Genomic DNA, 72,089 nt, shown 5'->3' on the forward strand with positions numbered 1-72,089 from the left:
TTTGTCAAAGAGTATCATAGGAGAGATGAAGCAGCAAAGTGTACCAGTTAAATTGTTTAATGGAAACCTTCAGTTCCCAAAGCAGGTTACATTGAATGGCAGCCAGCAAAGTCAATTTGTGCAAACCCATCCCTACTCTCAAATCACAGTTAAAGCATTTAAAGCCACCGAACTACAATGGAGCAGAAGCCCATGCACAGTTATTACAGAAACACTGCACCAAGCCACCGAGGACAACACATTTACTCAGTTTTGATACGGCTGCCCTCAGCGCAGCTCAAGATATTTTCTTACATTTATTTCTGGATAGGATTAGGTTAAAAGTAATCATTTCTCAAACCTGTTTAGGTCATGTTGTAATAAAGGCAATTAGGAGAGTTTTCCCTATATATACCACCCTCTGTATTGTTTTAAGGGTTGGTCAATTGATAATTCTCACTAGAGACTCGCACTGTATACCTGAGACTGTTTCTGTAATCAAAGATTGCTGAAAGCCTGGAGAAGACACTGTCTGATGTGTTGTTAATGATTTCTAGAGACTGAAAGATGGAATTCCTGCGCTGCAGCATGAAACAATAAGTGCATCTTACCTCTGTTTATTGTTTACCACTATCTAAATAGCAGAAAGAAAGATTAGCCTAGAACTTGTTTAAATACACTCTATGCTCAATTTTTGTTGTTTCTTTATGTTTTCATCTGAATGAATTGGTAATGAATATGAATTCCTTCTGGCTCATATTTACCCTAATTCACTTGTGTTTGTTGATTATCTAGGGATTCTTTACTGCCCCTAGGTAGGGCTCCGTTGTTTCCCTCTGTTAAGTTGATTGAGAGATTCTTAACTGCCTCTCATTACTTAGCATTCACTCCATCCTTTAAACCTGAAACATTGTTTCATGCGCAGTTACCTTGCTCCATACCTCTCTTGTGACCAAGAAAACGCACCAGCAGTCCTACTCTTTGACTCCATGCCCAATGGTTTGAAATTTTCACACTATACCTGCCTCTTTACCTGAAAACATCAATCTTCCCACCAAAATCAAAACAAAAACTCCTGAATTCAATAGCTAGCCTAAAATCCTTTCAAATAAAGCTAAATCATAAAGAGAGAGCCCTCTCTGATTGCAGGTGGGCTAGAACCTGTAGTCCAAAGTTGGTCTGTGGTTACCTCGGCTGTATCCCTTTATTACAACCTAAGGGACAACCTGAGTGATAACATGCAACACAGTCGTCTACCTCCAACTTGTAGATATTCTTTACTCGAATCCCAATTCGCTTGGTCTTTCTAGTTCCGATATGCCTCAGGAATACCTTTCCTTTACTAAAGAATACGTCATAGCCTTTATATTCTAGCATAACGACAGACACAAGATTTTTCTTCAAACCTGGTACATACTTTACATCAGTCAGGGTGAGGGGAGCTCCATGCTCCCTCTGAAACACAACCATACCTTCACCTGAAACACGGTACTTTCCATCATCGCCCATCTCGATCCGCATCTGGAGATCCTTCTCCTCGAAGGTACTGAAAATACTCTTGTCACCTGACATGTGGAATGAAGCTCCACTGTCCAAGTACCACACACATCCCACCATGGATGAAACCATGCATACGATAAGAGAGAAATCCAACTCAAACTGTGAGGTTAGTGCCTCACCATCAGAACCCTTCGAGGATCCCTTCTTGGATTTCTTCTGTGGACAATTTGTAGCATAATGGCCCACTTCATGACAATGAAAGCATCGCACTTTCGATTTGTCAAACTTCTTCCCACCATGGGAAGAACCAGATTTGGGATGGGACGCCTTCCCTTTCCCTTTCCTCACCTTACTCGCTAAGGATAGATTTTCCTCATCATATTGCTTTGATGAGGATCCATCTCTGGTGCTGCTTCTTGTCTCCTCCTGCATCAGATCCGACCAAATTCGTTCTCAATCTGGCAGTTTTTATCTTCCATTAACCAAGTCTTGGTAGTTATGCCAGCTCTTAGGAAGACCGAGGAGTGCAAGACTCACCATGTCATCATCGGCTGTCGTGATCCCTACACTTCCAAGCTCATCCCTGTAGGTGGTGAGCTTGTTCAGATATGTAGAGATCGTGTCGCCCTTTTCACACTTGATTTTTTGAAGCTTGTCTTTCAAGGCCAGCTTCTTCTGATCGTCGTTGTTCTGATATAGATCTTTCAATGTTTTCCACATCGAAAATGGTGTCTCCTTTCCATGGAGACTCAAGACTATGTGGTCTCGAACACCCTCGAGAAGGATTCTCCTTGCTCTAGCCACACATTTCTTCCATTCCGCCAATTATGTAGCATCAGTCGGCTTGGGGACTTCTTGATCAATGAAGTCCTTTAGACCGTTATCCTCTAATATGGCTTCCATGCAATCCTTCTAGGCTATATAACTCGAGCTGCCATCAAGGGCATACTTGAGCCTTAAACTGTTGAACGTCATTGGTGAAATTGAGATGTGATAAGAACTCGATTTCTATATTCAGGAACTTCAAACTTCGAACTTCTCCCTTCTTGGATATTGTTCTTCACTTTGATCACCTTTGCTCCAATACCATGTAGAAATTCCCACTGTAGATCAACAGATTATGCAATGTACTAAAGCAAAATACAAGATCTACTTCTACAACAAACTTTGTGGAAGTTAATCGAATATGAGCAAGATCAATGAGAACACATATAACTGAGAATGAGAAATCAATCACACATAACACAGAAGAAATAACCCGAGGAAAGCCTTAGCCTAAAACCCCACTCTCTGTATTATCATACAATTGGAAATATGTTCAAGTTACAAAAAGAATCAGCTCTCAAGCTATCCTGCTCTCTCTGCAATCAAACAGTACAGCTCACAGACTGAGTAGACACAAGATATGCCTTTCCTCAGCCCTCCAAGCCTCCTATTTCCTTGCGTAGTTTTTCTTGGGGTCCAATGATGCCACTTGTGTGAATTGGCCTCATCACACTTGCTAAACTGAAGAAGTAACTGTGCAATCTCCAAGGAATGAATTCCTTCTGCATGCAAGAGATATTCACAATGGAATATTCCTGCAACTGATAGTACATTGTCCCTCCATCTGATCTCAACTAGGTCTCTGTCTGAACTAACATGCATGAGTTATTTATGAGAGAATATTTAGTTATCTGAAGTGCAGCAGTTACATGCATGCATGCATTAACTAGCTGAACTCACAATTAATTCAAGAAACTGTTTGAATTAATCTAACTGGACTTGACTCGGTTAACTAAGCCAACTAATTACAACTCATCCTTATCTCTTTAACTGATGGATAAATTCCTCAATTAATGGAGAAACTGTTGCATGTCCCCACATAGACTTCATGTTTGATTTTCTACAACTAATTAACTCAAGATGAATTAATTAATTATTTTACAAACAGCTGCTAAGATCAAATTCGAATTTTTACTTCTCTATTTTAGTTCAGGGACTAATTAAAATAGGAAGGTATCCCGAAATGCTATTTATAGCAGTGCTAAATTTAGCACTTCTATATTTAGCATTTCGTGTTGCTACTTTCAACATGATATTGTCAACCCTTTACCTAATAATGCTTCTTCCTTATCTCCTTGTCCGGATAGTGATTTATCTCTAGCTCTTCTACCTGTTATCGATCCCTCCTTAATTGGCTCTTCTAATTCTCCTTCTATTCCTCTTAAGCAAACCTCATTTTCTTTTGATAACGGTGTTAATAATAATAATAATAATAATAATGATGATGATGATGATGATAATAGTAATAAGATTAATAATTTAGAAGTAGATAAAAATAATAATATGAATAATAAAAATAATAAAATAGTTAATAATAATAATAATAATAATACATAATTACTTAATATTAATAATGATAACAATATAGAAGTTATTAATAATAATAATAAGAGTAATAACAATAATATTATAAAAGTAGATAAAAACGAAATTATGAATAATAATAATAATAGGATTATTCTTATGGATAGTAAAAGGAATAATATTACTAATAATAATTTTGAAGAAGATTATAACAATAATAATATCAAAGGTAATTATAGTAATAGTAATAATATCAATATCAATAATAATAATATTGGTGGTAATATTGTGGAGGATCTAGTAAATATTAATGCTAATGATTTTCATCCTCATTTTAATAATAAAGTTGTTAACCTGTCTAGTTTCTCCTTTCCCCTCCGGTCTTTAGGCTTTTGGAGAAGGGATTAAATTTTTCCCTTGCTCCTAGGAAAATTCTCGTCAACGATATTATGTGCGATATTGAACTAGGGATAGGAGACTTATCAGATAATGCTAAAGAAATTATTAGGCAATACTGCGCTGGTATTCTTAGGAAAGCTAAACCCCCTAAGAATAACATTAACAAGGAAGAGTTTGATGCCCTCAAGTCTTTGAACAGGAACCAAGACATTGTTGTCTTGAAGGTTGATAAAGGTGGGGTCATTATTATCCTTGACAAGGTTGATTATCGTAAGATGTTGGATCACCTAGAGAATAATGGTTGCTACAGAAAACTTGGCAAGAATCCTTTGAAAATGATCTCTAGAGTAGTTTCTCTTGCCATAAAATCCAGTAGCTCGGTTGGTTCTTTTAGCCACAAGCTTATTGAGAGCAGCCCCATCTCTCCTAGGATCTATGGACTTCCAAAAATCCATAAGGAGGGAGTCCCCCTTAGACCCATTGTCAACACCATAGGTGGGCCAACATATCTTCTAGCTAAATATTTAGCCTCGAAGCTTAAACCCCTTGTTGGCCTCACAGAGTCTTTTGTCAAAGACTCCTTGTCATTTGTCAAGGAGTTGAGGGATATGAAATTTGAACCCGGAGATAGTCTGGTTAGCTTTGATGTAGTCTCCCTATACACCAACATCCCTATCAAGGAAGCCATGGATGTCATCTTCCGCCTCACTGATCCCGACACTGCCAGATTAGTTGAGATCTACCTCACTTCGACTTTTTTCTGTTTCGAAGGTGAGTTCTATGAACAAACGTGTGGTGTGGCCATGGGGTCCCCCCTGTCCCCCATTGTTGCTAACCTATTTATGGAAGACTTTGAATCTAGATCTTTAGCCTCAGCTATTTTTAAACCTAAGCTTTGGAAAATATTTGTAGATGACACCTGCGCCATTTGGCAGCACGGTCAGGATAAGTTAGATATCTTCTTTGAGCATCTTAATAATCAATATAACTCCATAAAGTTCACCATGGAGAAGGAATTTAATGGATGCCTTCCTTTCCTTGATTTCCTCATTTCTAAGAAAGACGATGGCTCGTTCTCCCATCAGGTATTTCGGAAGAAAACTCATACTGAGCAGTATCTTCATGCCAGTTCCCATCATTTCCCTGCTCAGAAGTTAGGTGTTCTCTGCACTTTAGCTACTCGTGCTCAGAGGGTTTCTGATGGAGACCATTTTCCCAAGGAGAAATCCCATCTCCTGAAGGTTTTCGCCAATAATGGTTATAGTAAGCAGTAGGGTCTTAAAGCTAGCATGAGTCCCAAAGTTAAAAAAGACCCTAGTGATCGTATTTTTGGAGTTCACCTCCCCTTCATCCAAGGGACGACTGACATGATTGCGAGAATCCTTAAGAAGCCTAATATTCCCTCAACTTTTAGACCCTTTAACACCATCAGGAGTTCCTTAAAATCGGTAAAAGACATGGTAGACCTGAAGGATATGAAAGGTGTTTATATCATCCTATGTTCTTGTGGAACATCTTACATTAGTGAAACAGGAAGGTCCATTAATCAAAGGATTAAGGAGCACATAGCTGATATTAAGCACAGTAGGACTCGCTCTTTAGCCTTAGCAAAGCACGCAAAGAAGACAAAACATCATATTTGCATTGAGGAGGCTAAGGTCATTGCGAAGGTTTCTCATTTCCATCACTGTAAATTTAGGGAAGCTATAGAAATTGAGAAGAAGGTAATCTTAATAGGGATGATGTGTTGAAATTTGGTACCGGAGGATAGGTGGTTCCCTTAGGCTTTCATCTTTGGCCTAGGGAAAAGTGTCCAAAAGAATTTAATTTTTCTCCTAAAGTGACTTTATAATTTTATAAAGTTAAATCTAATTTAAAAGTGACTTTAAGTAATAAAGTTACTAAGTCTAATTTTAAAGTGACTTTTATAAAGTCAATGAAAAATTAGAAAGGAAAAGTGACTTTGGAAATAAATGACTAAGTGGGTCTTTATTAAAGTGGGGTGAATTAAAAAATAAAAAGTGAGATTTAAATGAGCATTTAATCTCAGCCTTAGATCTCAATCTATTTCAGCTATTGGATTTAGGGATCACCCAAAAATCACTTTGATCACCCAAAAGTCACTTGGGGTTAGATTAAAGGAGGAAAATGAGGAAAAGGTCATTCATTCTTTCATGAGCAGATTGAGAGAAGGAGAGCAAGAGAGCAAGGGAGATTTCTGGACAGTGAGATGCGAAGTTTCAGCAGCGGAGTTTCAGCAGAGCGGAGTTTCAGCAGCGAGTTTCAGTAGTGCGGAGTTTCAGCAAGTCTGTACAGTGGAGTTTCAGCAGGGTGGAGTTTCAGCAAGGCGGAGCTTCAGCAAGGCTGAGTTTCAGCAAGGCTGAGATAAGTTGTAAAAGTTTGCTTGCTGATTTTTGCTGAATATTTCTCTTACTTTAAAAAGGCATTTTCCAGAAATAAAGAAGAGCTCTCAAACTGGTTTTCCCCAAGAGTTGTAGGGGGTTTTTGCAGGGTCACATTGACCAAAAATCTCAGTGTTTAAATGTGTTTTAATGGTTGTTTATTACTGTTGATTTTTATTTCTGCAATTTCCAGCATTCTGTAAAATTTCTAGAATTTGTGTTTTCAGCAAAAAAAAAATTCCAGCTTGTTAAATGTATAGTTATGGGAAATGGCATTTAACTATATGGGAGAAATAAGGAGAAACTAAAAACTGGGGTGGGAAATGAGAAATTTCTAAATGGTACCAGAGCTTGAGTGCTGAAGGACAGTTTGGGATAGCAAAAGGAAAAATTACAGCTGCTGATTTTTCACTCAGAAAATTCCAGCAAGCTGATTTTTTTCATAAATAGCAGTTTTATCTTTACTACAGCAGTGCTATTTTTCAGTTTTAGGACAGCAGGATGTCATTGGGATTGAGGGTGGAGGATAGGCTAGATGGGCACACAAATTACAACGTTTGGAAGGAGAGAATGCAGAGTATCTTTGAGGAGGCAGAAGTCTGGGATATCATGGTGCATACCACACAGAACCCTGTTGTTGTGCCTACTGATGCTACTCAATTGACAGCTTATAATAAAAATAACAACAAGGGTAAGAGGTTGATTCTAGACAGAATCAAAGACCATTGCATTCCTCATGTGAGAGGAAAGAGCAATGCCCATGAGATGTGGACAGCATTGTCCAATCTCTACCAGAGTACCAATGAGAACCGGAAGATGGTCCTGAAGGAGAAGTTGAAGAACATTAATATGGGTAATGATAGTGCAGCTGGATATCTCACAAAGATTACTAATGTGAGAGATGAGTTGGCAGCGATTGGAGAGGTCATTCCACCCACTGAGTTGGTGCGGATTGCAGTGAATGGCCTCCCTCGTTCATGATTGAACTTTGCTGATGGGGTTTATGCACGTGAGACCCTTCCCACATGGGAGAGGTTTTGGGATGATTGCATTCAGACAGAGATCAGGAAATGTCAGCTTGGGGCAGCCAAGCCAGTTGAGCAAGATGAGGATGTAGCACTGGTGGCAGGAGGCAAGAAAGGCAAAGGGAAGAAGCAGGCTTCCACAAGCAGTGGTGGGGGCAAAGGCAAAGGTAAAGGTAAACAGGGGAACACACAGAAGGACTATTCCAAGGTGAAGTGTTGGAATTGTCAAAAGATGGGACACTATGCAGTTGTGTGTCCGGAGAAGAAGAAGAAGAAGGGGAAGAACCAAGGCGTGGCAGCTTCAACAGAGATTGAGGACTTTGCAGGTCGTTTTGACCGGGAGTTCGCGTTCACTACGTGTGAGTCCTCTAGTGCAGGATCACCTGCCACACAGGTTCAAAGGGAGCATGCTTTTCCCTCGATTAGCGGAGCATCTTCAGGTATCTGGTATGTGGACAGTGGGGCTTCACGTCACATGACAGGAGTCTGTGAGTACTTCTCAGAGCTTTCAGAGAGTGGCACTGATATAGAGGTAGTACTCGGTGATGACAGAGTTGTTAGAGCAGTCGGGGTGGGGACACTGACATTTCAGAAGGAATCCAAACCTCCCTTGAAAGTGTCAGATGTTCTTTATTTGCCAAGGATGAGGAAGAACCTCATATCCGTCTCAGCTTTGGAGGACAGAGGATATAAGGTAATGTTCAGGGGAGGACAGATGTTGATGTATCCCAGGGGCACTCCAGCTGATTCAGCTAGAGTGATAGGTGTACGCCATGCAAAGGTATACAAGTTTTCATTCCAACCCCTTTTGGCATTAAGCAGTAGTACCGACAGCAGAGCTAGCAGTTCTGAGCTGTGTGAGATTTGGCACCGCAGGATGGGACATATGTATCATGGAGCCTTGAGGACATTGCGGGAGATCAGTACAGGTGTGCCAGATTTCAGTACTGATCACTTTGATACTTGCAGAGGTTGTGCGATGGGCAAGTTTGCCAAATCCCCTTTTCCCAGCAGTGACAGCAGAGCGACTGGGATACTTGATTTGATTCATTCCGATGTGAGCGGTCGGATGTCTCATGTTTCCTTGAGTGGATATGAGTACTATGTTTTATTCATTGATGATCACTCCAGGAGGACCTGGATTTATTTTTTGAAGACGAAGAGTGAGGTCTTCAAGCGGTTTCAGGAGTTCAGAGCTCTTGAGGAGACACAGACAAGTCGAAAGATCAAGTCCCTGAGGTCAGACAATGGAGGAGAGTACACCCTTGGAGAGTTTGTTGACTGTTGTGCGGAGGTAGGCATTAGGAGGGAGTTCACTGTTCCTTACAACCCCTAGCAGAACGGGGTTGCAGAGAGGAAGAACAGATCCATCATAGGGGCTGCCAAAGCCATGTTACATGATCAGGGGTTTCCATTGTTCTTGTGGGCAGAGGCCTGCAACACAGTTTTTTACTTGCAGAACAGGAGTCTGCATCGTGCCTTGGGGCACATGACTCCGGAGGAGGCTTTCTCTGGGAAGAAGCTTGATATTGGTCATCTTCATATCTTTGGATGCATTACATACTCCTATATACCCAAGGAGAAGAGGACCAAACTAGAGCCCACCGCAGAGAAGGTTATCTTTGTGGGCTACAGTGAGACCTCAAAGGCCTTTCGGATTTACATTCCTACACAGAGGAGAGTTGTTGTCATACGGGATGTGAAGTTCGAGGAGGACAGGGCCTTTAGGAGGTCACGGGAGTTAGAGTATCTGGATCAGCCAGACCCTCAGCAACAGTTGAGTCAGTCGTAGGAATCCAGTGGGCAGGGATCAGGAGGTACATCTATGAGGATGTCAGGTCCGTCAGTGAGCAGTGGCTCACCGAGCCAGAGGGGTGGTGCTCCGGGCAGCATGCAGAGCAGTTCACTAGGGAGTCCACTGATGGACAGTTCACACGGTACCTCAGCTTCTACAGGTTCAGGTGTAGGCAAGAGGACAGCAGACATACATTCAGGAGTTCAGGCTCCTGATGATGATGAGGAGGAGTTTCATTCTCCGGTGGGAGAAGTGCGCTCAAGGAATAGGAAGCCCAAGTGGCTTCAGGACACCTTGAGAGATGCCTCATCTGTTGTTGAGCCGAAGAGGCCGGTCAGAGAGAGTAGACCACCTGAGAGGTTTTGTAGCTATATGGCGATGGTTACCAGCATCCTTGACTCTGAGCCTTCTAGCTATGAGGAGGCAGCTAGCCAGCAGGTCTGGAGAGAGGCCATGTAGGAGGAGTATTCTTCTATCATGAAGAATGATGTTTGGGAGGTGGTGCCGAGGCCTGAGGGCAAATCCGTGGTTACTTCCAGATGGCTTTACAAGGTAAAACATACTGCAGATGGCAGCATTGAGAAATTCAAAGCAAGGTTTGTGGCTAGAGGGTTCTCCCAGGTAGAGGGAGTTGATTATGACGAGACCTTCGCTCCCGTGGCTTGATATACTTCGATCCGCTCCATTATATCGATAGCAGCAGATATGGGTTAGAAGATCCACCAGATGGATGTGAAGACTGCATTTCTCAATGGCTTCATACAGGAGGAGGTGTACATTGAGCAGCCACAGGGCTTTGAGGTGCATGGGAAGGAGTCCCATGTGTGCAGACTGAAGAAGGCCCTTTATGGCCTGAAGCAAGCTCCTAGAGCTTGGTACTCCAGGATAGATACATATTTGCAGGGGATGGGTTTCACAAAGAGTGAGGCAGATCTGAACCTCTACTTTATTGTGATTGGTGATGAGCCTCTCATTCTGGTGCTATATGTGGATGACTTGGTCATTACAGGTGCAGAGAGACTCATAGAGCACTGCAAGAGAGATCTTGCGGCGGAGTTTGAGATGAAGGAAAGCGGCTTGATGCATTACTTTTTGGATTTGGAGGTGTGGTAGGAGGAGGGGCATTTCTTCATGGGGCAGGGGAAGTATATTATGGAAATCCTTGGCAGATTCCACATGGAGGATTGTAAACCCATGTCAACACTGATGATTACCAACTGGAAGAAGCTTCATGCTTCGGATTCCGAGTTGGTGGATCCCACATTGTACAGGCAGCTGATTGGTTCCTTGATGTATTTGGTCAACACTAGACCAGATATCTGTTTTGCAGTCAACACGATGAGTCAGTTTATGTGTGAGCCTAGGAAGGTTCACTGGGTGGCTGCAAAACACATTTTGCGGTACTTGCAGGGGACAGTGGATTATGGTCTGGACTACAGGCAGGGAGATGGAGTGAGATTGGCAGGATACATTGATTCTGATTGGGCAGGTTGTGCTTCTGATAGGAAGAGCACTTCAGGGTGTTGTTTTGGGTTGGGTTCAGCAGTAGTGTCATGGTTCAGCCGGAAATAGCAGTCAGTAGCACTGAGTTCAGCGGAAGCAAAGTATATGGCAGTTAGTCTAGCTAGTTGTGAGGCTATCTGGCTTCGCAAGATGTTGTTTGGCTTATTTGGTCAGCCGTTGAGACCTTCAGTGATTTACTTTGATAATCAAAGTTGCATCAAACTCACGGAGAATCCAGTATTTCATGACAGGTCAAAGCACATCGGGATCAGATATCATTTCATCAGAGACTATGTTCAGAAGGGAGTTGTGAAGCTTGAGTATATTTCCACTGATGAGCAGGTTGCAGATATTCTTACCAAAGCCTTACCACGGGGCAAGCATGTCTACTTCAGAGACAAGATGGGTGTGGTGAGGAACACCTTCCTCGGTAAGAGGGAGTGTTGAAATTTGGTACCGGAGGACAGGTGGTTCCCTTAGGCTTCGATCTTTGGCCTAGGGAAAAGTGTCCAAAAGAATTTAATTTTTCTCCTAAAGTGACTTTATAATTTTATAAAGTTAAATCTATTTTAAAAGTGACTTTAAGTGATAAAGTTACTAAGTCTAATTTTAAAGTGACTTTTATAAAGTCAATGAAAAATTAGAAAGGAAAAGTGACTTTGGAAATAAATGACTAAGTGGGTCTTTATTAAAGTGGGGTGAATTAAAAAATAAAAAGTGAGATTTAAATGAGCATTTAATCTCACCCTTAGATCTCAATCTATTTCAGCCATTGGATTTAGGGATCACCCAAAAGTTACTTTGATCACCCAAAAGTCACTTGGGGTTAGATTAAAGGAGGAAAAGGTCATTCATTCTTTCATGAACAGATTGAGAGAAGGAGAGCAAGAGAGCAAGGGAGATTTCTAGACAGTGAGTTGCGAAGTTTCAGTAGCGGAGTTTCAGCAGAGCGGAGTTTCAGCATCAGAGTTTCAGCAGAGCGGAGTTTCAGCAGGGCGGAGTTTCAGCAAGTCTGTACAGCGGAGTTTCAGCAGGGCGGAGTTTCAGCAAGGCTGAGATAAGTTGTAAAAGTTTGCTTGCTGAATATTTCTCTTACTGTAAAAAGGCATTTTCCAGAAATAAAGAAGAGCTCTCAAACTGGTTTTCCCCAAAAGTTGTAGGGGGTTTTTCCAGGGTCACATTGACCAAAAATCTCAGTGTTTAAATGTGTTTTAATGGCTGTTTATTACTGCTGCTTTTTATTTCTACAATTTCCAGCATTTTGTAAAATTTCCAGAATTTGTGTTTTCAGCAAATTTATTTTTTCCAGCTTGTTAAATGTATGGTTATGGGAAAGGGCATTTAACTATATGGGAGAAATAAAGAGAAACTGAAACCGGGGTGGGAAATGAGAAATTTCTACATGATGGCTGGAAGATTAGTAGTTGTTGGGTTCCTGCCCTTTCCTCCTAAGTTTCTTTTCCTTTTCTTATCTGATTCCCCGATGGATCCTTTGTTATCTCTCTTGTTTCTATTTCTCTCTTTTCATTCCCCTTTCTGCTTTTATGGTCTCTTAATTTCCTTCCCTTAGGTTAAAGTTTTTCTCGTATTCCGTGTATATATATATATATATATATAATTTTATATTGTTTAGTTAGATATATTTATGTTTATTATTTTTATGGTTTTAGTTAGATATACATTTTTTTTTTCATGGCTAATCTCCATTCTTCCCAATTTAAATAATAAAATAATATAAATAATAAAAAATGTTTATTTTACAACTATGTTAGTTTTTAGTTAGTTATAATCTATTTAATTGATAATATACCTATTAGTATTTATATTTTACCCTTTGGCCATTAGTTTTAATTCCCTTAAAATAATATCTCCTATGTATTTGACTCTTAGTTTACTTATATTCTTAATTAAACATATAATTAAAAAATATAAATATAAATATAATAAAAATAATAAAATATTAAATCAAACTAATTTAAACATTTTAAATTAATTAAAAATGGTTTCTCAATTTAATAATATATTTTTCTCTGTTTTCCTCAGCCAGTCAATTATAGCCATTTTTATAGTTGTTTCCTTTTAACTGTTAGAAGGCCCATCTCCCTATTTAACTTACAGCTATGATCTGATTCTTCATCTTGTCCTGATGATGAACCACATAGGTTGGTTCGAAATGCATTGACCTAATTCTTCTGATGTGATTTCTTCCGAAAATGTTTCTATTATTAATAATAAAATAATTTACGGATACCCAAATTAAGCAATTTGAAATTAGTTACGACATGTACCTCTTTTTAAATTTAAAGGATTTTGATTGGCTTACATAATAAGACATGGAAATTACGTGAAAACTTCATGGGCACTTTTAGGCTGAAATTTCCTCTAATGAGATTTCTAGTCAATGCAGGAATATGCAAAATACCACGAAGTGTTCTAATCCTTCCAAATTGTAACTTCATCTTGACTTTACTACGTCCTATGATTATATTCTTCCTATCATCCCATAGGAAGATATCACCGGCATCATATTTCTCATACTCACAAAATCACTCCCTATAGGGAGTCATATGAAAGGATGCACCTGAATCAATCAACCATGCCTCATGATGTACATGTGTACTTGAATAAGAAGCCAAGTACGCATCCCCACCTTCATCTGAGGTGGTTTTCGCTTCTGCATAAGGAGCATCATCAGATCCCTTTCCTTTATCAGGAGTTTTAGATCTACAGTACTTTTTGTAGTGTCCTTATTTTCCACATTTCCAACATACATTTACAGATTATTTTGGAGATTTAGATCTCCCACTTGAGGACTTATTTATGTTTCTGTTTTGGGATTGCCCTCTTACAGAGAAGTCGTCTCCATTATGGCTGTCTATATTTTTCCGTCTCATCTCCTCTGAAAACAAGGATGAGATTATTTCATCAAACTTCAAGGTAGTTGTATTGCTACCTAGAGCAACAACCCCACGAGTTTGGTAGAGAACACCATATATTGATGCACTTAACTTCATCTGAAATTCTAATATCAACAAATAACAACTGACTTACCACAGTATTGAAGGCATTTAGATGTTTTGTCACCGAGTCTCTTTTGGACAATGGATAAACCAACACTCCCCATGTGTTTCATAACATGGACTAACCGCCTCTCGTGGATCCTTATCTTTGACGATGCGATCGTTGACTAACACCTGCAAGTTTTGGTCTAACAGTAATCGTTATTCCCAATAAGTGGTATCGGATCATAGGTCACGAGTTCGATACACACCCGGCTCGCATTGGGGAGAGATTGTTAGACATTGGATAAACCAACGATCCATGTGTGTTTCGTGACATGGACAAATTGTCTCTCGTGGATCCTTATCTTTGGCGATGTGATCGTTGACTAAGACCTACGGTTTTTGGTCTAACAGCAATTGTGATTCCCAACAGTCTCCATCCTTCATCCTCAAGGTATACAAACAATTTGTTCACCAAGCTCGACCTATATTGATACGAAGTCCCTACCTTGCCCCACAAAACCTTTGTTGTAGCTTCTCCTGATACATTCCATAATATTGAATCTGAGACACAATCGTATTGTTCTCTTTGCCTTCTGATCTAATTTTGCCCAATCTTTTCCCAACATTCTGATTGGTGTCGTACTTGGATCTACAACAATCCACTGATATTTTTCCAGCAACAGATCCTCCATCTCAATGAGCTTCCACAACTCAAAACTTTGTCCATTGGATTTAACGATCTCTATCTTTCCATTGCTTGCCATCTTCTTTTACTACAAGAATCGATCTCACAGAACTCCCACTATAACAGGGTCTACCACAGGCCCGAGAAAAACCCCTCAGCAGCAAAGGCGTCCCCTTGAAGCCAAAACAACTATGATACCAAATGTGGGTTTTAACCCTGTACAGAAATTAACAAATTCTTAAAAGACAAAAAATATACAATGGTGAAAACATATAATAATAAAAAATTATAATAATATATATATATATATATATATATATATACACACACACACACAGATATTTTCTCCTGAAACCCAAGACCAAGAAAACCAGATTGATTTTTCAATTTATTCATTTCAATGTTACAATATATTATATACATGTTGAAGCATTCATAAAACTCAATCCATTAACCCTAGATTAGAACATAGTCATAGTTCCCTTGACTGGGTCTACAAAATACCATGGAAAAAACCATCATGCCCAAAAAAACAATGTGTTAAAATCATCTTCTCACCTTCTCACTACTTTGAATTCACCCTGCTTCACCCATGATATCAAACATTTCAAAGACGTCATCTACCAAGAGGCAAATAATCCATGATATCTCATTGAAGCATTATGTCAGCAACAAGCACCCATGCTTTACTCTCTTTATGGACCTACACACCATGGTCTCCAACTCAAACATGTACCTGATCATTTTATCTTTTTGTTTCTCTCTAACCATTCCAAACACAAAGTTACTGCTTGTGGAAGTATCAAAAAAATCAATGGAAGAAGATCTTGTTGGTATTCTTGAAAATGGTTTTACTAACCATTTTTATTTAAATTTTATGAAGTCTTATATAGAATAATCTTTTTCATTGCTTTTACTCTTATCAACCCATTTGGCTATTTAGCTCTTAGATACATAAAAAATTCTTCACTTGCCAATAATATGTGAGTTAACCACACACACACATATATCTAATTCACTTTGAATTCGATGTTTTTACCATAACATTCAACATCTCAACCTTCACCACACATATTACTAAACCTCATTTTCCATTGATATTTAAATAAATAAAAATCCCTTGCAGCCTTCATACAATTCTACTTTAAAAAAAATATAAGTTCTCAGCCTTTGATCAATGTACAGCTCCTCTCTCGTTCACTGGACATTGCGCATAAGACACTAGGTTTACAGATCAAATGGTTTGTATGTGCTCTGTTGGGTTGCATTGGCTTGCATATGCATTCTTTGACCATCCAAGTGGTTTCAAGAGTTTACTTTGTGCATTTTCCTTGATATTATCTCTAGCTTTGCTTATTTATTCACAGGCAATCTCACAGCACTGATGTTGATTCTCCTCCATTTTTTTCTTCCAAAAAATATGCAGCATTTTGTGCTTATTCCTTTGCAAGCTTGCTGCATTTTCTTCTCAAACCCCTCATCTGTAAATGTTTTTTTATTTTCCGCAAATAAAAAACCCTAACGAATTTGAATGCCTAAAACAAGCACAAAACGTTTACTAAATCTTGATCTATAAAGCTTTGAATGCTTGTCTTCTTGAGGATTTCAAATCTTCCATTGAACCTCGTAATCCTCTGTGCTCCACAACAATCTATATGCTTCTTCTCGACCATCAACTTCGGCCTAATCCAAAAAACCATATCCAAGCAATATTCCACCATTGGGTCAAGTTTATCTAACAATGACATAAGTAAATGAAGTAAACGCTAAAAAGAAATGTAGATAATAGTCACAAGTAATTATCATGTTCAGAAATTTGATCATCCATTCGAATTTCAACAAGTCACACCTACATGAGAGAAAGGAGAACGTTCCTTTAGGAGAGCTAAGGATCTATTGTTTCCCAAGTTCCCTTTTGTGTCTCTAGGAGAGATTGCATCCCTTCTACATTAATAAAGAGATTTCTTCTTTCCCAAACTCTTATTTTCCTTCTATGTTTTTGTTTTTGCATTGTAGTGTTAATGTCTCATGTTGGATTTCATTGCTTTGCTTGTTACTTATTTTCTTGTGTAATAATCAACAATCGCTTTCTCTATGTAGGAAACAACTGCTTGCAAAACAATATCCGAAAATATTACAAAACAATATCCACATCATCCGTATCTACGACATGAAAATTTTAATGCAACACATTTATCCATGGTAAACTTCAAATCTTTAAAAGCTTGAACATTCTCACCCTCAAGTTTTGTGCTTTGAATATGCTTTTACTGAAGTTAACATTAATAAAATTATACTTGTAACTATAATAAAAGCTATGACTTTATTTCGTGGAACACATCCATGAACCTATAATATGAAATTGTCACATGAAAATAAACCCTTACAAATATTATTATCCTTCTTTTTGGATTGAAACCATCTAAGTATAGTTTTTCATATTTCTTATATGGAAGTGCATTTATCTATTCATAGTTAAGTTCATCCCACCATATGTAAGCATCAAATTGCTCTGTAAATAACATTTTTCTTGCTATATCCCAAAAATACAACTAGGGTTTATAGAACTTACTTTTCAATGGAACTCATTTATGTGGCTAAGGTCTAAGGCAACTAATGTAAAATTATTGTAACTTGGGAAATACTTCTTTGATTGGTTAGTATGACCATAATCATAAAATGTCATGACTACTTTACATCGACTAGAAATAGTTTGACTAAAATCTAGGCACTCTATCAAAAGATATTTGATCTATGATCAACATCACAATAACTAGAAATACTCTAAAACACTAATTTAAATCAAAAACTACTTCATTTTCCAATGTCCAATTTGGACAAAAAAAAAGAATTGAGGAACTAAAATCTATAGTAGGTCTCCCCAACTCACAGAAAGTTTCAAAAATTGATCTAAACGTTGTCATCCTTTTTTTCCCTTGAAAAATCTACCCAAGATAAATAAATAAAAACGAGCTCTAGTACAAATTTTTGTGTACTTAATTGCCCTGAAAACATCATACATTGATTAATTTGAGAATAACATGATAAATCTACACAATATATAACAAAAGAATGAAGGCACGAGAATTGTAGAGAAAACCCCAAAGGTAGGGTAACACCATTAATTATTCATTATGGATGGAATCATTCCACAAGCCATGTTTACTACAATTACAATAGTCTTCACAATACATATCATTATATTGCTTCTAATTCATTATATAATTTTCTCTAACCTCCTAGGAACTTTCTAGTGAAGGAACCTTCTAGCAACCCTTACAATTATCGTTTTCACTATATGTGGCTACCTACCTTCTCATTCCCCCTTAGGTGCCCCCATATTATCCTCCCTAGGTACACTATAGTTCTAACACTATAAATCACAAGAGTTAGTTTAGCGAGTGGTAGGCAATGCTTTCGGGAAATTCCCTAACTACATGTTAACAAGTGCCTTGTTCAACTCTCCATTAAATTTTCTTGTAAGGCTTTCCTTGGAACAAAAATCTTATCAATTATACTAATGTTAATATTTTATTCAATATTTCCTTGAAATCCAACTTCCAGTAAAGCTTTTCATTGGAATCACCCTTTTCTAAAATGTGATGGGCTATTATTTTTCTTCTCATAAAGGATGAAAGAATATGATTTAGAGCATGATAGAGTGATTAAGACGTTTACTTACACGCCTAAGTCTAAAAAAAATTATTGTTACACAATATTGATCTTTTCAAACCATGTATAGTAGAAGTAACTAATAAGTATGGCATTAGATTTAATACCTAGTCTAATTTAAAGAATATCGTATGAAAATACACCAGCAAAATCTATATTGGAACCATTAAATCTAAAATTTTATCAATAATTATAGTTGTATTAATCCTCAACTTTTATTATCAACAGTTGACCCATATATATAATCATGTTTGTGTATGGCAATGTTTGCATTTTCTATTGGTTGATACTAGATATGTTAGAATATAAGGTTTACCTTGTTATAAACTTGCTCCAAGATTTTAGAATGTGTTATTGTTCACTTTTTGTGTAGAGTGGTTTATCCCACATTCATAAGTGGAAATGGTTTGATTGAACAGTGATATATGAGGAGGTAAACTCATGTGTAATAAATGCTCCAATTATTCGTTGATAATATAATATTGTGTCGTTGTATCTTCCTTCAAGCTTATATATATGACCCAACCCTTTTAGGCTTTCATTATTTAATGATGTAGCACATTTTGCGATATGGTATTAGCATAAGGAAGAGTCCAAGGTTTTATCGTGAATCTTGGGCCTTTGAAAGCCAAGATTTCCATTTTTGCAATTTCAACAGTTTGAGAGCCACGTAGTTTTATGAGTATGAAGACACAAAGAATATTGCAAAAGGAGATACATCGAGGGATTACCAAAATTCTTCTCAAACTCAAGACATGATTTTAGCTCTCTTAACTAAAGAGAAGAGAACCATTGTAAATGATACAATGTGATACTCAACCTAAAACTATATTATACACAAGATACATGTGTAGCATGTCAACTAAAGAAAAATGGTAGATGAAACATCATTATTATAAGAAAAAGGTTACTCAATGTGGACCTATCAATTTCAAGCCAATTATGTTCTTAACTAAAAGCTTAAAGAAAAACATGTAGTGAACGTAGCCATTATTGAAGATCCACCAAATGCTAGCACTGGTGATCAACTTACTTAAGAAAGAGTATTTTATGCATTTCAAGAAGTCTACACTAGAACATGAAAGGATCTATTGTAGATACAACTCGGCATGGATGGTTGCACACATAGTTTGATAGTTTGTGGATCTCAAGAATTATCCCTCACTAGGGTTTATAACATGCATTCAGAGCATTCTCCAATAATGAAGTTGAGACATGCATGTGGATTGCAGTGTAGTAATTTAATTCAAGGGATCATAATTCAGGAGTTTGGGAAGCTAGAATCTAATAACTCGAGAATTCAATTTAGGAGCTACACCTTTAGGACAGTGACAAGGCCTGCTTGATCGAGCTCTACCTAGTCCAAAAAATATTTTCCAAAGAAAGAAAGCTATAAGGAATATTTACTTATATTGTTTTTTATTTCAATAAATACATTTTCCACCAATCAATTAGTTTTTTAGCCTTGTAAGACTTAAGACAAGGTGTTAGAATATAAGGCTTGTTATTTAGTAAAGTCTATCCCAAACTCACAAGTGGAATGATTTGCTTAGTGAATAATGATATATAAGAAAAATTAAACTCCTTTGTATAAATGCACCAGCAATTCATTGATAATATCATATTGCATTATGTTTTCCTCACTCGTTTGTTCATGATAGGAGACAATTCAGAGGCTTTTAGTTCTTTGACAAAGTCTTTGAACCCTCACTAAAAATTTCAGCCCCCTCAAAGGAGGTCTATAAAATAGTTGGAAGTCGTTCCTTAGTTTGATCTCTCATCCATAGAACCAAGAATGGAAACCCTCATTTTGTCTAATCAAAGATTTGATAGGAAAGTTGAGCATTGGTCTCCCAAGGTTTAAAAGAAAAAGTATCATTTTTTTTCTTATGGTTGTGGCTATTTTATTTTTCATTTTCTCAATAATAATAAAAACTCACAAGATAAATTACACCAACGCCAATGTTGGCTAGATTGCTTCATTTCCCTCTAATATTTTAGAGGGATTCATCTCTTAAAGGCGTTGAAATTAAACTTGGGTATATTCATTGTTCAAGAAAAAACCAAAAGGTGATTTCTTTTCCTTTGCAAAATATGTGAGGAGGTGGTTTGGAGAGAGGACTCCTAGAGACTCTACAGATTAATATTTATGTATAGAAACATCTTCAAAAACTAGATTGCGGACAAATTCCATTCAAATACAATAATTAGCATATTTATGGATATTTCAGCGAAAGCAATCAAAAAACTCAAGAGTAGCCACCATCAAAACAAAAGTCAACAAAATAATCCAAAATCAAAATGGTTTCAAGTCGATGTAGAAATTCTCAACACAAGGGGATGCTTCGGAAAATAGTACCCCAAAAAGGTTTGCTCACTTCTAGAAATAATCAATTTGAAGTTCTTGGAAATCATGGGGATTAAGAAAATCCAAAATATATTGAGAAGAAATCTAAATAGAAAGCCCACTAAACCCAATCCAGGATCAATGTGCCATAGCATTGATAGAAATCAATCCCCTGAGGATCTAGATCTAACAAGAATAAACAAAAATCACGAGGAAGAAGAAATTGCAAAGGAAATAGAGAAGGAAGAGGACAAACATAAGATCAAGGAGGAAGTAGGGGGTGAAGACCCAAAGCCAATGGCAAGGGTTCACTCAATCTTCTAAATCCTTCACCAAAACCCTGAGAAAAGATTCAACTGCCTCTATTCCTCTCATGAGGGAAAGGAACTTTGATCAGAAACAAAGGACTTATGACAAAAAAATAAAGATATCCTTTCGAGACATCATCAAAGGCTTCCAAAGCATACTCTCCCTAAGGGAGAGATTACAACTAGCAAGGTTTTTTTTTGTAGGTAAGACCCACAAGAGATTTGAACGAGTGACCTATCGCAAAGAGTGTGCCTTAACAGTGCACCCATTCATCGTCAATCCAAAGCCCCGTGGGCTTTGTTACAACTAGCAATTGTTTCCTATGATCTATTTTTGTATTTTCCTATGTAATCAAATTGTCGGAGTATTATTGTGCTCAAGTGATAAGTAAAAGAGCCACCAAGGAAAACTCATCATATCCTCTCAATGCTTCAAGGATAAATCAACGAAAAGATGAGATTGGCTAGATTCTTAATCAACACCTTTTGTAATCCCATTATAACTCTGCTGCAATGCTTTTTAATGTAAAAAACCTCCCAATTATTTTGTGCGTGTTGTGTTATTGTGAAAAAATTCCTTTGAACTTAGATATGGGACTCAATTCTATTTAGAGTTCCCTCATTTATTGATATGGCTCATTTTGTAATAAAATCATCATCTATCAATCTTAATCTTGCCTAGATAAATTTTCATCTTAAACATATTAAGCACCAAAAGAATAACTCCATTATTCTCAACTTTTATCATCAAAAATTGTTGTATCATTTCTCGACTTTTATCAGCAACAATTGGCCCCCCTCTGTGTTCATGTTTGTACGTAGAATCATTTGCAATATTTGCAATTTCAATTGATCCATATTAACTCCCTTTAAATCGATCTTAAGATCAATTTTCACCTCTATTTTATTCAATGTTGAAAAATCAAAATAAAGAAACCAAATCAACAAACACCAAACAAAATCAACAAAAGAGCTCTGTATACAAAATTCTCATTGTTTAAAAAGATCCAAGATTAAAATGGATTTATTTTCTTATCAATTTGTCATTTTCTTTTTAATTTATTAGTAACACAATATTATTATACATCTCATCAATAAAAATGTGTCAAGTACATTTTATTTTTTCAATATTGATACAAAATTCATTTTAATTTCAGATCCATTAAGCACAAAAAGAATAGAAAAACCACTATAATTAATTTCTCTGTGCTTGTTTTCAAGCATTACAAAATTTGCACATTAATAATTTGTATTATAAATTAATTTATTAAAACCAAAAAATAAAAATGGAAAACACAATTGTCCTATTTATTTATTTTTTATGGTTGACATGATTTAGTTTTACATTGTTGTTTCATGTATATAAAATTTTTGATGTTATATTTATTATCATTATATTTTTAATTTTTATAATGGATAGGTATATATTGACATCAGCATTATCAATGTGGGATGGACTTTAATTTTATGTAACAATGATTATCTTTTCTTACGACTTTTTCATAAAAATCATTTAACAAATTTCAGTTAATAATCCTATTCACTTTCTTGAACAATAATTATTCGAGTGCTAAAATTAATATTAGGTAAAAATCATTACAATGGTATGGCTAAGACAAAGCTAGCCCATATGTTGAATAGAAGAACAATTTGCCCAACAGCTTGATGTCACTAGGATTGTGTAAGACTCAATCAATCCTAGATGCATTATAATCCCAATAATTGGCACTTGCCATCAATCCCTCCCCATAAAATTTGAACCCAAAATCTTATAGAGACTAAACCCCACACAAACCAACTAGTCTCCCGCTCATACTAACATTTTCTAGCCATACTATTATGTCAACAAAAAACCATAACATTGTTAAATAATATTGACATAGGAAGATATGTCACTAGGATTGTATAAGACTCAATTAATCCTAGATGCATTATAATCCCAACAATTGGCACTTGCCATCAATCTCTCCCCATAAAATTTGAACCCAAAATCTTATAGAGACTAAACCCCACATAAATCAACTAGTCTCTCGCTCATACTAATATTTTCTAGCCATACTATTATGTCAACAAAAAACAATAACATTGTTAAATATTGACATAGGAAGATATGCCAAGAGGATGGGACATGGTAGTGCACGTGAGGCCGGGATTGTGCCAAAGCAGCACATGCAACCGATCATATCAAATTGGTGGCTGAAGGTTACAAATTGGCATTAAAAAGGAAATGGGGCAATGAGGGTTACATGTAACAAAAAAAGATAACATTGTTAGATAATATTGACATGGAAGATATGCCAAGAGGATGGGACATGGTAGTGCACGTGAGAGGCAGGGATTGTGCCAAAGCAGCACATGCAACCGATCATATCAAATTGGTGGCTTTACAAATTGGCATTAAAAAGGAAATGGGGCAATAAGGATTACATGTATTACATGTATATTTATGTAAGCTGCAACTATTAACTATTATATGTGAAAGTTGCAATTTGGATGATTGTAACTCCCACATTGACACCCATCTTCAATTTCATGAAATTTGAACCTGAAATTTGACAAGGAGTTAATAAACCCCAATCAAACCAAATAGTCTCCGCCTCACCCATCTTCAATTTCATGAAATTTGAACCTGAAATTTGACAAGGAGTTAATAAACCCCAATCAAACCAAATAGTCTCCGCCTCATACTGAAACTAATCATTTCTAGCCATATTATATTAATTTTCCAAAAAAATAATAATATTAATATTGCTCAATAATATTGACATGGAAGACATGCCACGAGGATGGTACATAGTAGTGCACGTCAAAAGCGAGGACCGTGCCAGAACTTACATGCGACGATAGCAATTGCATCAAATTGGTGGTTGAAGGTTACAAATTGGCAACTACTAATCTACTAATGAGATAAAAACAAAATGAATGAATCAATAAACGGTAGCACCTCAAAAGCGAGGATCGTGCCAGGCAGCACATTCAACGGTAGCAATTGCAACAAATTGGTGGGTCAAGGTTACAAATTGGCAACTACTAATGAGATGACTAAAAACAAAATGAATGAAGCAATACATGGTATAGTGCACCTCAAAAGCGAGGATCGTGCCAGACAGCACATGCAACGATAGCAACAGCATCAAATTGGTAAGTGAAAGTTACGAATTACTAATGAGATAACTAAAAACAAAATGAATGAAGCAATGAAGATTATATTTATGTAACCTGCAATTATTAACGATTACATGTGAAAGTTATAATCTGGATTAATCCCTATAACTAGACAGGTGGGTCAAAGCTATATCATGCTTTTAGCTTACAACTATTGACATAACTAAAAACAAAATGAAGCGATGGGGTGATTACATATATGTACTTATGTAAGCTGCAATTATTAACGATTACATGTGAAAGTTATAATCTGGATTAATCCCTATAACTAGACAGGTGGGTCAAAGCTATATCATGCTTTTACCTTCACGACCAATATTATCTTCATTAAATTATATCACAATAATGATGATGTGTTGCGAAGATGCCAAACCATTAGATAGGATGCAACCATGAATGCATGATATGAATATACGTGAATCATCAACGATGCAGCAAATCAAAGGACAAATGAACAACCATACCTACAGAATTCGGCTAAATGGTCCACCAGAGCCCTACGGCACAAGCACTGATTGGAATTTTACTAGTATAGTTTGGGGTAGGCTCTACAGGTCATTTTGGGTGGTGTCTAAAGCTTACGATTGCAATTGCACGTTTAGGATCAGCTAAAATGTTCATGGTGTTTTCCGCAAGAGTCCACCCAAGAAGCAATGTAAATCTGTATGGATTTTATTGATTTTCTTGCTTTCCTCGAAAAGAGAAGAGATACAATATAAATTTAAAGGTGGAGACTAGCATGCATCAATTTGAATGGGGAGTATGCTTTGAATTGATTGATCCTTGTTAGACACGGTGTCTCGGTTATGATGTCCTCCATGTCCGTAGTACAAGCATGCCAGCCACACTTCCTACTCCTAAAACTACGAGAGAAGCTGCAATGGCAAGCCCAGAATCACTTGTTCTGGTGCTTCCTATAAATCCTTCCCATGTCCATCTTCTGTTGATGTTATGGTGGCTTGTTTGAGAAATGTTTTCCCGTAGAAGATTACTCAGTACATCTAACTGTTTTGTTAGATGTCTCTGCCCTCGACCAAGAACCTTTACCTGCAAACAATAAAACAAATATAGCCCAATTTCAAATGGCTTGAGAATTTTTACATCTGGTTGTATTATAATTGACAGGAAAATAATAGTCAAATACGGAACATAACTTGACATTAGCACGCTATATACCTCCTCAATTATGCTAGGATCTAACCCTGTTCCTAAAGTATTTGAAGCACCCGTTGGAGGAGATGGTCCAAATCCATTAGCAACTCCATTTGAGTATACACCATTTGGATTATTCCCAAAAGAACCAACACCTGAACCCTGTCGAGGAATATGTCCCTGACTACCAGACTCAGAGAGCTTATTTTCTAGTTCTAATATACGAGACAGGAGTTCCTCTAACCTCTCACTCAGGCCTGTCATTTGGTCTGAAAGGCGAGAAAAACCCTGCAAAAACAGATATTTATTTAGTATTCTAGAATACTACATTTTTTAATCGGCTAAATAAATAGGACTTCTGGGTAAAATTAATAAAAACAGCCGGCTTCAATATTGGCAATCCAATACCTGATCTTGAGATCCATCTGGAGAGTCCAGTGTCCTGTCATCATATCTTTTGCTATTTCCATTGCACCATACCAGTGGGGCAGTTATAGAATTCCTTTGTGTCTTTAAAAAATCTTGTTGATCAAATGTTCCACTGTTCAAGTGATTAATACAAGCTCTGTCAGCTTGAAAGAAACCTTCAATTTCATCAATTCATAGACAGCCTACAAATGAACGAAAAAATACCGAGTATTCAAATAGAGAAAGAAGCTTATGTACCTTTCGCTAATATCATTGCTGGTATGTCTGCTCCAACTGTAAAATAATGGGCATCAAATATTAGATACATTACATAAACCATCAATCAAGTCTCAAAGATGTTAACAAAGTCTAAAGTAACAATCCTTGATTCAAAAGATTCTTTAGGAAATAGCCTCTGGATTGCAATTTCCATTATCCCCCTTCAAAATGAACATAATCTTGCCAGCTCAGAAATCAGAAAAACCAATTGTACAGAGAATTTTTCGTATCTTAAGATTAGACAAGCTTCCAGCCTAATCTCCAAATTGTCCCCATAAAAAGTTAAAACAAAAACACCTCTAATTGTTTGAATACATTTGAATCAAGTTCTTCAACAATGAAACCCGACAGAAGGTGTCAGCAACTAGTTTAGCTTGAAGTTTGAATTTGGTTGAAGTTCAGTAAATTTTGAATTTCAAGCTTGAAATTCGCCGAACATGGTGACTAAGCAGTCTGTTGTGTACTGAAGGGAAACATCCTTATTGGATATTACCACATTAGACATGAGCTATCTTGAATATATATCACTTATGATTTGTTAAAATGTTCATATACTAGTCAAATACAATATCGTATTCCAATATCTGTAAAAACCCCACTTTTATATAACAAGGGCCTGATCATTCTTAGCATTAACTTACGCTTCAAGTACAGAATTTCGACTCCTTATTTGTGCAAATAACAGTTTTGCCCTCCTCGTGATTCAATTAATCCCTTACTAGTTTATCACTACAATCAACCAGATTATTGGTGTTTATTGGAGACTGGAGTTGTCTTCCTTCATTTACTCATATTTGCAGGGGTAATCCATCTCTGGCAGATTTGCAGGTGCCCCCACTCTTTTCCTTGATTTTTGGTTCTATTTTTGTTTTATTATTTTGGTTATTTCCATAGTTATAGTAGTAGTTCCCTTTCAAGTACAGGAATGCTGCAAAATCAGACTTCCCATCGTTTTCCTAGTGACACCTCCATATTCAACTTTCTATTTGTTAGTCATTCCATCTTTCCATAAGCTATCCGAGGATTTTTACAGAGACAATACTCTCTACTCCATGTAAATAAGTTCAAAAATGGAAGTATAACAGCCTCGATTTTATCAGCAAACAGCATATTGGTTAGAAAAATTCATAGGATGACACCAGGTCTCACAAACATTGTAACATATTTGGAAGTAGATTCTAGCACAAATCAAACAGAAGGGGGAAAATCCGCTATCTGCAGAAAAATATGTTTTCAAATAAATTCCATAAACAATACATCGAAATCGCATGTGGATGTCCAATAAATCTTCTCTATTTGATGCAATCATGTATAACGTTCATGTCCACGTTAAATTATGGATCATCAATGTGTCATAAATATCTCAACATTTACCTCAAATTTGGATCAATAAAAGGTGCAATGTGGATAACAAACAATGTATTCCAATATAGTAAACACCCACACACACTATTACTTTTCATCTTTAGTAAAATGCCTAGATTTATAGATGACAAGAAACAGTTTTTTGTGGACTCTTAGCATTAGAGAAAGTAAACAGAATACAAAATCAAATCCTTGAAACTATGGAAATCTTTCTTTAATTCTGCTACTTGATAATATAAGGAACGGAACTTGAACAAGCTATGAATCAATAAAACACAGTGAGATGTTGCCTTTTAAACAAGTTACAGACCAATTTATTTATAAAGGCTTGTTCCTCAACAAAATGAGACAGAAAGTAAAAAATCACAGGATAAACTCAAATCTTAAGCAAAGAAAGAGTTTCTCGCTCCCTCTCTAGGAAGGTAGACATGTGATGCAGCTTTGGTTCCTATTTCTACACAAATAATATGTGCAGTGAGATTGTCCCTTATAGGCATTCTTATCCTGAGAGGAGAATGCTGGGATTAGAGCTTTTGTAGGCCTATCATCCTCCGCATTCAGTAAATACCCACAGAATAATACTTCCATCATGAATTCTTTAAAAGGTTTACTCAGATAAATTTAATTGTACAACTCTGTAACTAGACTACTGGTTTGGGGAGTCAAGACGTTTAAAGTTTAAAATCTACTACATTACAAGAAGGTTAAGATGAATGTCACAAAAAATTATGCATATTGCTAGTACCTTCTGCTGTATTGATTCTTTATTGCAGGCTTTGCCTGAGATATCCAGGAAAATGATGGCATGGGACTCGCAGCAAGAGGATCACTTATCAACTTGGACTTCAAGTCATCTGGCAGTGCCTGTCAAAACACACAAGGAGCAGTATAAATAAAGGTTTGAGTGAGTGTCAAACTTTAGTAACAGCCAACCTGATTGAATTCATACCATAACTTCAGCTGTTAGCTTTTCTAATTGTATCTGTTCAATATAGGAGTGAGGTGTGTAAGAACCATCAAGGCCCAATTTACTGGCAACCTCTGCAACTCGAGTCCTGTCATTACCTTGCACCTAATGATTTACAAATACAGGGCAAAAAATCAATGTTTGCATAATAAACTTATCACACAGAATAAATGGGTTGCAAGTTGGTGCATTCAACTGGAAGAGTTTTACCGCATGTTGAGTACCTGCATATATTTTCTATGCAATTGTTCAAGTTTATCAAGTTTCACAATCACCCCAACATCTGAAAATACATGACTTATACGCTTCAATATGGTTGTTATTGTGTAACCTAGAGCCATCAAACCTCCAAGCAGACGAACACTAACTTCAAATGTAATTCTTGGAGATATGATAAATGGATTGTCTGTAACCCATTCCTGCAATCACGGTCAAATCATGTCATTTTATGGATTTAGGTTACTTCAAGTAGCTCCCCTTAAATAACTACTGTACACCTAAAAAAATCGTTACATAATTAGCTGGATTTCCCTTTTTCTTTGTCACTCTTCTTGACTTCAAACAGTAATGTTTATTGCCAAAGACAAATTGCACCTGGTTACTGTGTAATGAAATAGAAGGGAGATGCTTGTGTATCAACTAATGCAGGATACAATCATAATCACCTCAAACATAAGACTGTACTTGCCATCCCTATTCCGCATCCTCAGGTAAGATTGACATGTCTCAGGATCTTCCCCGGGAGGCAAAAGATAGATGTCATAAGTTTCTTCAGTTTTCTCTGTATGATCTATCGATAATACTTCCTTTATTTGGTCCACTGTCACAATGCGAGTAGACTGCAAACAATAGCAGAATAGATGATGGAAAAAAATAAATTTAAAGCTGATAGTAAACTCACCTCACAAACTCAATTACAATGAAATTTCATGTTAAAATGGTTTGATTCTTACAGTACCTTTAAGATATAATTTGGTGTTTGAAATCCGGAAAAAGGATTGAATTTATTCACAATTTTAATATGCGCAGTCTCCAGGTCAGGTTCAATGAACGCCTTATACATAGGATAAACCTGCACAGTCCATTTTCACATTTCTTTCAATAACATATTATTATGATTTTCATTTGCCACTAAATGAAAAGGGAGACAATTAATATACATGACAGGCTAGACTACAAATTGCTTCAATATAACATCGTGTCCAAGAATTAGATCAATTGGTTGAACTATCCACCCAAGGCATGTTGGCAACAGGAAGGTCATAGGTCACAGGTTTAAATGCAGAGAGTCCCTCAGCGTTACTGGCCACTACTGTGGCTAGCAGTTGAGCCAACTTCTATCCAGATATTCTAGGGAAAAAGCATAACCTATCAGTGTCATTCTTACAACGTCCAAGCGCCATTGCCATGTAATATGTCTTCTCAAGTAGAACTTGATGCTAAATGACAATGATCGTGTTGATTGAAAATTAACACCTTTCAGTGGGCACTTTAATGAAGAATTGCACCTGATTTTGTATAAAGTACAAGAAAATTCTTCCTTTTGCCAAAAACTTACTACATATAAGGATAAAGATGTGACAAGATCAAATTATTCTGCAATAGTTTCCGACTTCTAAAATAAGACATTACAAGTGAAGAGGCTATATAATGGCAGGAGTGGTGAGGAAAAAGGATAATACTATGAAGACTCCTACGACTTAAGATGATATCCACAGGCTTTGACCTTACGTACCACTATAAGTTGTGTAGTCATACCCGCTTGCCAGCAACTCTAAAAAGGCTCTTATTCATAATTAAGAACTTATCTGCATACTGGTTAAATATACTTTCACCAACAACTAAATGCAACAAATGTTTGCAACTTCTCTTTACATTCAAAAAGAGTCGAGACCACACAAACATTAGATAGAAACAGCACAACATGGTTAGAAATATTGCAATTCTGCTGGAGAAGTATCAATTTAAGGATGCAAGGTAACCTTCCATACTAAATATTAGAACAGAACCTGAGCTTTATAGTAACTGAAATCCACCAACAGACTGTTTGTATGCCATTAATTTCATTTCCTTGGCTATTAGACTTTATATTTTAATAAACATATAGAAAACTGAAGTAACAATCTGAGTTGTTGGCAGTCAGTTTCTGCACATTTTTCAGTTATTTTATGGATATATTTGTGAGTGCTTCGTGCATTCGGTGATTTTTTCGATTTAAGATCGAACCTGAAGGCATTTCGAACAAATTCGGCCACAGTTCAGCGAATTTCAAATTGAACGAAACTCGATTGGGAACCTGAACTTAAAGGTAAATAAATTTGGCGGTAACTGCCCAGATTTGTTGAAATTCGTTCCCGACAGACTACAAAGTGCAAAAATAAAATAAAAAATAAAGAACCCTGCCCGCCCGTTTTCTTTTCCCCAAAGGCTGGACCGTTCCATTTTTCTCTGCAGTGCCCGTAGACTCCAGAGCCCAATTCTGGATTTCTTCCACTGCCCGACGTCTTGCTCAAGTCCAGATTCATTTCCAGGCACGCCACTTTGTCAATTAGCCCCCACAATTAATAAGTTGAGTCTCTTTCATGCAAAGGCACACCCAAAAACACAAATAAGAACAAAAAAAAACTTCTTTCATAAAATGAGGAGACGCAAATGCTTGCTAAAAATGATTAAATTTACTATCCAATATAAGGATCGAAACACTGAAAACATGAACTGGGTATGCATGACAATATTCCCCAACCACAAAGAATCAGACGGGTAAGTAAATAATTTCATAAAATTACTTTTACAGGATTATGTTTTTAGGTGTTTCTGAAATATATGTTTAAACTTTCATTTCTATTATGTGTTTAGCTACAATATACATATATTTTCATTTTATTACATATCCTTTAAAATTTTGTAGTATTTCCAAATTTTATTACCAAAATTTTACTGTTGATTTTTTATTGAACTTCAAGGTCGTCGAAATCAAATTGGAGTTTGAACCAAGTGACTTAAATCCCCACCAAATATTGGATACGTTGGAGGCAACAAATCAGCTTGCATCTATGGACAAAGAATGGCATCTAAACTGACTGAGAGATCCACGGTTCAGCCCTCAAAACAAATTCATTATCACTATTTCAGAATTTTTATACTTACAAAAGTTAAAAAGTTTTGTCACTTTACTCCCAAACTTCTCCTAGCAATGTCTCAGCTTTCAAACTTCTTGTAACTGAACAGTGAACTATATTGCAAAAAGTAACAAGGACACTGGGAATAAAGCTTATTTGTTATATAATCACGATTGCGTATTAAGCAAAACTTCTATTGCCCAAGGTGCAATCACCCCATGTACACAAAAACAATAAAAAGATTACTACAAAACAGGAAATGACTAAGTTATTAATAAGTTTCAATCTCCAGCAACCAGAAAGCCACATAAAGTGGTATAGTGAATCTTAAAATAAGAAACAATAGGTTATATGTCCTCCATGTGTGTAAGAGAAAGCTGTTAAGCCAACCATATGTAATTAACCAGGTCCTGCAAATAAAAGATGCAGACTTGCAATCAGATACATTATATGAAGCTCAAAATCTGATTGAAAGACAGGCAAGTGTAGCCTTTTACACTATACACCCATACTGAATGATATATCTACAAACAAAATCGGAATGCATTACAGCAAGTTTTCATCGGGCACCTCTGTCGAATAGAGATGAATTTTGAGAAGAAAAGTTTTGAGCTTAATTTTCAGGCCTTTTGGCTGAAGAAAAATGAATAAATTATATTGCATGGAATTACTTTTCATTTCAATCAAAAATCAGAATAAAGCCACCTACTGTTTCTGATATTTGATGAATAATGTCCTCAGGTGCCTGGCCAGAACGATTGATATCCCTCAGAACCCTCTTGACAAGATCAAAGTGAACGCCTCCAGTCACAGAGACCCGGAGATCCAATAGCGGGCGTAACCTTTCACTCAAAGCATAGATACCCTCAATGACAACAATCCTAGATGATGGAACATCAACATCTCTGGAAAGGTATTAAGAATATAAGTTAGACAAACATGCTCTTACAAATTCTCTCATGAGAGGTATATACTATACACAGTTCTAGAAATTCCTACAAGGAAACTGAAAAATTACACCTTAGGTACTCGTTTTGACAACAGCTACATCTATGGTGAATATAATTACACAAAATAGGCAATCTCCAATGTTTTGTGCAGACCAAAGGACAGACCTGTATCCAGTACGACGACTGAGCTTAAAATCATAAATGGGAACCTTCACAGCTTTTCCAGCTTTTAAATCATGAATGTTTTGGAGAAGAGTATCATAGTCTGTCAACCTGGGATCTGCCATAGCAATATTTGTGAAAAAACATGACAGTGTGAACATAATAAGTGAAACTACATACTCTAAAGATAAATCTAGAGAAGACATACTCTGATCATTTCATGTTCACCCACAAATATATCTAAAAACTCATGAAGAGAAAATATTAAATAACAATATAGAGAGAAGGGGTACATAAGTGGTGGCAAGCTAGTTGCTCAACTTCTTTTCATTTTATTTACAAGAATAAAATATTGATACATAAATGATGGAAGGAAATTATTTGACTATTTGTCATTTTACTCAAAAGGAAGAAATATTTCGTGGCCACATTTTCAGTGAATTTCAAAGAAGATATGGGAAGGTTAAACAATGGGAAAAAAAGAAAGTATAACATTGGAACACCAGAAAAAATATTTGTTAAAAGCTATATAATGCCCAATCAAACTTCCTTTTTTGGCCAATCAGTCATGGAGCAGCAACAACTCATACTATCAAACTCATCAAGCGACTGAAATTCTTATAAGAGACTCAGGAAGCAATCTACCAGAACTCATACTATAAGGCACTCAAGCAGCACTCAGCTAGAACATCCTTGCACAAGAGAGAAAGGTGTTCTCAAGCCCAGGTGGTGGATATCATGGGGACTTTATATTTATGTCATTGTATAATATGTGTTGGTCTGATAATTATTAATAACCCCAAAAGTTAGCTCAATTGATTGAACTATTTAGCAAAAGTGCACCTCTGACAGAGAGGTCACAGATTCAAATCTGGTCCAATTCCTTGGAGTTACCAGCTGCTATCTAGATATTCCAGAGAAGAAGGGGGATCCCGCAATGTTTTCCTGGGAAAAATTTATATGTTGGCATGACGAAATTAAAAATATATATATTATATAGTATTACTAAAAACCGCTGACAGAGAGGTTCCAGGTTCAAATCTAGTCCAATCCCTTGGATTTACCAGCCACCTATCTAGATATTCTACCGAAGAGGGGGAATCCCACGAAGTTTTCTTGAAAAAAAATTATATATATATATATATAGTATATTGGCATGACGAAATTAAAAAATATATATAATATACACTATATACTATTACTGAAAACACCACCTCCCAGGTGCTGGAAATGCATTTCCGCATTTTAAAAGTGATGCTCATTGAAACACGCCTTTAAAATGAGACTGAAATCTTTCAGCAACAGTTCAATTTTTTTTAAACAATCAGCCATTCCAGCCCAACATATCAGCTGTTGAGCCAACATTTTTGGTCATTGAAACAAAACAAAAAAAATTAAAAATACCAACACTAACTTCTTACAAATCAAGTTACAAATTGCTCAATTTCCAAATTTGAATGGTATCCTAAAAATTTTATGCATCATAGTTCTTTTAGCGTGCGTATGCATGCATGCATGTATTCATTGTATCCTAATCATATCATATCCTCATTTTCTAAAAACTTGTCATATTCATTGTGAACACTGTATCCATGTAATACATACACATACAAACACGTATAGATTTGCAACTTGAGGTTTAAATATTTTTAGCACTAAATATATTCAAAATTAAGATGGATCTATGCTAACACTATAGCCGCAGCCATGCAGAAAAGAAATTGTGAATAGCGTGAACCATCTTCAAAATACAAACTTTGCAACGCCAACATTTGAACAAAGATCCATGGTCTACCCTCTGAAACAAATAAATTTGAAATACCCAGTTGCAACTTATGAAGCATTCTTATACATTTTCACATGAAATATTTATCATCTGTTGCCACTTTCCTCTCTTTACCTGCTTTGGAAAATAAATACCCCATCATTACATTTTCTCTTCAGGGTCCGCAAAAATTTCTCAAAAGGAACAATTGAATAACAAAGCAGGTTCTATCAAAGAATTTTGTACCAAAATATTGGTTTTGGTTGGACTTTTGAGCTGAGCTGCTGCGCGCGATCGCTCGGCCCTGCAACCTGCAAGGTCCGCATCCCATGGATCCTGAAAGTTGCGAGCGCGCCCGCTCTTGCTCCTTTCGGTCCCTTCGGGAAGGTCCGCCGAAGGCTCTTCCTTCTAGCTGCGGTCGGCTAGGGTTTGGCCGCCGAAGGCACTAGCTTCTGGCTGTTGTCAGCTAGGGTTTGTGCCGGATCTCCATGGAGGAACCAAATCCCCCCCAGGGGCCTTCCTCCCTTTCTCCACCTTCCACTGCTGAGGCCTTCAGATCCTTGCTGGCCTCTCTACCCAAGAAGAAAGCTGTGGAAGCCGCCAAACTCGTGAAAAGACTAGAAGACATCCCAGAGATCGCTCTTCCTCCTAAAGGTCCGATTCAAGTAGCTTTATCTCTGGCGGATCGCGCTCTGGTTGGCCAGTTTACAGGTCTCTGGCCTTTCCCAAAATCAACAGAGAACTGGGTTGCTAGGAACTGGGCTCCACTAATAAAGAACAAGGTAACCTCTTACTTCCTCGAAAGAGGATATTTCTTATTTGAATTTACTGATAAAGAGGATAAGGATCTCATCTTCAGAAACGGCCCCTATTTCATGGGCCCCCAAGGGTTGTATCTAAACAAATGGACGCCAGACTTCGATCCAACAGTGGATGTGCCTTCTGCGGTCCCGGTGTGGGTAAGGCTCCCAAATCTTCCCGTCCACTGCTGGAATTGGGACTCTTTGAAGCATATCGGAAACGCCCTCGGGAAATTCATAGACAAGGCTAACAGCAAAGATCAATACGACTACGCCAGAATTTGTGTGGAGGTAGATCTGGAGGTCGGATTACTAGAGGCCATCAAAATAAGGGTAGGTCCGTGGACGCATGTCCAAAAATTAGATTATGAGCAGCTGCCATTCAAATGCCGAAAGTGTCAAGTCTACGGCCACTTCGCCAAAGACTGCCCAACCAAAGGGGTTGAAGAAAAAGGGAAAGACGAGGGATGGAACCAGGCAAAAAGATCCAAAACTTCATTCAGGAAGAACGCAAACATTAATGTCAAAGTCCCCCAAGCGGGATCTCAGAATCCACCCTTGGAAAGCCAAGGGAACAAATTTGAGATCCTCGGATCAGATATCATGACTACGCAAGAGACAGAAATCCCGAAAGTAGTCTCTCCGACCAAATCCATAAGCATACCAGAGAGATCCAAAGAGAAATTGTCAGAAGATGAAGAGGAAACTCAAGAGTCCGAGGAATCGGAGGAAGAAGGGGAGATAGGGGAATCACAATCTACCCCTAGAAGATCTACGAGAGGCAGGATGTCAACAAAGGAAAAAAGAGACCAAGAGACATATAAAGACAAGCTTCAGGGCAGCCAGCCAACGCTAGAGAAACTCCTAGCTAAAACCCGAAGATGAAGAGGATCCAAACTCAGAGCTCCAAAGGGGCTCATCACAGCAAAAGTAAATGATGAAGATAGTCTCCTGGAATTGTAGGGGAATGGGCTCCAAAGCCAAGGAAGAAGCTATGAATAATTTAATAAGACTGGAAGCCCCAAACATTCTTCTCATCCAGGAGACTAAATTGGAGGACTCAGCTTTCCTCCAAGCAAGCAAAAAATTTTGGAAAAAAGACGGAGCAAAAGCAATCTCTGCCTGTGGAGCATCGGGAGGTCTCGAGTCGCTATGTAATCCAAATAAGTTCTCTCTTATCTCTGAGTCCCTAAATACTCATTGGATTTTGTTAAAATTACAGCACTTAGAATCTAAGGAAACTATTTGCCTGGTAAATGTATATGCTCCTAAAAATGCAGGTGAAAAAAAATCATGTTGGGATTCCATCAAAAGTTTGGCAGATCTAGAAAACTTGGAAAATATAATCATTGCCGGAGACCTGAACCTCACCCTCCTCTCGTCAGAAAAAAGAGGAGGCAGTATAGTTAGAGATCCGGCAAGAGAATCAATAGATGACCTCATGCAGGATTGGGATCTGATAGATATCAAGCCGGCTATTGGCAAGTACACGTGGTCAAACAAAAGGGTTGGCCCGGAGCACATAGCGGTAAGACTGGACAAATTCTTGGTGCAAAGTTCCTTTCTGCTCCTTGGTTTAGAAGCCAAATCGCACATCCTATACAGCAGCATATCAGATCATAAACCCAGAAGTCTTGAACTGTTGACCCCTAAGGATCTGGGGCCTATTCCTTTCAGATTCAGCTCCCTGTGGATCAAAGAAAAGGATTTTATGGATAAGATCAGAGAGTGCTGGAAAGAGCCAGTCAGTGGATCAGCGTTTTTTGTGTGGGAGGAAAAACTCAGAAGAGTTAAAAGCATGCTAAAAAATTGGGCCAAGACCCTGTCAAATTCTGCAGCGGAAAGGAAAAAAATCCAAAGTGAGTTAGAAAGACAGCATCTGCATATTGAAATAGCATAAATCACTAAGGAGTTAGAAAAGGAGGCCAAACTCCAACAAAGCTTCCACAAGGCCTGCCTGGCAGAGGAAGAATTCTGGAGGCTCAAGTCCAGAAGCCTCTGGCTCAAATCTGGAGATAGAAACACCTCATACTTCCACAAACAAACCCAGGCCAGGAAAGGCCGCAACACCATCAACGAAATAAAGGAAGATAACCACGTTTTGAAGGACTTTAACAGCATAAAAAAAGCAGCTACTGATCATTTTGAACAGCTATATAGAGAGGAATCAGGAGCTGAATTCAACGCTGACCTGTTGGACGCTGTCCCTAATATGATCTCCTCTAAAATGAATCAATCTCTTGAATCAAAAATCACGTTGAAGGAAGTTAAGGAAGCCCTCTTCTCAATGGACCCGGACAAAGCCTCGGGGCCAGATGGTTTCACGCCCAAGTTTCTCCAGGTCTACTTGCAGATTGTAGAGAAGGAATTTTACAAAATGATACAGAAATCCCAAGATTGCCAAAAGATAGGTGGTTGTACAAACTCAACCTTCCTTGCCCTCATTCCTAAGGAGAAAGGAGCAAACTCCTTCAACAGATTTCGTCCAATTTCCCTATGCAATATTGGGTACAAAGTCATAACTAAAGTGATAGCCAACAGGGTGAAAAGGATCCTCCCCAAAATCATCCCAGACAATCAAGGTGGATTTATCCATGGAAGGCAACTGGTGCACAATTTCGTGCTGGTCCAAGAGGTGATCCATTCCAGTCTTCACCGAAAGGAAAAAGGTATGGTCGTCAAACTAGATCTTGCAAATGCTTTTGATCGGGTTAGGCATAGTTTTTTGTTTGATGTTTTGCAAAAAATGGGGTTCGGTCCAAGCTTTATCAAGTGGATTAGAGCCTGCATCTCGGAGCCATGGATTGCCCCATTGGTGAATGGAAGGGCAACTGACTTCTTCAAAGCCACTAGAGGGCTGAGGCAAGGTTGCCCCCTGTCTCCACACCTTTTTGTACTTCAGGTCGTTGTTCTCAGCTTCCATCTACAACGAAAGCAACAAGATCAAGACATATCAGGCCTGTGCATAGCTAGAGGGGCCAAAAGAATCAATCACGCCCTCTTCGCGGATGACACTATTTTGCTGGGGGCTGCAACACCTCATTCAGCATCCAAATTTAAAGAAGTTCTGGAAGAATATTGCAAGGTTTCGGGCAGTGTCCTAAACAACGCCAAATGTCACATCTACAGTTGGAATGTTCCTGCCTCAACTGCAAGCTCCATTGCTTGCTGCCTGGGTTTTGCAATCTCAGTTTCATGGTCGTCTTTCAAGTATCTGGGATTGCCCATCTTTCATTCAAGGGCGTTGAACAAAGACTAGCTGCCTCAGTTAGACAAATTTAAATTAAAATTGTAGTCCTGGGGGTCCTCCTGGTTAAATATAGCAGGGAAATCAATTCTCATAAAATCAGTGCTCAGCAGCCTTCCCCTATTTAAATTCTCAGTTCTATTGGCACCTGTAGGAATCATAAAAAAAATGGAAGATCTAATCAGAACTTTTTTCTGGAAGGGAGGTAAACAAAACGAGAAAAGAATTTCATTGGTAAATTGGGATACAGTCATGAGACCTCTTCAGGAGGGAGGCTTGAATTTTAAGGATCTCAATGCCCAAAATTTAGCCATGGGAGCCAAAATAATTTGAAAAATCATACCTCCAAATCCTGGCTGGGTGCAAATTGTGTTATGGAGAAAGTACTTCAGAGGACCGAGAACTAGATGTCTGGAGCAACCCAAGAACAAATTCAATTCGCCTTTTAGCAAGTTTATCAGCAAAACCAGTTCGTTGATAAGGAACCATGCATACGGGATCCTAGGCAATGGAAAGCGTATACATATTTGGAATGATAACATCCTTAATAGACCTCTGCTGGCAGAAGCAAGGAGCATGCCAGATCTGCAACGCTGGATGGCAAAAGCCAACATAAACACGTTGTGGAATCTTTCAACTTGGGAGGAAAATGCGTGGTTGGGGTGGAAGCAACTCGCAGTCCCTTCCTATCTTCACTCTGACCTGAGCACTCTTATCACGAATTTGCATGGGATCGCTCCATCCCGAAAAACCAATCAAGATGTGAGAGGCTGGGGAACGAGTCAATCAGGCTACTGTGTAGCTCAGGGCTACGCCAAACACCTCGAGAGGCCTCACGTGCCTCCCAACCCTGCTCCCTGGATCGGCATTTGGAGAATTCCTTCAATCCCCAAGGTGGACCACTTCTGTTGGCTCCTCTGCCATCAGAAAATTTTGACTGAAGACAGGCTCTTGAAAAGGGGCTTCTATGGGCCGTCTAGATGCTCTCTATGCAAGGAAAACTCTGAATCTGCTCTCCACATCATGATTGAATGCAGATTCACAACCTCTATATGGCATGAGCTCCTAAACACTTGGAATCATAAATTCGCCTTCCCAACAACAGTCCAGGATCTATTTGCGAGTTGGATGACCAATTACCCAGGCTATTCCCCAAAAAATAAAACAGTCAGGTCAGCTTGGAGTGCTTTACCAAAGTTCATCAGCTGGCAAGTATGGCTGGAAAGGAACCGAAGAATTTTTCGAAATAAGGAACAGGATTTCAGACTAGTGGCCAATGCAGCAAAATGCCAACTAGCTGAGTGGCTGGAAGATAAAGGGGACGACACAAACTTAAGCCAGCAGGACATAGAGCTAGGATCTGCTCTAAACTTTAAATTCCCAAAAGCCAACAGCTCCCCTTCTCCTTGCAAAGATTGGAAAATCAGAAAAAATGAACACGAATTCCAAAGCTGGATGTCCATCCAAGCTCTTCCATCTCTCTTCTTCGATGGGGCTGCTAAAGGGAACCCAGGCACTACGGGGGCCGGAGGTATTATCATAAGTTCAGACGGAACAATGGTGCATAGATTCGCTTGGGGATTAGGCCACTCCACAAGCATTCAAGCGGAAGCAATGGCCCTCTACCAAGGAATTAAATTCCTCAAAGATCTGGGCTATAAGGAGGCAAATGTCTTTGGAGATTCCCAGGTGATTATCCAAGCCTTGGCGACCAATTCCAACTCAGCAGACTTGCAGCTTGCAAGGATAATTTCAAGGATCAAAGGTAAGACAAAGTCCATGAAGTTGAAGTACTTCCATGTCTTAAGAACAAATAACAAAGAAGCAGACAGCGAGGCAAACAAGGCAGCTCAGCTAGACGTTGGTTCCCTTCTCATAGACAATGAAATTCTTTGGGACCCAATTCTTTTTCTGTCTCCTTCTACATCAGTTTGTTTGTATCTTCCACCTTGGGAAACTAGCAGCAGAAACTCACTTTGTTAAATGTAATATGGAGATCTTGTTAAGTGTAGGTGGCATAGCTCGCTGGCTGAAAAGTCATGCAGAAAATCTACCCGGTCTATGTAACCGAATTTATGGCTTTTGGCCGCCCAGTTAATGAAAGCTCATACCCGTCTCTGTGAAAAAAAGAAAACAAAGCAGGTTCTATCAAAAACAACTCGCCTGGTCCTTTAGAAAAACAAAACCAAGGATTAAATGTAGGTACCAGAGCCGTTAAAGTCTAAAGGTCATTTCCCTAAAATTGTCATTTTGAAGAATGATTTCATCACAGAACATCGTGGGCCCAAAAATCATTCTGATAAACTTGACAAGTTCCAGCAGCATTTTGGTCCGAGTTATTGGACTGATATTGATGTTTTATCTGGCTAGTTTTAAGCTATGTACTGCTCATCTTGCTAGTTTTAAGCTACGTAATGCTATTCAATTGTATGGTGAATCTTCTTTTGTAATAAATTGGAAAAGGGAGTTGCCAGTTGCACGACTTTGAAGGATCAGCTGAATGCAAATGCCTCCACCTATGATTTCTCTCTTGCATGGAAATATTTAGGGATTTAAATGAAGATGCTGATAAGCTTTCAAAGGAGGGGCTTCAAGTTGAGGCGGGCTGCTGTGTGGTTGAGGAAATTAACTAGGGTATACAGTCCTCTTCTCACAGCAGGTTCTGGTGGTGTTCCATCTTATGTCCATCTACAGGTTCTTCGGTTCAGGGATACTACTCTGTTTAATTATTTTATAATTTTAATTTATGTGGCTGGGTTTACCTGGTACCTGTTATCATTATGAAGCAGCATATAGGCTCTGTTTTCCCTCCTGTTTTTTGTTTGTACTTGGGACTGTATTTAGATGTCTATTTCGAGCAGTTTTAAACAGTCTTGTTTTTCACTAGATGGTTTTTGAATCTCGATACTTAGCCTATGTGTGGTCAGAGAATTTTTTGGTCTACTCTATTGTCATAGTGCTCTAGCCCCTGAAGAATGTAATTTCAATTCTATCTTTGAATAGAAATTATGGCATTTTATTCAAAAATAAAAATGTTCTAGCAGCATTTTTTTGAAGGTATACGTTTCCAGATGGTGAATTAGACTTCAAAAATATCAAGGCGAGTGAAAAGAAACATTCAAATAAGGCGATTGGATTTAGAGGTTGATTTATCATTCCAGAGTAGGATTTTATAACGAAAGATACTAAAGACTCCTTTAGTTTTTTCAGTCTACTGCATCACCAGGGTTCAACCTCGAATCTAGACTCCTGCAATGAACAGAATTAGCCAAGTTCAATTGAAAGCATTGAAGCCCTAAAACCCTATGAAAGAATCAAGGAAAGCCATGAATCTCCTGAATTCATCAACTAGAAACAACTTAAGAAAGCTCCATGAACCTATAAAGTTAGGATCAGAGTTCCTAAAATAAGACAAGTAAATTTCAGTTGCCACCATTCACCCTTTGGCTATTCAACCTCGGAAATTTCTCAAACATTTACCATGCCAGAATGAAAATTAGCTCCATGTTCTGCAGAATAAGATCGATCTATTTTAGAAAGAAACAATTTTTTATTCAACAATATATTTGCACCAAGAGAAGTGATGTGCACTCTATAGCAACGTATGTATGAGATACGTAACATAACATAATGTTAATAAACTAAATGACAGAAACGTTTGAGTTCCTTAAATGTATGGTAATAAACAAAAAAGGATATAAAATGAAGTAATATACCATAATAATAAAATAAACTAGCATCAATCTATGTTATTCCTCTTCTTTAAGATGGATCACATAAATCCATCTTATTCCTCTTCTTGAAGATGGATCTATGCCGATGAAATAAGAAAATTTAAAAAAATTAGTGAACTTGAACCAAAACTTTCACCAAATTTCTGTAGAGTATACTTTGGGACTAATAAAAACTATCACTTCCCAATAAGAATTACCCCTGGCCAAATACAAAGAAAATCAATTAAGACCAATATTCAACCCATAACTTAGATCCCATACTACAAAGACTTGATTAAAAAACCTCAGCTAAATCAACCGTCCTAGACCAAAAGTTAAAGACCTGTAGTTGATAACAAAGATCTACCTCATCAGACCTCAATATAGAAAAATACGTTTATAATTCAATTGACAAAAACTCAGTGCAGCGGAGAAATAACTACCAGCAAAGTAATTTAGAACACCTAAGTACAATAGACCAGAACTTATGAAGTATCAAAATCTTCTTTTGGGACATGAACAAATTATAAACTTAAATTAGAGAAAGTGCAATCATGTCTTCAGGCCTGCATTGCAAGTAACAGCAGCCCAAAGATACGTCAGTATACCTATACGGTACAGAGACAGCAATGACTTTTGAATAACTGATTTATCCAGGATTAATGCATCTAACGACTTGAAAATCATATAACCGTTATATTTGAGCCGTGTGCACTGACACAATGATTTAAATAAATAAAATTGGACAAAAAATTATATTAGAAAAGAAATTAAGCTTCCTATTTTTCATAGGAGCACCCATCTGCTTAGCAAATGTATTCTTGACCTTGGTACTTTGGAAACCTCTGAATCATATGCCAAGATGTCTTGCTACAGACCAGAAGAAATCAGTATATTGACCACTAATGACATGATTAATCCAATTTTTCAAACCCTTTATTTCATGGGTTTGAAGACTACTGTTGATCATTACTTATCATATTAATTAAATTGTCTCCAATATTCTCAAGAACCTGTTCTTCTACAACCCGTACACCGCCATGTGTATTAGCACCTAGATAATCTATCAAAGTGAATATCAGAGACCATCAACACCATCACAATCATAAACCAAAACAAAATTATCAACTAGCCTACTATTCCGATTCTCCCGAGTGAACATTTTATTACACAATACCAACAAGTAAATATAAGCAACAAGCCCACATTCCAAAGTTCTATTGACAAATACTCAACAGGCCATCTTTCAGAGAAATTTAAAGAAACATAAAACCGGTGAAAAGAACTTTCCATCAGAATACAAGAGAAAATATACAATGAAAGCCCTCGAAATCCCGCATCCCATTACCAAGGGCCGTCAAATCTATCCTGCATGCTTTATAAAACATAAAACTATCATCATAAAAACAAATTGGATCTTGGCCTACTCACCATCATAGTTTCCATCGATGACTCGGCTAGCATCGTTATAATTATCCATCGAAATAGCAATGATGCTTGGCATGAAATTCAAGATCTTCTCACAGAAAACAGTTTTCCCCGCACCAGAAGGCCCGGCCAATCCCACCAACATGACCCCCTCAGTCTTCTGCGTCAGGAGCTGGCATGCCCTGATGAAAAGATAAAAACCCTTCTCGAACGACAAAGTCTCAGGAATCGGTGCAATTTCATATCTATCACAGTCCTTCCTCTTCACGAGCTCGAGCTGGTTCTTCAAAAGTCCCCCGCCCTTCCTGTGACTCGAACGAGCCGAAACCTTCAATGAAGAATCCATCGCCATTATGCACGATCTCAGATAAAATATATACAGAGCATATAGATATATATATTGCTATATATTTATACTCTAAATGCTATATGACACAGGGCTAGAGAATTGAAGAGCAAGGAAAACAATCGATTGTAATGTGCGAGGGGGCCTGGAACGAAAAACCCATCTATAAAATGGGAAAAAAGATTCAGAACCGCATGCGAATAACCGATCCAACGATGGTCCGGACTGCCGATCTCGGCACCGGTTTTTTTTTCTCTCTTTTTTCTCCTCGGTCTCGGGCTTATATTGTTTGTGACTATAAGAGCGAATTCTGAGTTGTTACTGGGATTCGATCTCTGGACGAGGTCGAGTATTGGCTTCGTTCACAGTAAAATCAGGAGCGGTGTGCAAGTTCTCCATCCGTTCTTCGAAGGCCGGAACGGTGAATAAAAGGAAGGCGGGAAATAAAAATTAATTTCCCTAATTAACCCTAATTATATAACTAATATCGTGTTTTGTAATAAGGCGATCTTTTCTTTTTTTTCTGGAAGTAGCGGTTGTTCGGCTCAGGGTTCGCCCGAGATTTTTTGGGCTTACGTGGCAACTAAATTTAGTTCCAGAAAAGTGGAGATTTAACTGGAGATTTCACTGGATATTTTTAATTCTGAGGTGGCAAACGGGTCAGTGAGCTGGCGTGGTCTACACTTTTCAATGGTCAATTTGGAAGTTGGTTTTTCTACAAAATTCTCATTGATGTGTTAACATCTTCTTTTGAGTTAAAAGTGGTTTGGAGTGCAGGTTGGTTTTGATTTGTGGTTGTTAGGTGTGATGTTATATTTATTTTATTATAATAATTTGTTTTTATATTTCTTTTATTTTATATTAGGTTTTTTTCCTTAAATTTTGTATGTCTGAAATTATTATTTAAAATAGATGTTATGAAATTTTCAATATTTGAAATTTGCATAGGTTTAAATTTTGTATGAAATTATTATTTAAAATAGATGTTATGAGATTTTTTATATTTGAAAATTTCTATAGGTTTATTTTTTTCCAGAAAAGAAAAATCCACAAGTTTGAAGTAGCTTTATATGGTACGATTTAATCTAGATGTTGATTTGAAGTTGCAAGTCTTTGAGTTGGTGTAAGAATATCTTCGACTTAATCTAGATGTTGATTTTAAGTTGCAAGTCCTTGAGTTGGTGTAAGAATATCTTCGACTTAATCTAGATGTTGATTTTAAGTTGCAAGTCCTTGAGTTGGTGTAAGAATATCTTCTCTAGTTGTAGTATTAATCTTGTTTATTGACATGTTGATTTTAAGTTGCAAGTCTTTGAGTTGGTGTGAGAATATTTGTAGCATTAATTTTGTTTATTGACATTTTGACAGTGTAATTATGTTTATTGTAATTATGTTTATTGACATTTTGACATTGTAGATGTTGTGAATAATCTTGTATACATAATAATTATAAAATAGATATAATTTTTAATATATTATTCTTATAAATAAAATCACTAATCCAAAAGTTGACTTTAGATTATAAGTCTTCTAGTTGATGTGATAACACCTTCCTTTCCTAAGGTATTAATATCATGATGTCACATGTTATCTTGGTATAGTGGTGTATTCTTATGTTGGTATTTTATTCCACATTAATGTTTGTCTTTTCTTTACTTTGATTTTAGTACTGATGAAAATTTCAATGTTATGGTGAATGACCCTCTTTGAATTTTCTTTTTAAAATAGTGGTTGGTAGATTTATATTAAATAAATAAAGAAGTAAATTGTAGCAAAGCTACAAATACATTACAACCAAAAATGATTTAGAGATTACCAACTATAGCAAATGTTTATGTTATATATGTGATAATGCCTTAGCTTAATAATGTCCCAAGGCAAAATAATTCAATGTTTCTAAGAGGTGTACATTCTACAAAATAAACTACAAAACATGAAAACTAACAAAATGCATGTTTACCTGCCACTTCTTCTAGTGTTGTGTTTTCATGTTTATGAAGCTAGCTACTCAATTCTATTACATCATCAAGTTGGTGTAATGTTGTTTCCTCATTCAACTTGCCACAATTGGAATTCACTAATTGGATTTGGTTTGATGCCCTGGATGGTCCTTTTTTTTTTTTTTTACAGGAATGGTTATGGAGCTTTATATTAATCTTGGGCAGAATGCCAAAATCTGATTACATTGTGTGCTACTTTGACTTGATGCCATTTTTCGCTAAGAATATAGCTGAGACTTACAAGATTCTTCCTTGGATTGACCTCTGCTAAGTTATTTTCAGATATTTTCCCCCACTTGAAAATACATACGAATTGATTTAGTAATAGGCAGTAGAACATGGCAGCAGTCTAGTTATGGAATGGGTTCCCATGATTCTTCTTCCTCTTTCAGCTTAGTCCCTGCAGAGAGATGGGCAGCTTTATTAGCTTCAAAGTCTGCCTTTTTATTGTGAATTCTCAACACATGGTAGTACTTCAAATCCTGGAAGTTGCTTTCCAAGCCTTTGATCCTTGTGATCAACCTTGCTAAATTGAGGTCCGGAATTGGATTGCTGGAAACCATTGCATTTATAATGACTTGAGAGTCGCCTATGACAGTTGCTTCATTAATTCCCAGATCTTTAAGGGTCTTGAGCCCTTGGAAGAGGGCTAAGGCCTCAGCTTGGATGCTGGTAGTGTACCCAAGGCCCCAAGCGTAGGAGTGAATTGTTTCCCCGGTTTGATTTAGAACAACACCTCCTGCACCAGCTTTGCCCGGATTTCCCTTTGCTGCTCCGTCAAAGAAAAGAGAGTGCCTTGCTTGCGATTTAAGCCACTCTTGGAAGTCGTTCTCAGACTTTCTTATCTGCCATTCTTTGATAGTGGGGGATTTTTTGATTGCTGGATGAAATTGTAGTTCAAGCGTTGATCCCCATGCTATATCCTGCTGTCTGAGATTGGAGTCGTCTTTTAGATCGATCAAGCACTCCTTTATGTGACTTTTAATTTTGGTTTCTAGGACTTTGTGGCTCTGTTTTGTGTTTCTGAAAATTCTTTTATTGCGCTCTATCCATAACTGCCAACAAATAATTTTTGGGAGGACAGCCCATGATGCTTTGATAATCAGATTTTTAGGTGGAGGTCCTGGAAATCTGTTTGCCCATTCAGAGAAGAGATCAGATGTGGAGCACGGAACAGAGAAGTTAGGATCCAGATCGTGGGTAAAAAAGGCCCAAATCTGCCTGGAGAAGCTACATTCTAACATAAGATGGACTGTTGTCTCGGCGTTGTCATTGCAAAGAGGACAGATGGAAGGGTCGTGGAAGCCTTTTTTTTGCAGGTTATCATAAGTTAGAATTTTCCCATGACAGTAAACCCAGGCGAAGAAGTTGACCTTGGGCCAAGAGGGCTGTTGCCAGACGCCTTTCCAAGGAGCTGGATTCGTGGGAACATGAGGGCGCTCAATAAGTTTGGCATACCCCTGGGCGACTATGTATCCGCTGCCTTTTGGCCCCCAGCCGATCTTATCTTTCTTCCACAAATGCGATGGAGCCAGACCATGGAGGGCGTCGAGGAGCGTGGTCCTTTCTGAGATCAGGTTATCCGGCACATGAAGATGCTTCCAGCCTGCCCAATTCGCGTCCTTCCAGCATGAAATATCCCACAAGGTTTGCATGCCTTCGCTGTCCATCCAACAGCGCAGCAAATTTGTGGGCGCTCTGGTTTCAATAGGCTCCTTATTCATTATTCTGTCCGACCATATATTAATGTTCTTCCCGTTGCCTGGTATCCAGTAGGAGTGGGTGGAGATTAGAGTTGCTGCTCTGTCATATATTTTGAGAAATGTAGAATTTGGCCTGCGTATCACGTTGTCTAGGCATCTGGCTCTTGGGCCTCTGAAATATTTTTTCCAGAGCGTCTTTTGGGCCCAGCCAGGGTTGGGGGCGATGATCCTCCAAACAATTTTTGCAGCCATTGCCACGCTCTGCTGACGAAGATTCTTGAAATTGAGGCCACCTTCCAACAGCGGCTTGGAGATGATATCCCAGCTGACAAGAGGGATCTTTTTTTCATTTTGTTTCCCTCCCTTCCAGAAGAACCTCCTTATGTAATCCTCCATTTTGCTTAGGATGGTTGAGGGAGTGAGGAGTCCTGAGAATTGGAATAGAGGCAAGCTGTTAAGAACAGATTTTATTAAGACTGTTTTGCCTGCAGCATTCAGCTAGGAATATCCCCAGGCCTGAATCTTTGCCTTGAACTTTTCTAACAGAGGTTGCCAATCTTTGCTAGAAGGTCTCTTATGAGATAATGGGAGGCCCAGATATTTAAAGGATGACCAGGTGGAGGAGGCTTCAAAGCCCAGACATCTGGAGATGGCAGACAGCAGCCTTGGCGAAGTGTTCCAACTATAAATATGGCATTTGCTCTTGTTAACAACGCTGCCTGAGGCTTCACTAAACTCATCCAGATTTTCTTTAAACTTTGTGGCAAAGGTAATAGAGGCGGGACCTAGCAACAGTGTCATCCGCGAACAGAGCATGGTTGATATTTTTGGTCCCTCTTGCAATGCGCAGACCATTAACTTCTTGTTCATGCATCTTTTTATCTAACAGGAAGCTGAGGGCTGAGGCCTGAATGACAAAGAGCAGGGGGGATAGAGGGCACCCCTGCCTGAGTCCTCTCGAGGCTTTAAAGAAGTCTGTGGCTCTTCCATTGACAAGAGGAGCTATCCATGGCTCAGAGATGCATGCCCGGATCCAATTGATGAAGCTTGCTCCAAAACCAAATTTGCACATAACATTTACAAGAAAACTATGATTGACACGATCAAAAGCATTTGCTAAATCAAGTTTGATCACCATACCTCACTCTTTGCGTTGTAGACTCGAATGTATTGCCTCCTGAACCAGTAGAAAGTTATCCACAATCTGCCTTCCATGGATGAAGCCTCCTTGATTCTCTGGAATTATCTTGGGGAGGATAAACTTTAATCTGTTTGCAATTACTTTGGTGATCAGCTTGTACCCTGTATTACATAGAGAGATCGGCCGAAATCTGGTGAAGTTGTTGGCGCCTTTTTCCTTGGGTATGAGCGCTAAAAACGCAGAATTAGTGCTGCCTCCGATTTTCTGAGTATTTTGGGATTTTTGAACCATTTTAAAGAGGTCTTTTTCAATAATCGGCCAGCAAGCTTGGAGGAATCTAGCAGAGAAACCATCCGGTCCAGGGGCCTTATCTGGGTCCATATCGAAGAGAGCCTTTTTCACCTCATCTTTAGTGACTTTGGCCTCCAGAAAATCATTTCTTCGCTGAGATATTACAGAGGGTATATTTTCTAACAGCTCCGGGTAGTGGCTAGGGTCCTTGTCTTCACTATATAATTTTTGGAAGTGATTAAACGCTGCCCTCTTTATGTGATCAAAATCCTTATGGATATCTCCCTCTTCTTTAATCTCTGAAATAGTGTTGAAGCACTTCCTTGCCTGGGCTTGTTTATGAAAATAAGCAGTGTTCCTATCCCCTGCTTTAAGCCAGAGGTTTCGAGATTTCACTCTCCAATACTCTTCTTCCGCTAAACAGGCTTTGTGGTATTGCTGTTGAAGCAGAGTTTCTTGTTCTAGAGAAACCTTTGTGGGCACTGCGTTTTCCATATCGTTCTGATGGGCGACAAGAGCTGCTTTAGCGGTTTTCCTAATTGTGGCCGGATTGGACAGCGTTTTGGCCCATCTTTTTAGAGCTCCTTTCACCCTTCTGAGTTTTTCCTCCCAAATATAGAACGGCGATCCCTTAACAGGTTGGTTCCAGCATTCCTTGACAGTTTGCATGAAGTCAGGCTCCTTTACCCAAAGGGGGCTGAATCTAAATGGAATGGGACCCAGATCATGGTGAGCTAAAAACTCAAGCTTTATGGGCTTATGATCAGAGATGTTGTTGGGAAGGATATGCATTTTGGGCTCTAAACCTAGCAGCAGATAGGAACTTTGAATGATAAATCTATCTAATCTAGCAGCAATGTGCCCAGGGCCCACTCTTTTGTTAGACCAAGAATACTTACCTGAAGATGGCTTAATGTCCAGCAGATCCCAGTCTTGCACTATGTCTTCCACCCATTCTCTAGCCGGATCTCGCACTATGCTGCCTCCCTTTTTTTCTGATGGATGAAGGGTAAGGTTGAGATCGCCAGCAATTATTATGTTTTCCAGATCTGTCAAATCAGCTTGAAGTCTTATAGAGTCCCAACAGTCTTTTTTTTCCCTAATGTTGACTGGAGAGTAGACATTGAAAAGGCAGAACTTTTCCTTAGTATCCAGGTTCTGCATTTTCAGCATCAGCCAATGGGTGTTCCTGGCCTCGAATAAAACTATGAATTTGTTTGCATTCCAAAGAGTACCTATCCCCCCTGAGGCACCCCGGGCGGAGATTGCTCTTGCTTCGCTTTTGCTCCAGAGATTCTTGCTTGTTTGGAAAAAGACATTGTTCTCCAGCTTTGTCTCCTAGACTAGAAGTAGATCTGGGGTTTCTGTCCTGATTAGACTTCTGATGGCTTCTTCTTTCGTTTTGCTCCCCATCCCTCTGCAGTTCCAGGAGATTACCTTCATTATTTATGCTTCTGGTGGGCTCCCTTGGAGCCTTAGGGTGGGTTTTTCAATATCTTCGACTTTGATGCTAGCATTTTCTCCAAGGTTGGTTGACTGCCCTGGAGTTTTTCTTTGTAAGTCTCCTACTCCCTTTTTTCCCTATCGGTTTTCTGGTCTCTTGCTGATCTTCTTACCGGGGTGTGGGACTCTCCTATTTCTCCTTCCTCTTCTGATTCTTCCGTTTCCTGCTCTTCTTCTTCGTCTTCTATAGTCGTGACTTTCGGATCTTCAGCACCTGTCCCTTTGAGAGAAATTGAAATTGAGGGAGTACCTTTGCTTGTGGGTTGAGCTTCGGTCTCCTGTGTTGCTTCTGTCTTCTTATGAGTCTCGCCCTCTTGTGTGCTCTCTGGTTGCGTGCTCAGGGGATCAAACTTGTTTTCAGAGATGGGTTTGGAGATGGTCTGCTGAGTGGTGGTTTGCTGGGTTCCTTTGCCATTGGGGCCTCCTTGCTTCTGGTTCTTGGGATAATTTTTGTTTCGCTTGACTTGGTTCCATCCATCCTCTTTTCCCTGCTCAGTCTCTTTGTTAGATGGGCATCCTCTGGCGAAGTGGCCGTAAACATGACATTTCCGACATTTGAAAGGCAGCTGCTCATAGTCCAATTTCTGCATGTGTGTCCAGTTTCCGACCTTTATTGTGATGGCCTCTGGTAGTCCCACCTCCAGATCTACTTCTACACATATCCTGGCACAGTCATATTGATCCTTGTTATTTGCACAGTCTATGAATTTTCCCACAGCGAATCCTAGTTCCAGCAGTGCACTGGGAGATTTGGGAGTCTGACCCACACCGGGACTGCTTTGGGCACGTCTACTGCCGGATCGAAGTCCGGTGTCCATTTGTTCAGATAGAGACCCTGGGGACCCATGAAGTAGGGGCCATTTCGGAAGATCAGGTCCTTATCTTCTTTTGAGGTGAACTCGAAGAGGAAGTAACCTCTCCCCAGAAAGTAAGAGGCGACGCTTTCTTTGATTAGAGGAGCCCAGTTTCTGATAACCCAGCTTTCTATGGTTTTTGGAGACGGCCATAGCCCGGTGAACTGGCCGATGAGAGCCCTTTCAGCAAGTGATAAAGCAACCTGGATCGGGGTTTCTGGAGGGAGGGAGATCACCGGTATATCATCCAACCTCTTAACGAACTTCGCTGCTTCAGTGTTTTTCTTCTTTGGCAGTCCTGCCAGAAGCCTATTAAACGCCTCAGAAGGAGTGGACGACGGGGGAGGCGGGAGAGGCGCATGGGTTCCCATCCCCTCCATGATCAAAGATCTAAGAGAACCTCTGAATCACTGATGGACGGTCCATGCAAACAGGCCGCAGCAGGCAGGAGGCTTGCCAGCGGGTCACAGGACGGGCCAACAGAGGGCGGGCTCGTTGATCAAGCGTGGTAAGCGGATCGGATGGAGGCCGAGGGGAGCAGGGCGCCGCGCAGCTCAGTAAAAGGGCATGTAAATGTGGTCCCCCTTTCTCATGTTAATCACTATAGTCTATAGCATTTTACACTCCACATCCAAGAAATCCATTTAACACTTATGTTGTACTAGTGTGCCCATAAGTGTTGCAGCCTAAGTTACTACTTTTTGTTCAACCTCATGAATCTTTGCATTTGCCATGAAGACTGATGCACTAGTGGCCTAGATGGCTTCTTCATGGTTCCTCAAAGTCCTCCTAATCTCCCTCAACTCTCAAAAATCCATTATGAGGTGACAAAGAGAACACCAATTCCCCTAAACGCCACAAAACACTCCACACCTAGATCCAACAAAGAATGAGTTACTATAGAAAGGAAACATTAATTAAAAAAATGTCACACTAAAAAGAATAGGAGGCATTCGCTAGAATTCAAAAGAATAGACCTCCACTTGGAAAATTGGGAACAAAACCAACCAGGAGTCATAAAGAACGTACCACACAAAACCATAAAACAAAAAATCAGCTTGTGCCTTCCTATAACCAAGAAAAAAAATTAAATACACCACTATGACATATTGGAGAAGGAAATATGGAATTTGAAATGAAATTGGACCAACATAACTTCCCATAGAAAAACCAAACTCAACAACTAAGAGCTCTCCAAACCCAAATTCCAAAGGAGGCTCACCATAAATGTAAAGTCATAAACCTAAGGCCAACACATATCTTGCCAAGGCTCTTGTAAACTAGTGGTGTATCCTCCATAGTGTCATCTAATTAATCACATTGTAACTAAGAATACACTACTCCCAAATACATAATTATGTGACTACATCACTGAGGGTATGTGATAAAGAGCCTCCTTCTCATTTCATAACCACTCTTATGATACAATCCCTCATGCTGAGCCATGTGACTTTAACTCTTCGACACATGGCTTAAACCTCGTGTTGATACTATGGGATGGGTAAAGTAACTTGATGTTTTTTATAAGAAATAAAGCTATCGTCTAAATTTCATAAGCAATCTCCATATATCATTAGATTTAAAAGTTTGTACAACTATGTTATCAATTTTGAACTAGTTTTATGGCCTAAGCAAACATACATGTTCTACTAATTTACCCACTGGCATGCTAGTAGCTACAAGTTAGATATTATATTTTATTCCACAAAGTAATACAAATATCTCGCTAAAAAAATAAAATAAAAATAAAAAAAATGTGCGAGCATAATATTTGTCGAGTGGCCATCTTGCACAATGGAAGTGATGCGTGTACTTCGATCAAAATCCAACAAACTTTGTAAAGGTTATCAACGATGTTGTTTATGTTCTTATAGATGTGATACAAATAGAAACGTGAGAAGCATGTCAATTGCATTTATATATCATTATAAGGGGTCTGTGAGGTGAAGTTTTTTATTTGAACTTTCTTTCTAAGCCACCTGGTGGCGAAGAGAGATTCACCAAAAAATTATATTTATTGGATCACATGTTCTGGGAGCTAGCTAAAAAAGTAACTCAAGTGTCTTTTGTTCACAAAATTTGTTATATTTCTTCCCAATACCCACATTGAGGCATGTACAATGTATGGAGGAGAGATGTAAGATTCCTCCTTTGCCTCCTTTGGGAGAATTTGTTGCAAGCCTCCATGAAAGTATGCCTAAGGGATATTCTTATTATTATCTCTTTGAGTTCATGTGTGGAATCTTTTTCCTCAGCATGTGGACAAACATTTAAGATGTTGAGACATTGAACAATATATTTGAGACGGAGAGTTTCCTTTCCTTCGAATAAGATGAGATTCCTAAGAAGCCAAATTCCCTAAGTATTTGATCATGTTAATAACCCCCTCTTTTAAGAGGGTGAATTTATTAGCAAAATGTTCTAGAAAAAACTAATATTAGAAAAGTTAAGCATCTATTTTTTAACATGATTTAGTATTGAATCTAGAGTATGATCATTAACAACAATCATTGAAACCATTTTGCCAATAATGAGCTTTGAGTCCCCTGTGTTGATCAAAGGGTGAATATTAGCTTTATTGTCTAACTTTATCTCTTGTATTGATGTGTAAACTTCCACTAGATTATTAAATGCAATGTCGAGATCCCAAGCATAAGTTAGTGTTGTTGTTCCTCCAAGGTTTATAAGATCCCCTCCTACACCTACCTTTTTGCATTATGGTTATTGTCTAGGTGATATTTCTAATCTTAAGCTATACACAATTACCATAAAAGCATATCACTATGACGAGATTTTGTTCCATTGATTTTTGAGACATTACATGCATTAAGATCTTTGTTAATTTAAAAGTTGCCTTTGAGATGTTAGTCTCCAAATCCTTGACAGTAGCATTGTTAGTGGTTTGGATATCATGCCTTGTAGTCCCTTTCTAACCTGGTCTATGATCTATGTAACAAGTGAATGTTTCGCCCCACATTTTAACATAATTATCTTAACTCTCTCACTTTTACTATGCTATGGTGTTTCAATCCACATTAACATAATTATTTTTACTTTCTTACTTGTACTATTATTAAGAGGTTTACACATTAATAAACAATTTTTTAAAGATAAATGAATTGTTATTAACTAGCATTTATCCATCTTAACCTTGTATTCATATAACTTGTCGAGAGAGATAAACAAAATAAGTGTAAATTTCTTAGTGTTTAAAAGTAAGAAGGGATATAGATAATTGATTAGATTGTGGTTTTATAATTAAGATAAGAAAAACTTTTTGCCTCGCGAGGAGACCTACTCTGCATCCGCAGTGCTCGAGTCCAGCCTCGGCCCTGTGGCCGCCTCGGTGGCTCCCTGCGTGGTGTTCCTTTCTGACGATCCCTCCCCGATTTATCCCCCAACCTGCGCAGTGTCCCTCCTTTCTCTGGGTTGGACCGAGGACTATGAGAGCTGAAGCCTGGGCAAGCTCGCCCCGAGCTAAGTCGCCAGTGATATGGAACCGTCATCGCCTCACCGTTCTGCTGCAGAGGCATTCATTAAACTGCTGGAATCTCTCCCAAAGAAAAAAGCAACTGAAGCCGCGAACTTTGTCAAGCGTCTAGATGATATTCCTGAGATTGAGCTCCCTCCTGAGGGGTCGATTCAGGTTGCCCTCTCACTGGCAGAGAGAGCTTTGGTCGGGCAGTTCACTGGACTCTGGCCCTCCCCCAAAATCACGGAGAGCTAGGTAGCAAGGAATTGGGCACCGCTGATCAACAACAGAGTCACTTCATACTTTATAGGGAAGGGTTTCTTCCTCTTTGAATTCGCTGAAAAGGAGGATAAGGAACTGACATTCCGTAATGGACCCTATTTCATGGGTCCTCAAGGGTTGTATCTCAACAAGTGGACGCCTGACTTCGATCCAGCAGTTGATGTTCCCACAGTCGTTCCAGTGTGGGTTAGACTGCCCAACCTACCAATGCACTGCTGGAACTAGGAGTTCCTCAAACACATTGGGAATACATTGGGCAAGTTTATAGATCGAGCCAAAAGCAAAGATCAATTTGATTGCGCTCGAATCTGCGTCGAAGTGGATCTTGAGGTGGGCTTGCCTGAAGCAATAAAGATAAAGGTTGGAAATTGGGTGCATCTCCAAAAGTTGGATTACGAGCAACTTCCGTTTAAGTGCAGAAAGTGTCATGTCTATGGTGACTTTGCCCATGGCTGCCCAAAGAATAGTGAAGGGGAGAAAAACAAGGAGGAAGGATGGACACAGGTCAAAAGGGCAAAAAATGCTCATAAAAACCCTAGATCCGGAAACAAAAATGATAAGGCCCCCCAGTCAGGCCGTGCGACTCAAGCTTCCCCCATGGAAGATCAAGGTAACAAATTTACGTTGTTAAGCTCAGCATCAGAAGACCCTCAAGAAATAGAGATTCAGAAGGAAGCATCACCCCACAAGGAGGTCCCCTCAGGATCAAAGCAAGCTGAACCTAACCCAGACAAGCGGAAAGACATATCCACAGAAGAGGCCGAGGAAGAGCAAGGATCGGAGGATTCAGAAGAGGAAGGTGAAATAGGGGATTCACACACCTCGGCTAGAAAATCATTGAGAGGCAGCAAATCAGCTCGCGAGAAAAGAGAACAGGAGACTTATAAAGACAAATTACAAGGAATCCAACCAACCCTTGAGAAACTCTTGGAAAAAACTTCGAAGGTGACTAGAAACCAATACCAGAGCTCTAAAGGAGCTCCCCACTCAAAAAGCAAGTGATGAAAATCGTCTCCTGGAACTATAGGGGTATGGGGAGCAGAACAAAAGAAGAAGCCGTCAAAAGCCTGATAAGAACTGAATCTCCTGATATACTCCTCATCCAAGAGACAAAAATGGAGGATAAGTCCTTCCTCCATACAGTCAGAAATCTGTGGAAAAGAAGTGAAGGGCAAGCTGTTTCAGCCCGCGGTGCGTCAGGAGGACTGGGCACCCTTTGGAATGCAAATAAAGTTTCAAAGATCAAAGATGTCGCCAACACCCATTGGCTGCTCACCAAGCTGCAACACATGGATTCAAATGAGACCTTCTGCCTCTTCAATGTGTATGTTCCAACCAACGCAGGTGAGAAAAAGAGCTGTTGGGATTCCATCAGAAATATGACAAATTCGGAAGATTTAAAGAATGTCATCATCGCAGGGGACCTTAATCTAACCCTCTCTCTGGCTGAAAAGCGTGGAGGAAGCATTGTAAGGGATCCGGCGGGAGAATGGGTTGAGGATCTGCTTCAGGACTGAGACCTAATTGACATAAAACCCTCGTCGGGCAAATACACCTGGTCCAACAAAAGACTCGGTCCGGGGCACATCGCTGCAAGGTTAGATCGTTTTTTTGTTCAAATTTCTTTTCTTCTCCTTGGATTAGATTCTAGAATGCATATTCTTCCATGCAATGTATCTGACCACAGACCCATCAAGCTCGATCTACTGGCACACATGATTCAAGGCCCCATTCCATTTAAATTCAGTCCCCTCTGGGTTAAAGAACAGACCTTCATGCAACTAGTAAAAGATACTTGGAAGCAACTAGTCAATGGTTTTGCCTTCTTTGTATGGGAGGAAAAGCTCAGGAGAGCGAAAGTTGCTTTGAAATCCTGGGCCAAATCCCTTCCTAACCCAGCAGTGGAAAGGAAAAAGATCCAAGAATGCCTTGAGATTCACCATATGAAGTCGGAAAATGAAGAAATCACAAAAGAAACTCTAGATAAGGAAGCCGAGCTACAAGGAAAATTTCTCAAGGCAAGTCTGGCCGAGGAAGAGTACTGGAGGATCAAATCCCATCGGCTTTGGCTCAAGGCTGGAGACAGAAACTCCTCCTTCTTCCACAAGCAAGCCCAAACCGGAAAAAGTTTCAACTCCATCTCAGAAATCAAGGAAGAGAATATAAGCCACAAAGACATGCAAAGTATAAAAAAGGTTGCATACCTCCATTTCAAAAAGTTGTATAATGAAGAAGAGGGACAGGGGTTTGCATTAAATTCTGTGGACGAGGTACCTTCTCTGATCACTACCAGAAAGAAGCAGTATTTGGAAGCAGAAGTCACCAGCAATGAAATAAAAATCGCTCTCTTTGCAATGGAGCCAGATAAGGCTCCGGGGCCGGATGGCTTCACAGCTAGATTCTTGCAGAGCTGTTGGCAGATAGTGGAAAAAGACTTATGCAGAATGGTGAGGAAATCTCAAGCATGTCAGAAAATTGGGGGAAGCACCAACTCAGCTTTCCTGGCCCTTATTCCTAAGGAAAAAGGTGCCAACTCCTTCTCCAGATTTCGCCCTATTTCCCTCTGCAATATAGGCTATAAGTTGATAACAAAAGTAATTGCAAACAGATTAAAAACCATTCTTCCTGACATCATCCCCGAGAATCAGGGAGGCTTCATCCAGGGAAGGCAGATTGTTGACAATTTTATTCTGGTCCAAGAGGCGATTCATTCAAGTCTGAATCGGAAAGAGAAAGGAATGGTTATTAAACTAGACCTTGAAAGTGCCTTTGACAGGGTAAGACACAGTTTCTTGTTCGAGGTCCTCCACAAATTTGGCTTTGGACTCTGTTGATGCCTTGAAAATCGCTGCAACAACATTGGGGGATAACCACCCGGTCCGGACCTTAACGCAGCTCCTTTTCCGTTTGGTTTGGTGGCTCCGACTGGTTTAACTAGGTCCAGTTACCTTCTCCCTATTGCTATTGGTTTATAATGTAACTTTAACTACCAATAAACAGGGATATCAGATCACTTCTTCTCGCTGATCAGGTAAGAGAATGACCCTTAAGCTGATTTGGGTTTAGCCAAGCCACAACTAAAATTTTGCCTCTTTAAGGAGAGGACTTAAAAGAATGTAGAACTTACTCTAAATGCAAGCTTATTCTATGATGCAAGCAAAAGAAACTAATCTAAATCATATCTTAATTAGGCAGATATAGATCTAACCCAACTAAGAGCAAGATAACTAAAGTATTGGGATTTAAATATGTCTTGTTTATAATGAATATCAAGTTAATGAAGTAGTTCAATTAGCTGACATTATGGATACCAAAACACGTCCTATTGAGACCTTTTAACTGAAATAATAAACCAACAACACTCAGGAAATAGTTCACAAGGATGATATTGATTATCAGATCAGTAAATCCAATAATTAAACAACAATATGTGGAAATAGTTCACAACACATTACCATTCAATAAATTAGTTTTATAAGATAGATTTCTGAGTAAATAGTTACTCAGAAATCAGAAATTAATTCATAAGAGCAGAGATACATAATAACAACATTGAGACAAATTATCCATATTGACAATAGTGCACAAGCATGAATAAAATGAGACATTCATGTTACCATAAAAATGAAACTGATATTTGAAACAGTAGTATTAAAAATACCAATTTATTGTATCCATTTCTCTGATCTTGGTCTTCAACAATCCTTTACATTGCTTGAAATTCTGTCCTCAAAACTAGAGCCACAATAGTGCAAACTCTGCCCTTCATACATAGTTCAAGATACAAAGGAAAAAATCCTCAATAATCCCCAGATCTGAAATTTTCTCTCCTCTCTCCTACAACTCTAAATTCCTATTACAGTAGTGCTTTTAGAAGTCTAGAATTGCAGAGGAGAGCAGTCCTTTATTACATTCTGCAATCTATTACTTATACTATTTGTGAAGGAATTCTTGAGCAGAAAGTTTGGTGAAGAGAAATCTGCCAAATCCAATTTTATTTGCTCAAAAATCCTGATCTTCAATTGCTGGAGCATTCTCATTGATTGAGATCATTTTCTCCATATTTCTTCCACTGTTTTCCTGCAAAAAGAAATCAAAATAAATTAAGATGCAATTAAAATATCATTTCTGGCAATTAAATCAAATCCAATCAAATTCTATTTAAATAACTAATTAAAAATAAAATATAAGCTCTCTATTGATGTTTGGGATGGTTTAATTGGCCAAAGATATTATTAACCAATGGATCTGCAATTAGAAGAGGCTTTGGACAAATGAAAATGAAGAAAATAACTCAGAAAATTGATTTTGTTTCAAAATTCGGAGCTTGATCTTCTGCCTGATTTTTGACCCAATAAATTATTAAATCTGTTAGTGAAACCTTCTCAAAAAATGCTCTCCTTGATTTTCTCTTTCCAATGAGCCGTCCTAGGCCTCATTTGGCCAAGTATAACTCAATCTATGAGTCTACAAAGTTGATGGATGAAATCTGACATGAATCTGGAAATTCTATTGCTGGATTAAAATATTATAATTAAAAACTAATCCTAAATTAGTCTCTAATTAATTCTAATTATAATCTAAACTAATCATTAATTAATATATAACTAACTATTATAATTAACTAATTACAAACTATATAATATTAATCTAGATAATAATTACAATTTTATTTATTTAAATTAATTATATTATATATATTAATTAATTTAAAAATTATTATTTAAATTAATAAATATTATTTACAATATTACATTAGCCTTACACTATCTATCTTCATTTATTCACTCATCGTATGAGTGAGTTTTGAATTGAAACAAATGTAATCGTTATAATATTTAGGCCTTAATGCCCCTTTGGGTAATGGATCATGGTTTGACTTTTCGTAATCGGAGCATCGGGGGTATGGAGGGGTTACGTTAAACATGTCCCATAGGAGAGATGAGTTTTAAACTTTGTTTTATTGCATTTTGACTTATGTTTATAGGATTGGGACATGGCCATCGGGCTTTTAAAACAATACAATACAAAATTCTCGATCCGATATCGGCATCGGGGTATGGTGTAATGTCGAGGCCTTTTAAAATAGGTTCCGAACAAAATTTCCTACCCGATCTTCCGATGTGATGAATTTTTTTTTTTATTATATTTTATATATTATTTTTTATATATTAAATTTTAATTTAATTTAATTAATTATATATTAATTAAATTAAATTAAATTAAGATTTAATATCATTTTTTATTTTGATTTTATTTTAATGAAATTTAGTTAAGTTATGAAATTATCTAAACTACAACCACTTGAAAAAATATAAATAAAAAGAATAAAAATAAACTACAGCCACTTGAATGTTATGGGTTTTTCGAGATTAGGATTTGATTTGGAAATTGAAGTGAATTTCTTAAACCCGATACTTAATAATTTGGCTGTATAACTAAAAAATGGAAAAATGTTAGTAAAAACTCACTACGGGTTAATATTTAAAATGAATGCATTATTGAACTAATTTATTTACAAAATGCAATATGGTAGATTTTATGCATTTTTAACCCAGGCTACATAAATAATCAGACTTTCAAAGGAGTGCCATTTTCAAACCGGTTGACCAAATGAGGCGAAACAAGCGTCAATGGGAAGCTTATAAAAAATCGATTTTAACAAAGCAATCAAAACAAGAATCCAAAGAAAATGAAAAATTAACGAAAGCGTAGGGTAATCAACTAAATAAAAATCCAAAAAGGTGTTTAGCCAAAATTTTTATAGAAAGGGTCCCCATTATTTGAGTTGAGCAAATCAATAATGGGGGGGTTGTGTTTTCACCACAACAGACTCAAATTCATCAATTGGATCAAAGCTTGTATCAGTGAGCCCTAGATTGCCCCTTTGGTAAATGGGAGGGCAACTGACTTTTTTAAAGCCACTAGAGGGCTGAGATAAGGGTGCCCCCTTTCCCCCTTCCTCTTTGTCCTCCAAGATTCTGTCCTAAGTTTCCTTCTAATAAAAAAGCAGAATGACCAAGAAATAATGGCACTGAGCATTGCAAGAGGTGTAAAAAACATAAACCATGCCCTATTTGCGGATGACTCTCTTCTGCTAGGTGCTGCCTCCTTGTCCACGGCTAATCATTTCAAAGAAGTGTTGGATGTTTACTGTGAAGGCTCAGGAAGCAGAATTAACAAAGGCAAATGTCACATTTACTGTTGGAACTCTTCTCCCAGATTCCTCCAAGCTATCTCCAACTGCTTTGGTTTCGCAGCCTCCTCTTCCTGGACCTCTTTCAAATATTTGGGGCTCCCTGTTTTCCAAAAAAGGGCCCTCAGCAAAGATTGGATGCCGTTATTGGAAAAATTTAAGCTTAAAATTCACACCTGGGGCTTCAATTGGCTCAATCTGGCTGGAAAGACAGTGCTGGTCAAAGCTGTCTTGAACAACCTTCCTACTTACCAAGCTGCAGTCATGATGGCACCTATAGGTATTATGAGAAAAATGGAGGATTATATCAGGAATTTCTTCTAGAAAGGCGGAAAAGATAATGAGAAAAAAATTCCCCTTATTAACTGGGACACAGTCTCCCTGCCCAGAATGGAAGGAGGTCTCAATTTCAAGAATTTCAGCAAGCAAAATATTGCCTTGGGCGCAAAGCTTCTGTGGAGGATAATAGCTCCAAAGCCGGGTTGGGCTCAGGTTGCGATGTGGAGAAAATATTTCGGTGGACAGAGAACCCGCTGCCTTGACAAACCCAAACCAAAAATTGGAACGTTGGTTCACAAATTGTGCATCAAAGCGGCCCCCTTGATCAATCTTCACGCGCACTGGATTCCTGGAAATGGTAAGCGCATCAACATTTGGGATGACCGAATCATGGATAGTGAGCCCCTCTCTGAAGACCGCTCTCTGCTTATGTTGAGAGAATGGATGGACAGAGCGGGCCTTAAAACGTTATGGGATATCTCTCAATGGGAAAACGACAAATGGTAGAACTGGATTGATATCGAGGTACCTCATAACCTCTCCAGAGATCTCGTCTCCCTCCGATCCCTCTTAGCAGGCAAAGCGCCTTTAAATTCCAGGAAGCCCGACATCAGGGGTTGGGGTCCATCATCTGGTCGCTACACAGTGGCGCAAGGTTATAAACTCCTCTCCCTTCGACCTCACGTCCCCCCTGATCCGAAGCCTTGGCAAGGGATATGGTCGCGGACCTCAATTCCAAAAATTGACGTATTCAGTTGGCTCTTATGCCATCAAAAGATTTTGACAGACGACAGGCTGCGTAGAAGAGGATACAGCGGGCCATCCCGCTGCTCGTTATGTGAGATTGATGAGGAAAATGCCCCCCACCTTATGCTCCGCTGCAAATTCTCCTCTGATCTTTGGACCGAGGCCTTAAAAACATGGAATGTCGACTTTGCATTGCCAAATCGCTGCGCAGACCTGTTTGCAAATTGGAAGTCAAGGTATCCAGGCGGCTCCCCCCAGAACGTCCACATTAAAGATTCCTGGCTCGTCCTCCCTAAACTCATCTGCTGGCATATATGGCTGGAAAGAAACCAACGAATTTTCAGAGACAAAAAAAGTGACCTCAAGATCATATGGGAAAAAATCAAATGCCATCTAAGAGACTGTTTGGGTGATCAGCTTGACAGAGCAGATTTAAGTGGCCAAGAAGCTGTATGGGGCGCTTACCTTAATCTTAATTTCAATGATATTGTCAAACTCCCTCCTCTCCAAAAAAATTGGCAAATTCGACTTGAGGCTGTAGAATTTTCTGAGTTTTGCAGCAAGAAGGCAAGATACACTCTCTTTTTTGACGGGGCAGCAAAAGGTAATCCTGGCAGATCCGGAGCAGGTGGAGTAATAAAAAATGCAGAGAGTAGAGCTGAACTAAGATTTGCCTGGGGAGTGGGCTTCAATACAAGCATCCAAGCCGAAGCTCTAGCTTTCTTTCAGAGCCTCAAACAGTTCATTTCCCTGGGTATCAAAGATGCAATTGTTTTTGGGGACTCCCAATCCATCATAAAGATCATTGTAGACAACTCCCTTCCTACTGATCTAAGGCTATCAAGATTGATGAACAGAATTAGAACTCTTATAAACTCCTTTCAGAAACTGGAATTCCTTCATGTAAAGAGAGACAACAATAAAGAAGCCGATGCTGAAGCCAACAAAGCGGCTCCCCTCCCACCTGGAGTCCTGCTAAGAAATGAAGACAAAGGCTGGGATCCCATCCCTTGACTATTAGCTTAAAATGTTTTACTGTCTTTTATTGGAGCAGTTTGTTTGCTTATGTAAATCAGGAAAGATAGAGAAGACCAATCGTATGATAGTCCAAAGAATTCGCAGACTCACTAGGGGGGAAACCATCTGGTTCCTATCTGAAGAGAAAACTGAGTTCTGCCTATTTATTGTAACCTGCAATGAGGCATTTTCTGCCGAGAATTAATGCATCAACTAACCATTTCTGCCAAAAAAAAATAAAAATTAAGATAAGATATTATTGTATCAATTATCTAAGTTTATATTTTTTCTAACCATAATGAAAAATTTGTATTTATATGCAAGCATACACCTGGAATGCAGCTAATACATTAGGTAGTGCATAGTTATATTTTCACAAAAAAATCCTTGAGCCCTTTTATCTAGCAAAACTGCAAAATTTTCGAGAGGGACTCTAAACTAGATAACAAAAAACAAGGTTTTGTAGGTACATACCTTACAAAAATGACCCACAAAAAAACAAAATTTACATGCCATATTATTACTCATTGATAATGCATTCCTTCATAATTGTGGAATGTCAATCCATTTAACTCTAAGGAATAGGAGAGGACATGATTCTACCATTGATTTTTAAATTTCCCAATCTTAATTTACACCCTTCATTAGCACATACATTCGCATCTTTATTAAGATCACATAGAACATGGAAATATATTATTGAAGAAAACCCTTTCACTTCTTTCCCAATTCTTTTCATAAGACTTTTTAATGTTTTGTCCCTCAAAGAGGAGCCCTTCACTAAATGTGGAATAAGAAGGAGAAAGTCTCCCAAAACAATGAGAGAAACTACTTAATTTTCTTTGGCTAACTGAATTCACTAATAGAAGGCTTAAGCTTAAGCTTAGTTGTTTGTCATGCATCCTAAGCCTCATAAATACTTTGCAATTTTAACTTCCTCGGGGCCATAAAGCACTCCTCCCTCTTGCCACCCCTAAATTTAGACTTTGATAAATATAAAACCATGAAATAATAAGTTCATATATATATATATATATATATATATATATATATATATATATATCAACACAATACTTTTAAATATTAAACACACTATTTTTTTCAATTTAATTTTATTAATGTACGACCACACACATACACATATATTCTCAAATATTCCACCCATCGTAAATTATAAAACACTTCACTTTTTATTATGAATATATTAATTTTTTGTTATTATGACCTTTCTATAACCCTGCATATACACATAATTTTTATTTTTTATTCTTTCATTATTCACTTTTTTATTACATCTGTTCATTTTTTTATCACTTTGATTACATTTTTCACCTGGAGAGGATTCGAACCCGAGACCCAGGGACCAACTTCCTCACCCAAAGGTAGTCACCCACTCAGATACCTCACCTAGGCCCCATACATACACATATATATTCACAAATATTTCATTCATCTTAATTTGTAAAACATTTTTATAATAACTTCTTCTTTTTTAGATTGGATGCTTTTGTGATTCATGATTTAAGCCAAGATCTTTCGGAGAAATCACATGGAAATCTTAGGGTCGACATGTTTCGAACCTCTATCGAGGTTCGTCAACAGGACAAGGTTGGTGATTTGTTGATCTTGCTCTCCAACCTTGTCGTGATGATGAACCTCGATAAAGATTCGAAACACGTCAACTCTAAGATTTCTATGTGATTTCTCAAGAAGATCTCGACTTAAATAATTTTGTTGATATTATAAATTATCCATAATTTCGTTTACATCAAACACTCTATATATTACCTTGCTAAAAAGTATAACAAATCTATCGCGCGCTTGCTCCCTGCCCGCGGCAGGCCGTCTCCCCCTCGGCGCCCTGCGTCCTGCGTCCTGCTGATCGAGCCTCGCTCTGCCGCCCCAATGGCGGGCATTGGGGACCCCGATCCCCCTTCAACTCCTCCGGAGGTGATCGCATTTCGTGCTATGATCGCTTCAGGCCCAAAGCGCCCTCCTTCGGTGTCTCAGCAGAAATTCGTCAAAAAGCTGGACTCGATCCCATCAGTGGCGTTACCTGAAGAAGAAACCTGTAAAGCCGCGTTGAATCTTGCAGAGAGAGGCCTGATAGGCCAGTTCACAGGCCTCTGGCCATCTCCCAAGTCAGTGGAGGATTGGATTCAAAGGAACTGGAAGCCTCTGATCAAAGAAGAAGTGAAAAGCTATTTCGTAGGTAAGGGATTCTTTGTGTTTGTTTTTGAAAACCCTGATGACAAAGGCCTGATCTTTAGAAACAGACCGTATTTCATGGGGCCTCAGGGGCTTTATTTGAATAAATGGTCCCCGGACTTCGATCCCACCCAGGACATCCCATCAGCTGTTCCAGTCTGGGTCAGACTCCCTCACTTGCCTCTGCACTGCTGGAACCAAAAATCCCTTCAGATCATAGGTAACGCCCTGGGAAAATATATAGATCAGGCGGCGAGAAAAGACCAGTATTCATGTGCCCGTATTTGCGTCGAAGTGGATTTAGAGGAGGGGCTACCGGAAGCTATTAAACTCACAGTAGCTGGGTGGACGCATGTCCAGGAACTGGACTACGAACAGTTACCTTTTAAATGCAGACATTGCCATAGTCATGGCCACTTTGCAAAGAACTGCAAGAAGAGAGCAGAGGAGCATGCTGATAAACAGAACGGGGAACAATGGAGTCTGGTCCAGAAGAACACATAAAAAAAAAAGGCACAGGCAAAGGCACCAAGGAAGGAGACCCTAGCAGCAGCAAAGCAAACCAGGAAACAGAAGTAAATCCAACAGGAGCAGAGAAGGCTCAAAGCCCTCAAGATACCCCAGCCCAAGAAAATGAAGAACAGGTGGAGATTCCTCCACCAAACAAGGAAGCAGGTGAAGCAAACCAAAGTCAGGCCAATCAGGGAAGCCCATCCAACCCCTCATATGCTGAGATAGCAAGGAAAAAACCAGTCGAAAGCTCCGGCTCCTCAGAAGACGAAACCTACGAGCGCCAGCCGAAGAAAGCAGGAAGGAAATCCCGTAAAGAAAAAAGGGAGGAGGAGGCAGAAAGACTCAAAACTCAAGGAAGTCAAGCTACAATAGAAATGTCTATTGGGCGAAATACCAGACCAAGGCCCTCCAAGGGAGGGTTCAATACCCCCTCAAGTAAATAATGAATCTAGTCTCTTGGAATTGCAGAGGACTGGGGAACCCCTCTAAAATAGAAGCAGTCAAGGATCTGATGAAAGCGGAGCCCTCAGACATCCTCATGCTCCAAGAGACCAAAATAGAAGGACATGCCCTTCTAGAGATCAGCAGCACTAAGTGGAATAAAAGAGCAGGTAAAGCGGTCAGCTCAAGGGGCACCTCTGGAGGGCTGGCAACGCTCTGGAACGATGACCTCCTTCAGCTGAACAACCACAAGGAAACTCAGCACTGGATTCAAACTGAACTGACTCACAAAATAAGTAAGTTGTCTTTTAACCTTTTCAATCTTTATGTTCCTGTTTCCTATAATGAAAAGAGAGAGTGTTGGAACTCCCTCTCAGCATATCTAGAGCAGACTTCCCCATGCAACATTATTATAGCAGGGGATCTCAATATAGTTATGAAAGCAAAAGAAAAGAGGGGTGGGGCAAGTAACAGAGACCCCATGCTCGATGAAGTCGAGGAACTTTTTCAGCGGTGGGACTTGTTGGATCTAAACCCTATTAGAGGCCTTTACACCTGGTCCAACAATAGAGCAGGAGAGGACCACATCTCAGCTCGATTAGACAGATTCATGATCCAAAGCTCCTTATTGATGAACAAGAAGATCATTACTACTAAAATCCTGCCGAAGCTAGCCTCAGATCATAAACCCATCCAGCTCCTCCTGAAGGATGAAGTAGACCTAGGGCCCATTCCTTTCTGATTCAGCCCCTTATGGATAGAGAAGGAAGGTTTTATGGAGACAGTCAAAGCAGCTTGGGACAATACTTTTACGGGATCTCCTAGTTATGTCTGGGAGCAAAAGTTAAAAGCAACAAAATTTGCGTTGAAGAAATGGATTAAGAAACCTGGATCTACCCCTACCGAACAAAGAAAGGAATCAACTTATGGCCTGCAGACTTTGCAACTAGAGATGGAAAACAAAGATATCACCCCAGAGCTGTTGGAGAAGGAAACGAGAGCCCAACGTACAGTACACCAATCCTTCAGAAGAGAGGAAGAATATTGGCGATTAAAATCCAGGAGCTTGTGGCTGAAGGCTGGAGATCGCAATACATCCTTCTTCCATCGCCAATGCAGAGCGAGGCTGATCAGGAACCATATATCTGAGATCAAATCGCCAGAGGGCATCATCTGCAAAGACTATAATGAGATCAAAGAAGCAGCAGAAAACTACTTCAGGAACCTTTACAGGATTGAAAATCACAGCGATAATGAAGAAGTTGATGACTTTATGGTTAACATTCCCTCACTTATCAGCGCTGAAGAGAACGCTGCCCTATGCAGGCCAACCACAGAGGAGGAAATCGTAAATGTCATCTGGTCCATGGACGCAGACAAGGCGCCCGGGCCTGATGGATTTACTATCCATTTCTACAAATCGTGCTGGCACATTATAAAGGTCGATCTCTGCAAGATGATTCGATGGTTCATAAGGAAAGCCAAGGTGGGCGGAGGAACAAACTCTACATATCTCGCCCTGATCCCCAAAGAAATCAACCCAGAGTCCTTTGCAAGGTACAGGCCGATATCACTGTGCAACGCCTCTTATAAAATCATGGCAAAATTGATTGCAGGCAGGATCAAGCCGCTCTTGAAAAATCTGATCTCTTCCCCGCAAGGCGCTTTTGTTGAAGGCAGGCATATTATAGATAACGTAATACAGGTACAGGAGATCATACATTCCAGCAAGCTGCGAGGTGAAAAAGGTATGTTGGTCAAGCTCGATATGGCAAGCGCCTTTGACAGAGTGGACCGCTCATTCCTCTGCAAAGTCCTGCTCTCCTTCGGATTTTCGCAGCAGTTTGTCAACCTTATTAAAGCATGCATAGACAAACCATGGATTGCCCCACTAGTCAACGGTCGCCCCACGAATTTCTTCCAAAGTCAGAAGGGCATAAGACAGGGGTGTCCCCTCTCCCCATCCCTGTATATCTTGATGGCGGAAGCGCTCAGTCGCAGATTGACAGCGGAAAAATTAAAAGGCAGTATCCCAGGTCTCAAGCCCAGCCAAGGTGCTGAAGCCCAGAACCATGCGTTGTTCGCCGACGATACTCTCCTGTTAGGCGGAGCATCCCTAAGAATAGCCAGAGCCATGAAAACTGTCCTGAATAATTATTGCAGAGTTTCTGGGGCCTTAATTAATGAGAACAAAACTGAAGTGTATAGCTGGAATGTGGAACAGAGGGAGCTCTCTGATATTACCTCTCTTCTTGGATTCAAAGGACAATTAAATTGGGACAGATTCAAGTATCTGGGCCTTCCCATAATATCAGGTGCAAATAAAAGAACGCTCTGGACAAAAATAATTTCGAAATTTAAAGCCAAAATTGCAGCGTGGGGAGGCCACTGGCTGACGAAAGGAGGCAAAGTGATCCTTATAAAAGCAGTGCTGTCAGCACTACCAATCTATCAGGCAGCCTTCCTCTTAGCTCCTAGAAATGTCTCGGAGCAAATTTCCAAAATGCTCAGAGACTTCCTGTGGCAGGGAGGAAAGGGAAATGAAAAAAAAATGCACCTGGTGAAATGGGAAGTTGTTAAAAAAACAAGGGCAGATGGAGGCTTGCAAATAAGAGATCCAGCCCTTGTTAATTTAGCAATGGGAGGAAAATTTTTATGGAAACTGATCCATGAACCTTCCCATCCGGTCAGCGTTTTGCTTAATTCTAAATACAGACCAAACAAAGACCTGAGTAACCTCCAGAATATAAACACAGCTAACAGCACACAGGTGTGGAAATTATGCTGTAAAAGTAGCAAGTTTTTCAATAAACTGGTTTACAGAATTCCGGGCAATGGCAAACGCACTCATATGTGGAATGACAGAATCATGGGGAATGAACCTCTGAAGGACAATGAGGACATAGCTGACCTCAGGGATTGGCTGAAGCAGGCAGGAGTTAATACCATTTTTGAATTGTCAAAATGGGATCATCGTGGAGACTGGATTGGGTGGGATTTCCATGGAGTCCCAGAGAGGTTATTCCATCAACAAACCATGCTAGAAGACTTGCTGGAGGAAGCAGCGCCCACCAACAGATATATGTCTGACAAATGGGGTTGGGGCCAGACAGGAGAGTATACGACAGCAGCAAGATATAGAGCTTTGCAAGAATAAAAAAATAGCAGCCAAAACCCAGCCTTTTGGAAGAATGTCTGGGACCCTCTAGCCCTTCCAAAGGTGAATTTCTTCTTTTGGACTCTGGCCCATAATAAAGTCTTGACCGGAGACAACCTCGAAAAAAGGAACATAGCTGGACCCCACAGATGTACTCTATGTAACAGCCATGCAGAAACTGCCCAGCATCTTTTTCTGGAGTGCCATTTTGCAAAAGAGGTATGGAGCATCATTTTATATAATTTTCAGATTACTATGCCTTCACCATCCTCTGTTGCAGATCTATTTGCCATTTGGAACAGTATCTATCCTCAGAGCATCTCTCTCAAATCAATCTGGAAAAAAATATGGACAACAATCCCAAAGTATGTGTGTTGGCAGCTATGGCTTGCAAGAAATCAGCAGATCTTCAGAGAGACGAAGCACACTCCATTGCAAGTAGCAGCAAAAGCTAAATCATTCCTCCTAGAAGCAGTCCAACAACAGTACGTTAAAGAAGATCCATTGCTCTCGCCTGAAGAAAAAAGATGGATAGGCACGCTGGAGCCCAGGCCGCAAAGGCAGCTCCTCCCTCCTCAAAAGGCAAATCAGGATTGGCGCATAAGAGAAGAAAATGACAAATTCCAACAGTGGTGGCGATCCCAAAAGTTAGCTACAATCTTCTTTGATGGAGCATCCAAAGGGAACCCCGGAGATGCAGGCGCAGGGGGGGTCATATACGCAATTGATGGTATAGAAAAAGATTGCTTTAGCTGGGGACTCGGCCAGAAATCTAACAATCAAGCAGAGATACTTGGGTTGCTAAAAGCCTGCCACATTGCAAGAGACAAAGGAGTTAAAGAACTTCAAGTTTTTGGAGACTCAGAGCTAATAATCAAGAGCTTGAAGACAGGAAGCTTATTTAGAAATGCCAGCCTCAATAAAATCCTGGACAGGCTGAAGAGAGTACTTTTAGATTTTGATACATGTAGATTTTACCACATACTCAGAAAGTCAAATGCTGAAGCCGACCAGCTTGCAAACAAAGGCAGCTCCCTGATGAAAGGAATGCTAATTGTAAACACTGAAAGCACAATCCAAATGCCCTGATCATCACGCTGATTGAGAACAGCAACAGCCCGGAATCTGTAATATGAGTTGTAATGTAACTGGGGCAGCTTGGGCTTAGACCCAAGGATTTCAATTTAATAAAATCACAACCGTTTTAGTTAAAAAAAAAAAAGTATAACAAATCTACTCAAAACCAATAAGGTGAACTAAAGGTTCATTTTATCCCTATAACAAAACTACTCAAAACAATAAAGTAAACCATAGGTCAATTTTAATTTACATGAATTATGATTTCAAACTCATAAGCATCCGAGTGACCTAGAACAGTTAGATCATCTTCTCAAAATAATTTTAAAATGTGGTTTAAAAAAAATAAAATCAATAATAAAAAAATTATCGTTTTATTTATTATTTGAGGAAATTTTAGGTATTAAATTATAATTATATATATATATATATATATATATATATATATATATATATATATATATATATATATGTGTGTGGTGAGAGATACTTTACAATACTGGAGATATTGTCATGTAACATTGTATTTAAAAATAATAAAATAATACTTATATTAACAAATTTAAAAATACCAATAACAAAAAATAATGTCGGTCATATATTATATACTTTAATTTCCACCTGAAGTTTATATCAAACTTTAGATAAAGAAAGAGTAATGGTAAGTAAAAAAAAAATACTTTTTGGCCAGAAAGATAGTGATTCATTCACTACTTAATATGATGTTGACAAATGGTGTGTACAAATAAAAATATTGATATTACATAACATGTAATTCATTTTCTATTCATAACATTGAAAACAATAATAAAAAACATTTTACTATCAATTATAAATGACATAATTAGAAATTTGTAATTTTTTAGATGTTTAATATGGAGATGGCATGTAACAAATTAAAAGTATTAATAAAAAAAATTAGAGAACTCATTTTAAAAATATTAGTAACAAAAATAATTTTATACAATATACAAAATATGTGAAAATTACAAATTTATTGTAGTTAAAACATTTCATTAGTGTGTTGTTCACAACCAACATAGATCCATTTAACTCTAAGACATGCTCTAATTAAATATAATTCATCCAAATAAAAATATGTAATTTTGAAAAGCCAAAATTTCAAAATAAAAATATGTAATTTTAAAAAGCTAAATTTTTTATAATATATATGTATTAAAATATCATCAAACATTTTATAATTTACATGTTAAAAAATAATAAAACAATGTAAAAATAAACTTCCATACTTTTATTTTTCCCTCTAACATTTTTTAAAAATTAAAAATTTTCATATAAATATATTATTAAAAAAATATATAATAATAAAAACTAATTATACTAAAATTAAAATTAAAATTAATTATATTAAA

General features: G+C 38.5%; 2 protein-coding genes across 2 annotated transcripts; one reads left to right on the top strand and one right to left on the bottom strand.

Moving 5' to 3' along the window:
• Nucleotides 1-24,783: 24,783 nt before the first annotated feature.
• Nucleotides 24,784-44,255, bottom strand: LOC149195054 (inorganic pyrophosphatase TTM1-like). The gene is made up of 12 exons (XM_089405235.1): nucleotides 43,493-44,255; nucleotides 32,540-32,654; nucleotides 32,134-32,329; nucleotides 29,264-29,377; nucleotides 28,971-29,144; nucleotides 28,530-28,724; nucleotides 28,288-28,410; nucleotides 28,084-28,202; nucleotides 25,953-25,988; nucleotides 25,695-25,827; nucleotides 25,311-25,574; nucleotides 24,784-25,181 (listed from the first exon to the last, which is right to left on the bottom strand). Exons 1-12 carry the CDS (start codon nucleotides 43,839-43,841, stop codon nucleotides 24,939-24,941), a joined length of 2,061 nt encoding a protein of 686 aa, XP_089261361.1. The 5' UTR covers nucleotides 43,842-44,255; the 3' UTR covers nucleotides 24,784-24,938.
• A 20,970-nt stretch (nucleotides 44,256-65,225) lies between these two features.
• On the top strand, nucleotides 65,226-66,032 carry LOC149195055 (uncharacterized). The gene has a single exon (XM_089407879.1). The coding sequence runs from the start codon at nucleotides 65,226-65,228 to the stop codon at nucleotides 66,030-66,032; it is 807 nt and encodes a 268-aa protein (XP_089264005.1).
• Nucleotides 66,033-72,089: the final 6,057 nt, after the last annotated feature.

Source organism: Pinus tabuliformis, chromosome 2_2 (genome assembly GCF_031772625.1).
Source record: "Pinus tabuliformis cultivar Carrire ecotype Pingquan chromosome 2_2, CPIR1, whole genome shotgun sequence".
NCBI classification, from domain to species: Eukaryota; Viridiplantae; Streptophyta; class Pinopsida; order Pinales; family Pinaceae; genus Pinus; species Pinus tabuliformis.

Bases quoted from the DNA above. Each gene is read 5' to 3' on its own strand.
- LOC149195054 (XM_089405235.1), bottom strand. From the start codon at position 43,841: ATGGCGATGGATTCTTCATTGAAGGTTTCGGCTCGTTCGAGTCACAGG. The intron at 28,203-28,287 runs GTATGAATTCAA...GTGTTTTGACAG, and splicing joins AGCTAACAGCTGAAGTTATG to GCACTGCCAGATGACTTGAA. The intron at 25,989-28,083 runs GTACTAGCAATA...ATTATTTTACAG, and splicing joins AAGAATCAATACAGCAGAAG to TTGGAGCAGACATACCAGCA.
- LOC149195055 (XM_089407879.1), top strand. From the start codon at position 65,226: ATGGCGGGCATTGGGGACCCCGATCCCCCTTCAACTCCTCCGGAGGTG.